The sequence below is a fragment of the Mytilus californianus genome, unplaced genomic scaffold (assembly GCF_021869535.1).
Source record: "Mytilus californianus isolate M0D057914Y unplaced genomic scaffold, xbMytCali1.0.p SCAF_2, whole genome shotgun sequence".
NCBI lineage: Eukaryota > Metazoa > Mollusca > Bivalvia > Mytilida > Mytilidae > Mytilus > Mytilus californianus.
This window is the reverse complement of record NW_026262668.1, coordinates 47,680,068-47,738,927: the sequence shown is the minus strand read 5'-3', so window position 1 is coordinate 47,738,927 and position 58,860 is coordinate 47,680,068. Positions and strand designations below refer to the sequence as shown.

Sequence of the window (58,860 nt, the reverse complement as noted above, 5' to 3'; positions counted from 1 at the left end):
TGGAATATATCTGTTTCACAGATGACGACGAATATGTGCCAATTTGACTGGTTTGTACTTACACGAGCACCACGAAGATCGGGTGCTACATGTGGAGCAGGATTTGCTTAACCCTTCCGGACCACCTGAGATAACCCCCGGTTTTGGTGGGGTTTTTGTTGCTCAAACTTTACTTTTCTATGTTGTGTTTTGTAAACTGTTGTTTGTCTTTTGGTCGCTTTTCGTTTTTTGCCATGGCATTGTCAGATTTGTTTTTGACTTTGATTATCCCTTTAAAATATAAAAAAAGAACTAAAAGATAGCTTTAAAAATAAATTCTTTGAAAAATTAAAATCAAATAATGAAACAAGTAAAATGTAACGTTCTTGCACAGTAAAATTAACACAAAATATGAATTAGAAACAAAATTCTTAAAAATAATTTTGAAAAATCTAAATCGAAAAATATTATGTCAAATGCTAGTAAGTGACCATTTCTTGGAAATTGAGAGGGTAGATATAAAAGAATATAAAGAGAAAATAGAATTTGTAAATATTGTAATATTAATGAGGTTGAAGATAGTGAAACCCATGTTTTCTTATCATGTGAAATTAATAAATCTTTACGAAAACAACATGAAAAAGACATAAATAAAAATTAATATTCATCAAGAATTTATGAAAAGATTTGAAAAAATAAGATTACTACTGAGGAGCAGTGGACACAACACCTGCATAAATATTCTTACGTTTTTTGTTTTTTTTTTTTTTGTTTTGTTCAGAATACAGAATTTTTTTACTACATGTATTTAATATTATCGGTCTCACTAATTAGCGACAAGAAGAATTTTAGCGACAAGAAGCGTCAAGAAGCGACAAGAAGGATAAATTTAGCGACAAGAAGCGACAAGAAGACTATTTAGCGACAAGAAAACTTAATAAAAATATTATTAAAATAAATATATTAAAAAAATATGCATTGACATTTTTATTTTAATATACGGAAAGTAAAGTGATTTTCATTTTTTTTTTTAAAATATATTGATAAATATAGAAACTTCCCTGTTATAGTATGATATTAGTTTTTACATGTTCTTGTGATTTAGAACAATAATATATTTATTTTATAAATTTTTTAACACTCTCTGTCTAAAATATAATAAACTGACTGCATGCAAAATGCATTATACGTGAATCAGTGTCCAGAAAAGATAATGTTACTAAAACGTGAATATTTTATTTGGGTATTGACTTATCAAACGATATGTATGATGTTTATGCATAGTTTAAAGTTGATTGAAGATTAAAGGTAATTAAAGACAATGTTGAGTGTTCAATAGTTGCTCACTATTTACAATTATTGTATATTCTGGCGCGTGTAGTTGTATAGTCTGATGCGTGTACAAAGTTATAGGTGTTAATTGACTGTTATTGTACAGCAATATTCAAATTCAAATTCAAATTCTTTATTATCTTTAAGCCTTACGGCTCATCAGAATAATCAAATACATGTACAGTGTATACATATGGCATATTACAAACAATATTAACAATATGCATAATTAACAATAGGTGACGTCAGAAGTTTCGTCAATACAAAATATCTTTTATTACAATAAACTGTTTCTTAATTTAAAAGAGAAATGTATATACTTTCCTAAGTTACAAAGCTGTTTTGTGTTTTCACCGGACAATAGTTCTATTAACTTAAAAGTTGATGGCCTAGACCAGTAATATATTTTTATATATTTTTTTCGCAAATCAGTATATCTACTACATTGAAGGATGAAATGAAATTCATCCTCTATTACTCCTAAATCACAAAAAAACAATTTCTTTCATTTCTATTAGTACCAACATAACGTCCAGTTTCAATACAAATTAAGGTTATGTGAAGACAAACGAATCCTTGTTATACATTTACGAAAAAGTACAGGAATGTATTTCTGTAAATAAAATTGCAAAACTACCTTTGTTACCACATACTCATATAATCTACACTTTGCAGAAGAATCTAATAAAAAATGTAACATTTGGTTAGCTTGATCAAACAAACGCTGTCTTATCAAAGGTAAATATGAGCTGTCTACATTTAACAACCACTGATTATCCCACAAATTATTCATACCAAGACTATATATCAATCTTTTTACATATGTTGCCCAATTCATACATTTTGAACAATTTAACACAAGCTCTTTATAACAAGACCTTAATATACAATTGTCACTTACTAAAATTTTGAACCAAAATTTAAGTATCCTAAAATTACGCTCATACTGCAGTGGAAATCTACCTAATTCAATGTAGACCATCACATTTGAGGTCGTTCTTTTGACACTTAATAACATTTTGCAGTAGTCCAAATGGACCTTTTCTATCATAGGAGATTTGTGTACTCCCCATATCTCACACCCATACATTAATATACTACTAACATAAGTTTCAAATAGACTATAAGCATTGTAAATACATTTAAACATAATGATGACTGAGTAGTTCTCCTCATACTGAACATAGCTTTTCTACTTTGTTCTGCACAATGTTTCTGTGTATTAAGAAATTTACAATTATAAGGTAGTAATACACCTAAATAACAAAATTGTTCCACAATATCCATAGAAGTAGTTCTTACAAGAAAATAATCAGCTGGTTCGAAAAAAATGCCTGGCCATTCTCTTGAAACCATGAATAAAGCAATATAGCAGAACACATAGGTACCTATCCTATTAAACAAACAAAATATTGCTGATGATATATGCAAGCTGTCATCAATATTAATTCTTTGAAAGAAATTGTTCAGATCACAGGCAAACCTCCAAATGTTACAATTTGTATTGGCAGGTGGAGGAGGATTCCCAGTTTGCTAGATGACGCAGACAGAGCAGGGCCAGTATGACATGCAAGTCAGAGCTTCTAACATTGTAGTTGTTCCAATAAACTGTATATACTGTGGATTCGCTTAACCAGAGACATATAATACAATTATATGTCTCTGGCTTAACTTACTGGTATACTAATTTAGTGGATTAAAGATTTGGCAGATATATTATGATGTTTTAATAATTCACAATTTTTGGATTGCGTATATATTGTATTGTAATGTTTATATGCCTTCCACCCCTCGAGGTACAAATGTGCATTTCATTAATAAATAGATATAAAATAATCACTACGTCGATAAAAACAAGTGCCGAAGTTTACAAAGGGGCGAATTATGTGAAAAATCAAAATCATTCGAGTGTTTGATGCATTTTCGTATAAAGAAAACAAAACAACCATAATTTACAATATTCAAGACCCGTCAAACAAATCCAACAGTCTTTTGAGGTATTGTCAAGATGATAATTGGCGAAGCTACCATTTTTCATTTCAAAAAGTAAAAATTCTCCCTGAAAATACACAAACTACATTTTCAACATGTTCAAAAAATGTCATGCGTCCGAAGGCGAAGCTGTTTTATGGATTTTACCTCAAAGCGGAATATTTGAAAGCCAATGATGTGTAAGCACCGAAACGGTTGAAGTTCTAGATGACCGAAAAGAAACATGTGGTCTCTAAAAGTTATCCCCCATAGCTCACTTTTCACAAATTGAACAGGTCAGAACACAGGGGCTCGTATCATAGATGTGTTTGGGGCAGAAATATATCCCAGTAGACTGGTATGCGTTCTACATTGTGCTTATTGATGGAATAATCATAATGTTGAATGCATACTAGTCAACTGGCATATATATATCCGCCCCAAAAACATCTATTATACCCCTGTGGTCAGAAATGACCATTTGACATATACTGATGATATACATGATATAGTCACGGGTTCGTATCATAGATGTTTTTGGGGCGAAAATATATGCCAGTCGACTGGTATGTGTCGTTTTTCGTTTTTTATATAGATTAGGCCATTGGTTTTCCGTTTGAATGGTTTTACACTAGTAATTTTTTGGGGCCCTTTATAGCTTACTTTTCGGTGTGAGCCAAGGCTCCGTGTTGAAGACCGTACTGTGACCTATAATGGTTTACTTTTATAAATTTTGACTTGGATGGAGAGTTGTCTCATTGGCACTCATACCACATCTTCTTATATCTATGTGTTTACATTGTATTTATTATGTCAAATGGTCATTTCTGGACTTTATGGCAAATATGGCTGTGTTTACACCTCAAAATTTCCTCTTGAGTACATTACAAACCTGTATTCTGTAGGTTCGCTGTTGACACTGGATTGTCTCTCTTGTAATATAAGTCTCACGTGTACAATTTTCACTCTGGTAAACAACTCACTTGTACTTTAATTATACATATAGGTGGCAACTGTATTAAAATATTAAGAAACAAAAAAGGAAAAAAAAAATATGATTTAACATTTATAGTAAAAAAAAAACTAAAAAAAATTTCGTAATCAAAAACGGCGCGACTCACGGATAAAATCACCCAACCACCTCATTAGTGTTTCTCTAGAGACAGAGGAGTTGCCGTTTTTTTCTATTGACAATAAAAGTTCTAAATCAATATGTACGGATCCTGTGTTAAAAAATATCTCGTGTATAAGTTTCTGTCTAGCCGCTTCATAATTTTCACAAAAAAGTAAATAATGATCCATGGTTTCCAATTGACCACATTCACACTTTGGATCTACATTTGAATTGATTTTGTTTTGATAATTTTTTAGGTAATATCCTGATCTTAAATTTCTAATAAATTTTGATGTTTTATGATCTGGAAAATCAAGTGTTTATTTTTCATTGACATTATGGTGGAAATTATAATAGAATCTTCCTGTATCAGTCCCAACGATGTTGCCGTTTTTGTTCACTAAAATCCTTGCTGCTGTTTTTATATCATAATAATGATCCATGGTTTCTAATTGACACTGGATTGTCTCTCTTGTAATATAAGTCTTGCGTGTACAAATATGTGCATCAGGAATAGTTTCAGGGGTGTGGAAATGCTATGCCTGACTCGTCAATTTGAACAACCGGACAAGTAATTTTTTTTATCTAGGTTGCCCATGGACAAGTAAATAAATACACTGGACAAAATTCAATTTGATGAAAAATATAGAATTATTTTCACAACTTATTTAGATGTATAACTTTATTTAAAAAGAAACCAATGATCTACATGTGAATAACATATATTTAAGTCAATACATCAATGTTCATGACAAGTATTAACTAGAGGCTCTGAAGAGCCTGTGTCGCTCACCTGTATTTACTGATGCTTTGGAAATCATGTAAAATAAGGTTAAAATCATATTAATAGTATTAGTTATTAGATATTATAATGATATCTAAGATAATAACAAAAAACTGCAAAATTTCTGTAAAATTACTAACTCAGGGGCAGCAACCCAACAACAGGTTGTCGGATTCGTCTGAAAATTTCAGGGCAGATAAATCTAAATCTGATGAAAATTTTTGCCACCTGTCAGATTTGCTCTAAATGCTTTAGTTTCAGAGATATAAACCCAAAACTGCATTTTACCCCTATGATCTCTTTTTAACCAAGTCGGCCATGATGGTTGGAAGGCGGGGTCATCGGACAAATTTTTTAAACAAGATACCCTAATAATGATTATGGCCAAGTATGGTTAAATTTCAGTAGTTTCAGAGAAGAAGATTTTTGTAAAAGATTACAAAAATTTACGAAAAATTGTTAAAAATTGACTATAAAGGGCAATAACTCAGGGGCAGCAACCCAACAACAGATTGTTAGATTTGTCTGAAAATTTCAGGGCAGATAGATCTTGACCTGATAATCAGTTTTACCATCTGTCAGATTTACTCTAAATGCTTTGGTTTCAGAGATATAAGCCAAAATCTACATTTTACCCCTATTTTTAGCCATGGTGGCCATCTTGGTTGGTTGGCGGGGTCATCGGACACATTTTTAAAACTAGATACCCTAATGATGATTGTGGCCAAGTTTGGTTAAATTTGGCCCAGTGGTTTCAGAGGAGAAGATTTTTGTAAAATGCTAACGACGACGACGATGGACGACAGACGCCAAGTGATGAGAAAAGCTCACTTGGCCCTTCGGGCCAGGTGAGCTAAAAAACCAGGAAAAAGATCGATTTAACAAAAAATCCGGGTCTCATAAACCTTGTGTAATTTTTCCCCATTGCCCCGGGATTGTCAATTTGGTTTGATCTGCCATCAAGCTGAAGTGTTATTTCAATTTTTCATGATTGAATTTTATCGAATGGATAAATATCTTATAAAAACACCTTGACCGGATAATCAAGACAAAAAGAATGAAAATAACCATGATGAAAATGTTCTGCAAAACAGGCTCGTCGGATGAAAGAAAACAGAAAAATTAAACAGGTGTCTGGGGAAATGGGCAAAACATTAGTTGCCTTCTAGATTTTTTGTTGTTGTTTTGCTTATACGAACATTTATGATAGTACATGTATATAAAAAGCTAAACTAAAAAAAAATATAGGTTTTTGTCCTTGTTTTTTGAGATATAAGCCTTTGAAAATTTTGAGGGAAATGATTTTCAATACATTTAACATTAGCACCTGTTTTCTTTCAAACACTTATGAAAAATAGCAAGGATTTTATAAGATTTTCCAAAATGGCTTTTTAAACTATATGGAACAAAATTATGAGATGAAAAGTAGGGGTTTATAGTAGGCAAAATTTTTGATGGCACTCCATGTAGATAAAACCAGAGGATTCAGAATATCCCACAAAAAGTAAAATACAAGACTTATGCAAACATCCTAAAAGGACCATTAAACATTTTAAATACATAAATGGAAAATCTTTAAATGCAAAGAAATAAAACTAAATATTTTAAACCTTTTAACATGTTTAACAAGTTTAATTCTACAACTTTTACGAACTCCTAATAATATGGAATTATACATGTATTTGTTAAGGACCTTTAATTTTTTATAAGACCGCAAACAAATTTTGCAGTCATATATTTGTATCACGTCGTCGTCAGCGACGTCCGAAGACATTTGGTTTCCAGACAATAACTTTAGTAAATGTAAATAGAAATCTATGAAATTTAAACACAAGGTTTATATAACCACAAAAGGAAGGTTGGGACTGATTTTGGGGGTTATAGTCCTAACAGTTTAGGAATAAGGGGCCAAAAAGGGGCCTAAATAAGCATTTTTCTAGTTTCCAGACAATAACTTGTGGAACGGTGTATGGATCTCTCTGAAATTATACCACCAGTTTCAATACCGCAAAGGGATGGTTAGGATTGGCTCTTGGGGGGGTTATGGCTCAAACTGTTTAGGAATTAGGGGGAAAACCAGGGTTTCCTGGTTAATGGACAATTTAAAAAAAGTACAATGTTATGTTTGGATTACCTCCCTTACACTGCTTTTAAATTATGTATAAAGAAATGTTGTATTGTCTTGAGGTGATTAGCTGTCAATATTTTTAGAAGTTACTATTTAAAAATGCTGATTAAGGAATATTATTTTTAGCCATGATTATGTATGTCATTTTCTATTTAAGACTTTTATGATGTATTTAAATGGATAATTATGGTTGCATACTGCATTGGAAATTTGAATTGAGATTATGACCATATCTTGAGGGAAAGAATTTTTTTGGGGGAAAAAGGGGGGGGGGGGGGGGTAAAAAAAAGGGGGGACAATTTTTTCTCATTTCAGATTTGCAAAAAAAAAGGGGGGGGGGGGAGGGGGGGTCAATTCGCAACAGCATAGTGTATTGCACAAAATTACAATCCAAATTCAGACCTGTATCAAGCGTGAATATTGTGTCCATTTTTGCCCCAACTGTTCAGGGTTGGACCTCTGCGGTCGTATCCAGCTGCGCTTAGCGAAGCAATTTATTTTTTAAGTTGATGAACATGATGAAATATGATTGCAATTATTTATTTCTTTGGAAAAATACCTATGTTTATATTGATAATTATGTTTCTCAAATTCTTACCCTATTTATCCTTTTCCTGACATGACAGTTAGATTTTAAATATTTAACTGTCTCAATAGTAGTCAAAGGTACCAGGCTTATAATTTGATACACCAGACGCGCGTTTCGCAAGTGTATAAATATGGTATCACACTTGATGCAGTATAGAATCTATATTTATCCTATGTTTACCAATATGATAATATAATTATATTTTTCTTGCAGTGATGGTTGTTTGAAATAGATACATCATGTCTCAACCTCAAAGAGGAATATCACAAACCAAAGAGGCTTTGTTGAAAACCTACCATAAAAAATTAAAGGACGATGTCAGGTCCATGTTTGATAACTTTACAGAAATAATACGATTAGCAAGGGTGAGTATACCAAAAATAAAGATTTGGTTAGTAACATAAACTTGGGTAATAATTTGGAAATGTACAGTAACATAAACTTGGGTTATAATTTTGAAATATACATGTAAATACAGAAATTTTACACATTTGGCAAGTAGATTGTTTACATGACAATAATGTAAATATTTCAAAAACATACTTTTTATGCCCCACCTAGGGGCATTATGTTTTTCGGTCTGTGTGTCCGTTTGTCCCGCTTCAGGTTAAAGTTTTTGGTCAAGGTAGTTTTTGATGAAGTTGAAGTCCAGTCAACTTGAAACTTAGTACACATGTTCCCTATGAAATGATCTTTCTAATTTTAATGCCAAATTAGAGTTTTGACCCCAATTTCACGGTCCACTGAACATAGAAAATGAAAGTGCGAGTGGGGCATCCATGTACTGTGGACATTCTTGTTCAAATAGGAAAAAGAAATATATATTTTTTTGCCTCCTTACAATAGTCATGTGTCAGCTAGGGTAATACATTTTTAAACATGTCATAGATATAAGAAGATGTGGTATGAGTGCCAATGAGACAACTCTCCATCCAAGTCAAAATTTATAAAAGTAAACCATTATAGGTCACAGTACGGTCTTCAACACGGAGCCTTGGCTCACACCGAAAAGTAAGCTATAAAGGGCCCCAAAAAATTACTAGTGTAAAACCATTCAAACGGGAAAACCAACGGTCTAATCTATATATTGTTTATTTACTTGAATATGTAAGTCATATGTACTTGTACAAGTAAATTTGTATGTTTTTTTAATTTTCATATCAAGATTTAAATAGTCTCCCCTTATCTTCTAAAAAAAAATACTTATACGAGTTAATTTTTTTTTACAACACCTTAATTACTCAAGTTTTTGGAGGTCAAAACATGCCTATACAATTTTTTTTCTACTTTGCATAAGATTCTGAAATGGTAGATTGAAAACACCACCGTAGAACATCTGCCAATCAATCGTAAACAATAGAAACTGGTTCAAAATCTTATGTGGAAAAGTATAAACAAAAGTATTGATCTGTAATCAGATAATCTTCTTTCAATGGAATTTTTAAACTAGGTGTAAGAAATTGAGGAAGGAATATCAAGGGGAAAAAAAAAATCTTTTGCATTTGTTGATGTACCTGATGTAGATACATGTACATGTATTAGGTAATATTTATTAATTGAGCATAAAATTTGCATTGGCAGGTAGAGGAGGATTCCCAGATCGCAAAGATGACGCAGACAGAGCAGGACCAGTATGAAATGCAAGTCAGAGCTTCTAACATTGTAGGTATTCCAATAAACTGTATATACTATGGATTCGCTTAACTTACATGTATACCAATTTAGTGGAATAAAGATTTGGCAGATATTTTATTCAAAAGTTTGACATATTCTCAATACAAGTCTATAGGGATTTGTATAACTTAGGTGAACACTGAAATATGTGGTTCACCCATCATGCCCATATCCATGAAAATAATTTCTTGACAAATAATTATGAATCCATAGTCCTGACAGTTGTCAGTCTTTGTAAGCAAAAATCACTCAGTATTTATCAAATTATGGCTTTTTAGGAGTTGCTACATACACATCCGAAATTTAAAAGAGAGGCGAAAGATACCAAAGGGACATTCAAACTCATAAGTCGAAAATAAACAGACAACGCCATGGCAAAAAAAAACAGTACTCAAAACACAAATTAGAAAACTAAAGATTGAGCAACACGAACCCCAACAAAAAGGGGTTGATCTCAGGTGCTCCGTAAGGGTAAGTAGATCCTGCTTTACATGTGGCACCCGTCATGTTGCTCATGTTAGTACAAACCCAGTATAAGTCTAAATTGGTAGGTCACAAATAAAGTGATATAAAGGGAGGTAATTTCAGCTAGCTATGGTGTTCAAGAAAAAAATTTAAATATAAAAAAAAAAGATGTGGTATGATTGCAAATGAGACAACTCTCTACAAGAGACCAAATAACACAGAAATTAACAGCTATAGGTCACCATACAGCCTTCAACTATGAGCAAAGCCCATACCACATAGTCAGTTATAAAAGGCCCCGAAATAACAAAAATGTACCAATTTGCATGGATTGAGGAAAAAATTGTACTTTGTTTTGCTAAGGTCAGAAGCCCATAGATAATGTGTACTTCGTTGAACATTTAAATCTTGGTTTACCTATATTCATGAACACCACATAATTAAGTTGGTACCAAGGGAAAAATGATAAATCCATAGTATTTGACAGTTTTGATGTCAACTTTCTACATGCCAATTTTCTACAAATGTTTAAAAGTCACTAAACTAAGTATTGACAAATAAAGAGGTAAGAAGGGAACATCCTTAAAAGACTTCTAACGGATGATAAAAATGGTGAGATTTTCCCCTTAAATTTTATATATACGTTGTATTACTTTGTAAATTTCTAATTGATTTTTTTGCAGGGAAGGGCTGGAGAATCTCTTATGAAGCTGGTATCAGATCTGAAACAGTTCCTTGTGTTAAATGACTTTCCATCCGTGAATGAGTCCATCACGACTAACACACAACTGTATAAAAACATACAAAGTGAATGTGACAAAACATTGATGAACTTGAAGGATGAGATGTCTGTTGAACTCTTTGAACTAGAAGATGAATATTATTCGTCATCTTATAAATAAATTGAAAATAGATTACCGGTATAGTTTTTTGTTGTGATACCTACTGTCATTTACAGATTATCAGAAATTTTTTGATATTGTAAAATATCAGCTGTAATTATATGCAGCTATTTTGGAAAGTGAGTACATAGTCGATAGTGGGTATAAAAACTGACCACTTAAAGAATAAAAATAAGATGTGATATGATTTCCAATGAGACAACTCTCCATCAGAGACCAAATGAAGTAGAAGTTAACAACTATAGGTCACTGTACAACCTTCAACAATGAGCAAAACCCATAGAACCTTGTAGCATTCTACTGATTAAGTTATTTTCTATTTTCTGTTATCTTGTAAATCTTGATCCTTATAAACTTAAAAACCCGACAGGTCAGCTAGGACCCCACTTGCACAATTTTTATGTGAGGCACAAAAACAAATAATTACTCTGATGCAAACAAAGCAATACATGTTCAATTTTTATATGACCGCAAAAAGTATATTGGTATGACGTTGGCGTCGTGAACGTTGTCGTCTTCCAGTGTCGTCGTCGTCGAAAGACACATTGGTTTTCGCACTCTAACTTTAGTTTAAGTGAATGGATCTCTATGAAATTTTACCATAAGGTTTAATACAACAAAAGGAAGGTTGGGATTGATTTTGGGGGTTATGGTATAAACAGTTAAGGAATTAGGGGCCAAAAAGGGGCCAAAAATAAGCATTTTTGTAACTTCCAGACATAACTTGTGTGTTAGTGTATGGATCTCTCTGACATTGTACCACAAGGTTCCATATCACAAAGGGAATGCTGGGATTGATTTTGGGGGTAATTGCCTCCAAATTTTAGGAATTAGGGGCAAAAAAGGGGCAAAAAACAAGCATTTTTCTAGATTCATGACAATAATTTGTGTGTAAGTGTATGGATCTCTATGAAATAGTTCTACAAGGTTCCATATCACAAAAGGAAAGCTGGAATTGAGTTTGGGGGTAATTGCCCAAAACGTTTAGGAAAAAGGGGCCAAAAATAAGCATTTTTCTAGTTTCCAGACAATAACTTGTGTTCAAGTGTATGGATCTCTCTGAAATTGTACTGCAAGGTACCATACTACAAAGGGAAGGCTGGGATTGATTTTGGGGGTAATTGCCTCCAAATTTTAGGAATTAGGGGCAAAAAAGAAGCATTTTTCTAGTTTCATGACAATTACTTGTGTGTAAGTGTATGGATCTTTCTGAAATTGTACTACAAGGTTCCATATCACAAAGGGAAAGCTGGAATTGAGTTTGGGGGTAATTGCCCAAAACGATTAGGAATAAGGGGCCAAAAAGGGTCCAAAAATAAGCATTTTTCTAGTTTCCAGACAATAACTTGTGTTCCAGTGTATGGATCTCTCTCAAATTGTACTGCAAGGTACCATACCACAAAGGGAAGACTGGGATTGATTTTGGGGGTAATTGCCTCAAAATTTTAGGAATTAGGGGCCAAAAGGGGCAAAAAACAAGCATTTTTCTAGTTTCAGGAAGATAACTTGTGTCTAAGTGTATGGATCTTTATGAAATTGTACTACAAGGTTCCATATCAGAAAGGGACAGCTGGGTTTGAGTTTAGGGGTAATTGCCTTTAACGTTTAGAAATTTGGGGCCAAAAAGGGGCCAAAAAACAAGCATTTTTATACGCCCGTTTACGGGACGTATTATGGTATACCGTTGTCCGTCTGTCCGTCCGTCAGTCCGTCTGTCTGTCCGTCGTCAACATGTCGGACATTAACTCAAAAATGCTTTAACCAATTTGCATAAAACTTTGGTGAATTGTTTATATCTATTGACGTGAGCTCCCTTTTGTTTTTTATAAAATTTAGATTTTACGTTTCCGAGTTATGGGGTTTTATTCATTAAAAAAAGGGGGATTTTCCAGTTTTTGGACAATAAGTCAAGAAGTATTTCACCAACTTGCAAGAAATTGTGGTGAATTGTTTTTATCTAATGACATGAGCTCCCTTTCGATTTTTATAAATTTTAGATTTTACATTTCCGAGTTACAGGGTTTTATTCATAAAAAAAGGGGGGATTTTCCAGTTTTTGGACAAAAACTCAAAAATGCTTTCAGCAATTCTAATGAAACTTTGGTGATTTGTTTGTATGTATTGATGTAAGCTCCCTTTAGAATTTTATAAATTTTACATTTTACATTTCTGAGTTATGGGGTTTTATTCATTAAAAAAAGGGGTGATTTTCCAGTTTTCGGACAAAAACTCAAAAATGCTGTCACCAATTCTCATGAAACTTTGGTGAATTGTTTATATCTATTGATGTAAGCTCCCTTTTTATTTTCATAAATTTCTAATATGACATTGAGAATTAATTGAACTTTATTTGTTTATAGTTTGACAACAGATTTACTAAGTATTGCACAACAGCAAGACATCTTTAATTGAACATAAATTCAATTCATATAACCAATTTCAAGTTCTTTGAATACATTTATTCAGAAACCTATAATATGTCAAATATTTAATTACAATCCAAATTCAGACCTGAATCAAGCTTGAATATTGTGTCCATTTTTGCCCCAACTGTTCAGGGTTGGACCTCTGCGGGCATATCTAGCTGCGCTCAGCGAAGCAGTTTATTCTAGTTTCCAGACAAAAACTTGTGTTCAAGTGTATGGATCTCTCTGAAATTGTACTGCAAGGTACCACATACCACCAAGAGAAGGCTGGGACTGAGTTTGGGGGTGATGAATCATAAGGGGGTTCAAAAAATTTGGGGGGGGGGGGGGGGGATTTTTTTCCTTTTTTTTTCTTTAAAATTTTCAATTTAAAATTGGTTATTTCTGATTTATATATAAAAGCAAATAATAGTGATATGGTTTGAATAGGTAAATTAAAATTTTTTTTAAGTTCTTAGACCACATTCATTCTGTGTCAGAAACCTATGCTGTGTCAAATATTTAATCACAATCCAAATTCAGTGCTGTATCAAGCTTGAATGTTGTGTCCATACTTGCCCCAACTGTTCAGGGTTCGGCCTCTGCGGTCATATCAAGCTGCGCCCAGCGGAGCATTTTATTGTAAATTTCATGTTACAAGCTGAAGCAAAACATGAAATTTTGTGCCCAACTAAAACATATTTTTTCATTAAATTCCACTGTATTAATCTTAAAACCATGCAATTTTGAAAATGGCAGCCAACAGATATTTTGAAAAGGGAGCTGATGATAATACCTTTTATATTTTCAATATTGTCTCGTGTACATATTCACCATATCTTTTCTTCAAGTCAGGTAAGGGCTGTTCCATTAAAATATACATGGTACCCAGGGAAGGCACTTTAAAAATGGGGTAACCACCTATATAGGCAAATTAAAATTTCACTTACATTTCCACTTTGCAAAACATAGATGACACCCACCCATAGTTGCGATTTGGAAGTGTCTTCCCTGGGTCCCATGTATGTTTTTATGGAACAGCCCTAATTACGTTCATCTGATAGTTTTGTTCATTTTATTAACATAATGTTAAATGAATTGAATAACAGGACTAACAAAAGTGTATGCGCTTATTCAAATCTCTCAAGGTTTTTATATTTTATTTGATAAAAATGTCTTAAAAATACCGTATACATAACACTTCTTAAAAAACAATAAGAATAAAAAACAAATCACAGTTCACAATATCACAGATAAAACATGGCATACAAAACATGAAATTCACAAATGATACAATAGTAGTTTGATTTACTGTATGGCATATGTCTCCTGGACAGTTTAATAATCTTGATTACAAGTAAATTTTACCATATTTCTTCTGCATGCATTATTCAATCTAAGACATACATAAAATACTCCACAATTGTAATTTAACATCCCTTAATGATATTCGCTACTCTGTTTTTAAATAACAAGTTTTTTAAAAGACTGTTATAAATTGATAATATATAAATAAAGAAACTAAATAATCAGAAAAAAATGTAGGGTCTGTGAGTTTGTTTTTGAGATATAAGCCGTTGAAAATTTGGCGGGAAACAATTCTCTCTAGATTTTTCATACATTTAACATTGCCACCTTTTTTCTTCCAAAAACGATGAAAAAATAACAAGGATTTTATAAGATTTTAAAAGATGACATTTTAAACTATATGTAATCAAATTATGGAAAGAAAAGTAGGGGTTAGTGGGCAAAATTTTTAATGACACTACATGGATAAAACCAGAGGATTCTGAATAGCTGGCAAAAATTCAAAAACAAGAGGAGCAAACATCCTTAATTTATAATACCTGTCAAATTGGCACCACATGCCCTCAAACAATAAGTTATTAACAATATGAATTTATTTCTGACCTGCATAAATATGAATTAAGTAGATAATATTAGGGAATTGGAACCAATCAAAACTATACGTCATAGCCATTTTTACATGTCATAAAGAATGCCATATTTTGAATTAAAAAATTACACATGATATGATTGCTTGTGGACTTAAATAACATATATAAAATGTCAGCACCCTAATCTTACACTTTTACCTGAATTCTGCCAACTGAATTCCATACATAACTTACATGTAAATAGTATTTGTAACATTTTAAAGATATGTGAAGTCTTAATATTTGGTATATTTATTATTTCAAAAGATTGACCCTTGTAAGTTCAATGAAGATATTTGGCCTGTAGGAATCAATAATTGCTTCTGGTGGCCATGTTTTCATCAAAGTAACAATAGTACTTTTATAAAGGCCCCTACTTACATTATTCCTCTTTAATTTGGTTGTTACCAGTATTATGCTACAAAAGATATATGCTTGAATAAAATCTTCTATGTTGCATATTGTGTTTAGTGTTTATCTTTACAAAAAATTTCTTTTCACCCATAAAATATTGTTATAATCCACTCTTTATTCTGATTCAGTCCATATGGACTATCTAGAATTCATGTTCTAGTTTGATGAGCAGTCAGGTGCATGGTGAATAGGTGATTATGCTTTAACTTTCTGTCCAGATATTAACTGTAGTTTTCCCAAAGCCTTTTCACATGGATCCATTATATCCTGAAAATAAAAGCAAGAAGAGAAATTTAAATTTTGATATAATACATAAAAAGGGATAAAAGAAATCTCCAAAAATGCTGTACAATACAAATGACAATATCAACTTTGATGGAGTTAAATAACATCAGGTCTTGTGGAGTCATTTATCTTTGTGGATTGAGGAAAAACTGTATTTTTGTCAATATTTGATTCATGGTTTTGCCAATGTCTACTACATATAAACTTATAGAAAATCTATACTTCGTTGAACATTCAAATTCGTGGTTTACTTATACCCACAAAATCCCAGAAAAATGAGTATCCCATGAATAATACCAGAGGGATCTTTTTGTGCTTGGAGAGTAGCACTCTTCTTAAACGTGACAATAATTTACTTCACGTCGGAAGCACAGGTTATTGAGTATTTGATGTGTCAAAAAATAAATATAGATAGAATCAACTTTACTACTTTATTACATGCATACCTGCCAACACACCAGTTCTAGGAAGGAGGCTTCCTCTTTAAACTTTGAATTTTGGGCCTGTCACCTGTAAGGGAGCTTGGTCAAATTTTTTCTCTTAGACAAAAAATTACCCTATTTTCACTCCCTTTCATCATTTGAGTTGTTTTGGTAGTATTTTTTTGTGTTTGATTTTCACTTAAAATAAATTCTAGCTAGTCATCACTGTTTTGCAAAAACAATGCTTATTTTGCATAGTAAAAAGACATCCTGGGTCATCAAGAATGTTTTTTTTTACTAATTAAATCTATGTATATTGCGAAAAGAAAGCCGAGTGAGTAAGTCTTTCCTGCCAGTACATAGCCTCTGCATTATCAAGACTTCAGCAGTAGCCTCCCCACGGTAGCACATGGAAACTGATTGCATAAATCAGGCGAATCTGTTGGGGATCTCGGAGCAGCAAGGGCCCCAGAAATGCAGTGTGTAGGCCCATTGGTATGTGGACATGCCCTAGCACTCATTAACCTTGCCCCAACTATGGGTGAAATAGTCGGCCAGGAGAGGGTCGCAGCCAGGTTACAGCAATTTTCCTAAGAGAAGAAAACTCTAAAATCAAAATCAACGGGTAGATCAGACTCGTAAGCCTAGGAAGGCATCTATCTATTGGAAGGAAAACCATAAACAAATAACCCTGGTCCACCAGGTTGGAGGTTGAGCTAGGGGGTAATCTCCCCTACTCATGAAACAGCATCTGATTACGGAAACAAGGAATTAAATCTATGTATAGATAATAAGATTTATCGGTTTGTGTGAAATATTAAAACACTTTGTATCTTATTGCAAAACTTTGAATGAAAAAAGGTTGTCTCACATAATTTCCCCCCTAGTGAAGCTGGAGATTTCCCACTGTGTAGCTCCATAAGACTGGCAGATCAACAGTTACAAGTAAACTATAAAATAGATATTGAAATTATGACTGATAACCATATTATATATTTACCTCCAACTTTCAACTACTTTAAAGTCAGAAATTATTGTGTGCACTTATAATGTCTATTTATGAAGAATGGACAAATATGTGAGATTAATTAGGGCCCGTCCATAACAAATTGTGTCCACTCTATATCTAGAGAACCATTATGATTTCAAAGTTTATACTTGACATGTATATTAACCAACACCAGAGGGTGTGTCATAATGTATGTACAACTTCCTAGGTCAAAGGTCAAGGTCAAAAACTTTGGTTTCAGTTGACAACCCCATGTCCTATGGTAAAAATCATGTCCGCTCTATATCTTGAGAACCGTTATGATTTCAAAGTTTATACTTGACATGTATATTAACCAACACCAGAGGGTGTGTCGTAATGTATGTATAACTTCCTAGGTCAGAGTTCAAGGTCAAAAACTTTGGTTTCAGTTGACAAACCCCATGTCCTATGGTAAAGATCGTGTCCGCTCTATATCTTGAGAACCGTTATGATTTCAAAGTTTATACTTGACATGTATATAAACCAACACCAGAGGGTGTGTCATAATTTATGTACAACTTCCGAGGTCAAAGTTCAAGGTCAAAAACTTTGGTTTCAGTTGACAACCCCTTGTCCTATGGTAAAGATACAAATTTTTTAACGCACATTATTCACAGCGGGGCCCACAAAGATGGCTCCCATCTCAATGATATCTAGTTATTGCAATTTCAGGAAAATCTGCAAGTTGATACAAGTATCAGATATCAGAATGGGAGTTATTATTATTGCGATACTCACCCAGTCCCATTATTCCGATAAAACCTTGCAATAATTTCTGAATTTACACTAATACTTTGTTATTTTTATCTGACATCTTACCCTATTTTCTTTAAATCGTTTAAATATCTGTGATAGAAGATTAGGTCCAACATTTAAATGTTTCATTTCAGCACACACATCATCTGTAAGGTTATCATACAAGAAAAAAACATGTTAAACAATCACCACAAAAAAGCATAAACCAGCAACACACTATTAAACAATTCACCTACACTGATCTTCTTCAAGTCTGCACTTACTGATAAATTTAGTTTCAATGCAATTGAAAAACAACACTAAAAATAATATTATAAATTAGAAGAAGAGCAGTGTAGATTTACTATATTTATTGCAACCAAAGCATATATAGTGAAGTTTAAGTCGAACCCAAGGTCGCCTTGCGATAAACCTGTCTTCTCAGTTTGCCCCCTCTATAGTAATACCTATACATTTTGAACCTCAATTCAAAGAAGGCCAGTTTTCTTTGGTCTAGAGGGTGACCTTTAAATACAGGTTTAACTTAAGAAGCAAGGATTTTGATATATTTTCTTTCATCAAAGGGTGGTAAAGGGTTATTTTCATATATAGCAGTTTATTCCAGTTGAAATGCAGATATTTTCCATATTACGTCAAAATGGCCATGAATGCACCAATCATGCCTAAAAAAAAATTTCCATTAAATTAACATTACTGCAAACAAATCCATTTTTGTGAGCAATTTATCTCAGTGAGTACAAAATAATGTGAATATATTTCGTCACAAATATGTAAAACTTGAGTCTTCTCTTACATCAAGAAAATTCAGTTGGCTTAAAAGGGGTAAAAGAAAAATAATGTATCTTTGAAAATAAGTTAGTTTATACCGGTATCACAGTTTTTAATTAAAATTACAGTTGTTGATTAATAGTGAAAGACAGAATATTTGAAATCCTGATATATTCTTTAATTAATGGTCACTTAGCTTTAAGCTTTAAGTTTGCTGAATGTCAATATATGTGATCACTTCACATGCAAAAAATGAGACAATTTTATTTTATTAAAAATGCTTTGCTAGCTTAAAATGACAATCAAACTAAATGTACACAGGACAAATTTGGTGAAAAAAATGATCAGAAAACATCTAAAAATTGATCTGAAGTTTAGGTTAAGCAATGAAAAAAACTGTGATCACTGATGATCAGTGATGCATATAGCAAGGTAGACCATGGGAAATATAAGTATATTATATCGGGCGTCTTTCATGCTGTCATCTACATTGTAGGTTATGTATCAAAACGCATCATCATTATTTATTCTGTTACAAAAGCATATACATCTTATTAATTTTTTACAAACACCACATCACAATAGCTAAAAGTCACACATCTAACTAATGATACAGCCATATGCCAAAAATCTCACAATGCACACAAATGAACAGCCATATGACATACACCTCACCTTATTTTTTGTAAATTTTTGTTGTATTTCCCATAGATTGAAACCAATCTTATAGTCTGATAAATCCTCACATATATCATCTAGAAGGTGATATTTATACAGTAATATTATATTTGAAAAATGTCATGAGAAAATAAAATCATGTCCCGATACAAACTTTGTATATGTAGTATCTTTTCAACAAAATAATTTCTATGTCAACACATTTCATTCTGATTTTATTCTTTATGAATCAGAAATTATTTTGTAACAATTTTTGTAAGCTATATGTTTAGAACATCTCATTTACAACCAACCATTGTCGAAATTTTTGTTTGTGGCTGTCAGCAGCTACATTGATAATCGTTTTTTTATTAAAATTTAATAAGATTATCTGACATGTTAAAGAAAATAATATTACCACCATTACTGCTGACTATCATACAATTAAAACAGTGATATCACTACATTGACTGAATGTGATGCTATCTGAAATTATTTTATTGTAGAAACAAGATGGCCGGTATTTCAAAATTCCTTGCTTACTAGGATGCTTTAAGAATTTGTGGGGTAAAACACTAATTATTCAATATGACATATAGATCAACATTATCACAAAAGAATAACCCCCACCTGCCATTACTTTTAGTATATTTAAGTAAATCAATCTGATGATCTCCCCTTTAGCAAGTTTGACCTTGATAATATTCCTTTATGCATATCTTCAGGTAGTTTCCTACAAATGTTTTTAAAAAGTTTCATGAAATATCGGTCTAGCTGAGTAAGGGGATTTGCCCTGACAAGGAACATGACCAGGCAGACTGACAGGGGAATTCTATATTCCCCCCTCCCCTAAAAAAAAATAAAAAAAATAGAAAAAAAATATTCAAATGTTATTTCTTGAAAAAATTACATAATACATACCATATTCTGATAATTCCATTACTAATGACACAATACTTTCCACAACCTCAGCATTGTCCTTATGAAGGTCATAGGCTTTAAGTATGATGGGAACTCCTGCCACATGACCTCCAGTTGAAACCTCATTGGTCAATACTCTGTATGCACTTTCCTCTAGAAAAAAGAAATGAGTACTGTGTGATTGATCATCAATACAGTGGTCATATGTGTGAAATCTTTTGATAAATGCTTTACATTAGTATAGTCCAAAACATTACTTTATTAGGAGGTTGATTAGTTATAGATTATTTCAAAAAGCAATGACAAAGTTATCATTCATGAAAAATAAGAAAAAGTTAACAAAAATGAAGTAAACTCCTGATGATGAAAGAAGAATGCGCACGCTGATATGCCTCGCCTGCTTTACTGCTTCTTGTTTTTACTTTTTTGAAATTTTAGATCCAGTTTAATTTCAAATATGAAAAATTTAGACTTATTAAACCAATTAATATGGGTAGTAAAAATAGCAAATATAGCAACATAGTATTCAACAACTGTGGATTCTTTATCATTTATGGGTACTAATTTGTGGATTTTGGGGATATATGTGAAACACAAATCTAATAGTTCAATAAAATACATAATTCTATAGGCTTGTATACTGAATTTTGATAAAATGCATACATATTCTAAAAAATACAATGTTTATCAAAAAAATTTGTAAGGGTTCCACAGAACCCAGTGTCTCGCCTACTTTTGCTGTTAGTCGCAGGCTCAACAAAAATGGGGAAAAAATTATTAAAAGTTTTCCTTTAGATACTATTTTTTGATTGTAAGAAGCTTCTGTTCAAGTTTGGTAAAAATCCAAGAAGGTTTATGAATCTAATAAATGTTTTAAAAACTTTAACTGCAGACTGTACGTAATGTTAACTGGAATAAAATTAAGTCCATTTATAAGTAATATACAGAAAAACAGGAAATAAATGTTTACAAAATTTTCTTCTAGATACTAGCTTTTGATCATAAACAAGCTTCTATCCATGTGTGGTACAAATCCAGGATAGTTTAAGAAAGTTATTAAAATTTTGAAAGCTTTAACCACAGAGAGAATGTTATGTTAACTGGCAGAAAAACTATGTCCATATATGAGTAAAATACAGATAAACAGAATTTTCTTTTTTTACAAAATTTTCTTCTGGATACTATCTTATGATTATAAACAAGCTTCTGTCCAAGTTTGGTACAAATCTAGGATAGTTTAAGAAAGTTATTAAAATTTGAAAAACTTTAACCACAGAGTGAATGTAATGTTAACTGGCAGAAAAACTAAATCCATTTATGAGTAAAATATACGGATAAACAGGATTTTTTTTTTTACAAAATTTACTTCTGGATACTATCTTATGATCATAAACAAGCTTCTGTCCAAGTTTGGTTGAAATGCAGGATAGTTTAAGAAAGTTATTAAAATTTCAAAAACTTTAACCACAGAGTGAATATTTGTGGACGCCGCAGATGGAATGTAGGATCGCTATGTCTTGCTTTTGCGACAAAAGTCACAGGCTCGACAAAAAGACCATGTAAGTTTACTAACCATCTGGTTCCACTAGACTTGCCAGTGCTAGACAAGCATTTTTCACAACTTTTGCATTCTTCATGTGTTTTTCTATTGCATCAATTAATAACCCAACACAGTCCAAGTCTCCCACATTGTCAAAATTCTCATCTGTAAAAGTAAATAAATTATTTCATAGAATTGAGGACTAACAAGTGAATCTGTGAGCTACTGCTCACTAATGATACCCCTGTCCCGCTAAAAGTATAAGGTAAATAGGAATTTGTTGAGTGATGAATCTGAAAACACATCACACGGTTTAGCTGACTCATATAAACTCTGAAACCAAATTTCAGAAATCCTTGTAATGTAGTTCCTGAGAAAGATGTGATGAAAAATATTCATGGGACAGATGGAGGGACGGACGAATGGTCGGACGGATGGATGGACGGAAAGACAGAGGTAAAACAGTATACCCCCACTTTTTTAAAGCGGGGGTATAAAACCAATAATTTCCAAATAAATATACTACATTATGTACATGTATTATCTATATCTTTTTTCAGTCTCTTCAGAGGTTACTTCCCTTTGATGATGATGCTGTATTAGTGATTTTTTTTCCTTTGATGATGATGATGAGTTTATGACTTTTTTCCTTTAATTGTGGTGATGTTTTGGTGATTTGATTTCCTTTGATGGTGATGTATTGGTGATTTTTTTCCTTTGATGATGGTAATGATGGATTTGAATTTTAAGTCCAGAGGAAAATTTTCCTTGTATATCAGGATGAGAACAGGTTTAAACTTTATGTGGAATAAATATGTACCCTTTTTTGTACTAGACTGACAGGCTGAGTAGGATTTTAATCATACAAGTTCACACCGTAACAGTACGCATGAAGACATGTCACCCTACCTGGACACATTATTCTGGTAGCAAACCAGTCTTATGTAAGGAAAATGGTTTCTCAAATTTATATAAAATTGGGAATAAAAGTTTCTCTTAAATCTTCCAATTTTTTCTTTTGATATAGTCCTGGCATAAACATAAATAATGTTGTTAAGGTTACCATTTAGTGTGAGAGACAGGAGAGCAGCCGAGGCAGCTTCTGCCACATCTGGTGAGTTCATATGTGTCTTCAGCGCACCACAGACATGTGATATGGCTTTCTGTTCTGTTGCTATCTTTACATTATCCTCTACAAAATAAATTTGTCCAATTTTAATTTTATCTTGATATTCTGACTACAGCAGATCTAATGAAAGAGTTGTAGGAAACTAAAAATATCATTGCCTATGTCTTTACTTGTAGGAATTTACTGTGATATGTGTTTAAAGATGACTTTTATAAGGGCAATCTAAGTGCTAGCTAAGCTAGTTTTTTCAAGGACCAAATATATTCCTGTCTCTGTATGACCCTTGTCAATGACTGTATAGCAAATAGGTTATTAAACTTTGGACAAACTTAAGAATTTTTTTCTCAGATTTTGATTTATTCACAAAACTTTTTATATATATATATATATATATATATATACATTATATCAGCTTAAAAAGGGCTTAACAACAAATCATTTGATTTTATGGAATTCAAATACATGTATATGTAAAGTTATCTGGTTATACTTGACCCATAATGAAAACATTTTTTTTAACTCTGATACATTATAAGTTCTTTTAATCTTTGATATATTATCATATACAATCTCATTAAAATACATATTCGGTGTCCACACTTTGCTAACAAGGATTTGACAGCACTCCGTTCTACTTTCTGTTTTATAAAACTTCGGAATTCTCTGTTGTAATGAAACACACATTAAAAAAATTGTTGGTAGGAATTTAATTGGCCGATGTAATAACTACCATTATAAGTTATATGGTTCGCTACTGACCCCCTACGGATCAATAGAGGGTTAGTAAAATCCATAGGGGGTGAGGCCGAAGGCCGAATCTCCTATGGATTTTATTCACCCTCTATGATCCGTAGGGGGTCAGTAGTGAACCGTATAAAGAATTTATCGCACGCGGGACTTTTTCTGCTGCGTTTTGTAGAAAAATAAACAATGAAACACAACAACATTAATAGATGACGTCACCATTAACAGTAGACGCGACGTCAGGAACCCCCTATGAAATTTACTAACCCCCTACGGATCCATAGGGGTCACCACGTGATGGCGTTCAACTAATCACAACGTGATAATTTACCCGCGGTGCGATAAAACAGAAAGTAGCATGGAGCGTTATCAGATCCTAGCGTTGACACAGGATCTGTATTCTATCATATATAATCCTAGCTATCAATCTCCACTGGAGATAATTGCCATACTCTGTATACTTACCTACAACTGCCAGACTCCACAAAGCATGGCAACATGTTGAACACAACTCAGGGTTATTGGGGTGTGTCTTAAGTGCAGTAATAATGTGTTCTACACCTCCATAGAGACCAATTACTTCAGCTGCACCCTCTGTAAGTATAAAGACATTAGCATGAATTCCTGTTATTTTTCTAATATTAGATCTACAAGTTGTCTCCCATTTATTTAAAATAAACTGTTAACATAGAGATATGTCTCACCTTTTAGTTATTTTGATAATGCAAATGTTGAAATTAAAATGATATGAGGTTACAACTTGAGAACGATTTAAAAAATGCTGACAGGATCATTTTTTTCTGTGAAGAGAAAGATAGGATTTGTGTGGATTGCTTATTTCAATTGTTATCCAAGTGATGTGGATATCCGTAGGATTGCTAACGCAATGAAAATCATTTATGTATCAACAACATATAATTTTTTAAGAAAAATCTATGGATTTAAAATTGGAGATTTGTTGATTTTAATATAAATTTAATAACGTATTTAGCTGATTTTATGTGCTTTTTATACAAATGTTCACCTATTTTGAAAGACTTTAATCAGTAATATTTCAGATAAAAAAAAAGATAAATGCATTATTTTTTTCGATTTTCAGTTATAGTTCAACGAGGCAAAGTTGTATGGAAAATTTTACCAAAACCTGTGCCCTAGTCCATTTACTGTAACTTGACCTTAAGTACAACTTAGCTACTTTGATGTAATGGCTAACATTTAAAGAAATGGAAGCAGTTTAAGATATTGTGATCGACAGGTAAACAATAGTAACGTGAAATCATGTTAAAAGACAGTGTTATTACCTTGTGAGGCTAATGCCATTAAAAGTGCTGCACCAGACTGTTGGAGTTCTGCAGATGTTTCATGGTGCTGTAAATAGATATTGAGGTGTATTACATCAGAAATGCTCCAAACTTATACATATTTTCTTGTACCTGGGGACACAAGTAATTGTTGTTTTCACAAATGGTTTTTGAAAAATAGATTGTACCTGAAATCAAAATAGCGAAGAAAATAATAAATAGCATTTTCTATTTAAGAAATATGTTAATCCTTTTTTTTTCTTTTGTGAGTTACTGTAGGTTCTGATCAAGCTCTTTAAAAATTTGAAATATGAATTATAATTCTCCTGGATAAATACAACACTATTGCAATTCATTAACAATTCTGAAACAAATGTAATTAGTTTCATCAAATCACACTGAACAACTGGTCAGATATTTTACAAAATGCAGGAAGATATTTTACTCTCCCAAGACTCCAAACTGACATGTCTGTGCTCTTACTCTTACATGCAGTTACTTGGTGGAGAAGCAGCAACTACCAATTTTAAAGTCTATGTTTGATCTAGCTGGGTGATTAACCCTTTACCCCCAGCACTCAATAATCCTATAGGCTAAAAGACTCATCATATAAATTTACTAGAAAGTAAATTTTGGTGGATCAAATTAATAAAATACCATACCTCCATAGCAACTGGCACAATAGATATAATCTCTGGTGTAAATAAAACATCATCAGTTTGTGCTGAAAATAAAAAAAATATTAGGTGAAACATGATCACAAATTCTAGTATCTGTATAAAACAACCTCCTTTGTCAATGTAAACAATAGTGAAAGCTTGTTTTTTTTCAAATTGGGATAACATGCATTTCATTAATTTAAATGATGTCCACTTGTCTTTTAAGTCTTAGAATAATCAGATTCACAGAAAGCAAAAACTAAATAAACATTGATAATATTTACACAGAAGTCTAAGAGCAGGCTAGGTGAAAAAATGTGAGGACGATAAGCAAAATTTCCATTTCAAATATGTTTTTGCTTTAAAAAAAAAAGGGTGAAATGCTCATCTTTCCATTAACTTTTCATTTGGAATATGCCCAACAGGAAAAAAGTTTTACTGGTGATACATTTTCATGTTACATATATAAATACTGTGATTTTGTGAAAATAAAAATTGTATTTCAAAATTGTAAGAAATTTTAATTGTATGCATTCTGTCTAGAACACTGGCAAAAATGAAATATAGCTAATATATAACATGTATAAGCACTAGTGTCTTTTTCTGTTCGTCATGAAATAATTCTTTTGTTTCATGCTACTTGCATCTATCTTATAAATATATTATAATTTAACTACTCTCTAAGTTAGAGTTCTGACATGCAATACTTAATTATACTGTGTATTTGGAAATTAATACTGATCATCAAAAATTGTCTGAAATGCAAATTCAGTAATATGAAAAAAATTGATCTTCTATTTAGTAATTTGAGTGAATATGTGACTATTTTAACATAAAAATCGAACTTTTTTTCTTTGTATCAACAAAAACAAAACATATCACTTATTTCTGAAATAATAGTACCTCATATATAATGTTTAAATTGTTTTATTATGCAGATGACTTGAAAGAAACTTCAATTCAAAGGTATATTGAAGTACATTATTAACCATGTTGTTATTGTAATATAAACAAACTCTTATTAACTATAGAATCCAATATATGTCCAAGTATTATTTATAGACATTAGTTTTTATTTGTTTATAAATTGTAATTACAATAAATGAAACTAATAACAGCTACAGTTAAATTGGGACAAAGGATTTAGAAATTGTTCTTAATTGAAAACTTATTTCACTCTCAATTTAATAAAAACTAAAATAACTTTGATGGCTAGACAATAGGGCTAGGAAGATTAATTTATTCTATTGGGTTATTGCATGAATATTTGTGAATATTGTCCTTAGAAGATTTTCATGTTCCATGAGCTTGCAAGAGCATTATATATATTCTACAAGGGATAATATTCACCAAATCCATGTAATAATCCTTTTATTGTATAGCACAGCTTAACAAACTGTTTAACTAAACATGATTTTGTCACCAATGATGTGGATAGTTTGAAGCTGTTTGCACGAGAGCAATATCATAGAATATTGCATCATACATTTCCATTACGTTTTGTGGGAAACATTACATTGCTAAACAATCATATTGTTTACATAAATATCCTATAACTAGTATTAAAGGGGCACTAGCTACGAGATATATAAAAAATCTAAAATATGATTTTTTTTGTTCAACCATTAATGAAAGTGAAATGGTGAAATAATAGTTCACTCTTAGTAGCCAGTATGGTTCAATTTTGTCAAAATAAGCTAAGAAATATTGATGATGAATTATTCACTTGCAAGTGAATAATTCGACCTCATTGAATCCGTATTCATGTGAACTTCAATTTAACCCCTTAGCTAGAGATGAATAACACATGAGTTGTGTGTGTGTTGTTATTTAAAGGAAAAGAATGTAAACATTGAAAGTGAAACAAAGGTAAATCAATTGATATACTGATTCGATCCACAAAAAATAATTCTTACACAGGTAAAAAAGATGATTAACATATATTTTTAATCTATAAATGAAATTAAACCAACCTAGAAAAATCCAAATGCACGATTTCATTCAAGAAATAATTCATGGAAGCCATAGATTTGTTGGACATTTACACAAGGCCTGGGCTGTGATATTCGTTAATTTTATCCTGAGCGTTATCTATGGCTTCCATGAATTATTTCGATTCTAATAGGACAAATACAGTAATTTAAAAACTGAAGCGAACTTAAGATTGCCGTGTGTATGGCTGTTCTATTTTACCCCCTGCCAGATAAAAGCTACAAATTTCATATAAATCTAAGTCTTACATGAATTATTTCTCAAATAAGCAGTCGAAAAAATGTGTTCAATTCTCATAATTCTTACCCCAAACATTTATTTTTCGTTGGCTACTATTTACTGTCAAATCCAGAGTTGACATGTCGTAACTAAGGAGTGAGCCGCCATGTTGACTTGCTGAAATCCACAAATGTGCAAATAGTGCAATGGAATAGAAAATGAAACAACACCTACCTCAAAACTCCATTTTAAAGCAATAGTATCCGAACTTAGGGAGTATACGTAACAGAAAATATTCAGCTTTAGAGTTTTCATTCGTATGACGTCATGTTATGACATGACGTCAATGCGCCAAGATCATTCATGAAATTTGGCTGAATTTTATTTTATTTTGATTTTATACATTTTTTAAGCTCTTGTGCATTAATTATTTTTGTTATGCAATATAATATTAGGAATAACGGTTCTGTAGTTTCTTTTTCAATTTCAATTTGGACACAACGAAATCGACATAGTGTTTGCACATAGGTTACGATACATGTGGATTAACATGGGAGGTAAATAGTATCAGCCACCAATATGCACATCTCTGAGTCTGCGCTAAGTATAGATATATCTAGAATTTTATCACGGTGTTGTTTACAAAGGGAAAGAAGCACGTCATATTAGAATGTCTATTTATATCTATATTTAAGTTTATATCGCTTATATGGTCATCAGAGGTCTTCTGAGTTCAACTCGATAGTTAATTAAATGGCGTCTAGACTAAAATACACACTAAACGAACTACATATTATCGAGCCCATGCCCTGTAAATTGTTTATTTTAGACTTTTTATTATTTAGATAAATGTTTTACATTGTTATGAATCAAATATGAGAATTTGAGTCAAATTGGTGAACATGAATTTGACAGCTAGTGCCCCTTTAAGGTTTGAGTCTTAATTTGATTAAAATATCTGTAATTTAATCTGATTTTTTAGGGGGAATAATTTGCAGAAATTATTTGAGTTTATACAATGAATAAAATATAATAATATGTATCTTCATTTCAAATTAACTAAAGGGTATTATTTCATTTCAAATCATAATAATTACGACAATGGTAATACTCCCATCACTTGATTCAGTTTGGCTGCTACACAATTAAGGACATTATATGGCTAGTATATAAAAAAGGTTAACTGATTATCATACCGATCACTAATTTACTTTTCAAGACCACTAGATATTATATGACTGAATACTTGTCAGTAGCAACTCATGGATTACTTATTGCGAATCCAATGAACGTTTTCCACAGTGCCATCTCTATCTTGACCAGGTATTTAAACTTTTGCAAGTTCACCTGTCCTATTGAATGAATACAATAGCTATTTTTCTCTGTGTAGTTTTTTCACTGGGACCTTTAAATTTCTTCTAAGAGAAATCTATCACTCATTGATTAATTTACCCCAGTAAAAAAAATTTCTTATATATAGACAAAAATACTTTTTTTATACTAATTAACTGGGTGTGATGATGTATTTATTCAATATTAATAATATATTTTCATTCAGTTTAATATAAACATTGATTCAATCATAAAAAGTTGATTTCAAACAAAAGTTTTATCAATGTTCCTATTGAAATTTGATTTTTTTTGTCTAGTTAATAGAATACATTTAAGAAGATCTTAATTTGAACATCATAATTTTCAAGTTTTTATTCATGTCAAACAAATTTTTTTTTAAAAGGAACAATGTTGAAAGTTTTGTCAGAAATCAACTTTTTATGATTGAATCAATGTTTATATTAAACTGAATGAAAATATATTATTAATATAACATAAATCAACGCTAACATGTTTAACCCCGCCACATTCTGTATGTTTGTGCCTGTCCCAAGTCAGGAGCCTGTAATTCAGTGGTTGTCTTTTGTTTATGTGTTACATATTTGTTTTTCGTTCATTTTTTGTACATAAATTAGGCCGTTAGTTTTCTCATTTGAATTGTTTTACATTGTCATTTCGGGGCCTTTTATAGCTGACTGTGCGGTATGGGCTTTGCTCATTGTTGAAGGCCGTACGGTGACCTATAGTTGTTAATTTCTGTGTCATTTGGTCTCTTGTGGAGAGTTGTCTCATTAGCAATCATACCACATCTTCTTTTTTATATTTTATTAATGTTTCAACTTTGCATCACTGTTTACATTCAACCGATTGAAAATATATTATCAATATTGAATAAATATAACATCACATGCAGTTTTGAGTATAAAACTTGGATGGAGAGTTGTATCATTGGCACTCATACCACATCTTCCTATATCTATTTTCCTCTATTTACCAAATTTTTTTTTACTCAGGTAAATTAATCAATGAGTGATAGATTTCTCTTTGAAGAAATTTAAAGGTCCCAGTGAATAAACTACACAGAGAAAAATAGCTATTGTATTCATTCAATAGGACAGATGAACTTACAAAAGTTTAAATACCTGGTCAAGATAGAGATGGCACTGTGGAAAACTTTCATTGGGTTCGCAATAACTTGTGTCTCAATTACATATTTGCCTCATTTATGTAATAGTTCACCGTTTCAGAATTAAATGCATTCTGGGTAATATTTTCAAAGTGTACATCAAAAATCATAATTGGTTAAAAATATCCTAACCAATGGAAATTCAACCAATGATGTGACGTTATTATTAATTTTGGGGTACAAACAATGAAATTACCCATAGTCCTCTAGATTCTGAAGCAGACTACAACCAGTCAGGCCTAATTCATGAAGTAATAACTCTAATGAATAATTTATATTAATGACTTTGAACGGTCTTTGTTCATTTTGAGTTAAACAGTATACTTTTGTCTCAGACATCAGAATATTCATATACACATAGAAACAACATAAAATTGCAACAAACATTTGTGAATTTAGTGAAACATTGCATATAAGTTAAACATTTGAATGATTTACTGCAGTAACCAGTTTAATGAACAGTGTGTATTATGGTACATAGAATATTATTTATTAGTATCTTAGGAATCACTCAGGTAACATTTTTTCATTTATACCTTCTCTTAATGCTGAAAACATAAAAAACAAACTTCTTCAATATCAATTCATTAATGTCAAATAAAAAAAAAGGTAGCATGGTTTTAAATATATACAAAAGTTCTCAAATATCTGAAATTCAGTGTGTTTTCACAAAATTTCATCTTTAAGTTAAAACTTAAATGAAATATGAGGCAATAGAACTTAAGAAAAACAAAAATGATGATTAATTTATAGCTAACATTTTAAGAAAGTAAAATGATTTAAATTTCACAGCAGAAAATGGCTGATGAAAATTTCTTGTTCATCTGTAAAAGAAGTTCTGCAACTTAGAAGCACATAACACAACCCTGTAATAGATTTATTTATATGTGATTTCAAATTATCTAACATTGAGGAAAAAAATCAATTTCAAGGAAGTATCTAGATAAACACTATAACTCAGTAGCATGTTATAGTATTTACTGACAATCTGTTATTTTCAAGTGAAATATCAAACTAATCACATAAAGAATACTAAATATACAAAAAATGCTAAGTTAAACTATATATCTCTCATACAAAAATGCATGGTATAATATTAGCTTATATCATGCAACTACCCAACCATTAACTATCATTATTTCTTGTCAATGGTACACAAAACCAAATGTTGGAAATCTGAAAGTATAAGACTTTGATAGCAATAAATCAAAAAAAGAAAAACAAACATAAAGAGCACTTGTGCATCAGACTGAGAATCTTTATCAAATACAGGAAAGGCGATATCATGGCTGTTCCATTTAACGATGAATGGTACCCAGGCAATTGAAATGGGGTAACCACCTACAGAAGCAATTTCTGAATTTGCCTTACATTTACAATGTTCAAAAAGAATTTGACACCCACCAAAAATAGCAATTTTGAAATGCTTTCCCTGGGTCCAATCTTTGCTTTTATGGAACAGCCCTTAGTCTGAATAAACCAAGATAATTCTGAATAACTTTTACTAACACAAACATGGTTGAATAAGCACTCTAGAAGCAGTTATAATTCTATCCATACTACCCTACCTGTTATAATTAAACTGTTAAGTATGTTAAAGCCAGCTATTTGTATGTCTTTATCTAGCAGATTATTTCGCATGGCAGCTTTAATCATACGTTTTCCACTGGCATCAATTTCAAACACTTCAACTTCCTTTGTAAGTTCTACAAGATACTCCAAAGCGGATCTAACATTGTCTTCATAATCTACCATATTGGCAAGATACTGTACTACTGGTCTTATTCCCTTTCCTTTTGGCAATTCAGCTGACAAATATAAAATTAATTGTATAAGTGATATGAATTTAAAGTTTGCCATGCTCAGAAGCCATTCAGAATATACAGTTTACTTATATTTTTTTGTGCAAAATTTTCTCCCCTGCTTAATAATTTACCTCAAATTTGTTTTTCCACAAATATAAACATTATATTATGCGTGGGTCAAAAAATGATTTGGTTGCACAGAATATATATGGTATTCTATAAATTTTGCTGAAAATATATGACTAAGTTTCAAAGTCTGGAAAAATAGGCAAGAATTCCTTAATAGCAGGTACACAACTTTTTAGTGTGTATTTCTGTGAAGTTTCAGGGATATGGATTGAAAACGGTAGGAGGAGCTGAATTCACAAAACTGGTACCATCTTTTGTATGTTTTGCTAAAAAATAACTTCAACGTTACAATCTTTCTTTGAAGTGTCAGTTATCTGGGTTGAAACTGTAGCAGAAGTTGATTTCACATAATAGGTAAGTTTTATATAAGGCAGCTTGACCAAAAATTTATTTGCAAAGTACAAAGTCATACCACAATTATATAATTACCTTTCTATTGACTTCATGATGCAGTTATTATTTTGGAAAAAGGAATAGGCCTTAGAAAATTCTGCATAGAAGCCTAAGGAAAATATATAAATTTGTAGGACACTTAAATTTGTTGTGACTCTTTACCCACAAATCCTGGACATTGAGTGCCCTACAAACAATAAATGAATCTACAATACATGTAAAACATGATAAAGTAAACATACTTTTGTCTACCGGTATTATAATGGATTCTCTCCTCTTTCTCTTCTCTAACTGTGAAGCATCACTTCTTTTTACACATTCCTGTACATAATTGTTTTTGTCTTGCAATTCTCTGAAATGGTTATGACAAACAAATTACATCCTTGTCCTTTGGTCTTTGGTGGGAAGTTGTCATTGGCAATCATAACACATTTCCACATTATCATATAAAATACCAATAATAACTGGGAGATATATATATATATATACTCCATTAGCAGCTCCTGCTGGATTGCAGCTAACTGATTTGCAAATAAATTGATGATTCGGATGATTTTGTTGTACATAGAAAACATAAAATAATTATTTATTTCCCCAAAATGCACTGGTTGTAGCTTGATTTTACTTCTTTTAGTTGCTCTTACTTGTCTGAGTACCAAAATGTCTTACAACAGTGTAAACCTTTGAATCAAAAGTCAGTAATATGAAAATAGTCTATTGTTTTCCAGTGGAATTAAAACATTTTCATCCAATCTTACAGTTTATAATTTTTATGCATATAATCAATGTTAATTGAAGGTATCTAAATAAAACTTGAAAAACTTTTTCTTGCTGGAATGACACAAATTGACAGAGATTACATGTACTTTAAAAATTATTATCAGTACCTCGAGAATTTTTTTTTTTTTAACATTTTCTAGTTGCTGTCACATTTTCTTTAATTCAAAACATAATTTTAAATGATTAACTGAATATTTTCGACAGCAACATTAAAAAACATAATGTAACATCATGTTTATTAAGTTAATAATTTGGAAGCGACTGTCAAACAAGAGTTATCTATCATGAATTAACTATTTACCTTGCTGTTGGTCTTTTATTTCTCTTCAGAGTATTTCTAAGTAAGCTTATTATATCACTTGAATAGAACTGAATAAAAAGAAAGACATAGGATGCTTTGAAATTTCTAAAACAGTTTACAATAAAAATTGTCAAAACAAAACAAAAATATTTTTTCTCACCATTTCTTTCAAATAATAATAATTTTATAAAAGAGAAAATTTTAGTATGATTTCACTACTGGTTAAAGAGATTTAAAAAAATCATTGTATTGTCAAGACATATTTCTGAATACCATACACAACTTTGTGTTTTGATAATATGTAAAAAGAAAAGCTGCTAGCTTTAAAGAAAATTAATTGAAGTAGGTTATGCTGAAAACAAAGTATGATAAAACAATCAGAAAATAATTATCACACCATAAATAGCACAATAAATGCAATCACAGTATGTCTTGTGTACAAAAACATCAACATTTTTTAAATGGTATTGTCCAGTGCAATGTTAAATAGATTCATTTTTTGTACATTTTTTTCCAAAATAGAATAGAAAAATTCTTAATTTTACAAGTAACTTTTTATGGTTTGCTGTTTGTATGACTGTTTTGAATGAAGGCTTAGATTGCATAGTTTGCACAACATTAAATTTTTCTATAATACATTGTAAACCAAAGGCAGCTGTTGATCATTTTCTCATGTAGAAGTTCATCTCAGTGTTCTTGATACTCTTTTAATTAGCAATTTCACATATATATATTAGCATGTAAAAATATCTGATATTAATTATACATTTTTTCTAAAATGACAAAAGTACTGTGAAGTTTTTTCATAATAATCTCTCATGGCAAGATTAATATATCTGACAATGAAAAGAATATTATCTCTTATGATAAATCAATTTTCTCTTATGTTATCTCCCCTTATATTATTTCATATTGCAAACAGAATCATTTTTAATAATGATTTTGTCAATGTACATATGTTTACTTTCATAATTGTAATTTCAGATATTATTGTATGCATTTATCATTGTGATTTTTAAAGAATGAACACAAATGTGAGATTAATTATTGCGATTTCAAGCAAATCTACATACAGATATATGTATTGAATTCAGAAGTCAAAGAACACAATAACATATATCTTTTTACTTACTCTTGAAATTTCTTCAAATATCTGTTCCATTACAAATGAGTCTTCCTTTATATCTCTGATTTTATCCATAATTTCTTCTTGTGTATATAGGGATGTTGTTGTCAGCTCCAATAAGATACAACCGAAGGCCCATACATCAGATGCCAGGGTAAACTTGTCAGTCACTTCTGGAGCCATGTAGTTTGTTATATCTATAGAAAAAGAAAGGATGCCTTTTTCATTTGTTATGAAGCTATGTCAGAAACTCAGTTTTAGGATTGTATTTCTGTCACGAACCTATTTTGTTTATAATACATATAATGGGCCACCCTTAACAAATTCTTTGTTTGATGTTGCCTACCCATGCCTTGTAGGGTTGGGTAGGTAGGTAGGGATTTTATTTTTTGGCCAACAACATAAGTTACATGTTTTAGACAAGAAAACGACATAAGAGCACAAAAAAACAATTTTTTCGGTAGTAAAAAAAACATTATGATAATCATACTCAAAAAAGTTTATGACTGCAAGGCCTGGACTTGAATAGTTTTGTCCTATTAGGAATATGGATGGCATAAGTTGTTAAATTTTTTTACAACTTGTCTAAACCTTTTGCCATTAAAAAATTGACATATTGTAAAGACATGTGTCTTTTGTTGAAGACTGTATGTTGACATTTAGAAGTCTTTATGTTATTTTAGTCATTGAGCTACTGTCTTTGTTTACCCACATCTCGTTTGGTTCACATTATAAGCCAATAGATGTATTGACATTTTGGGTATTAATAGCTGAATTTGCTCCAAATGACCATATAAACGTCTCTGAAAAATCTTCTGGTGTCATGCAACAGTCACTTTTAATTATGATGTCAAATGTTTTAAATTGTGACACAAAATTTTACGGTAACTTGTTTGACTTTACAGTACCATTCAAACGAAACAGCTCTCCCACACCCTACACCAAGGAAAATTTCGGAGTCACTACGAGAAACTCCGATATTCCTCCCAAAATGTTGGGAGGAATTTAGGAGTAATCTCTCCCAAAATCGTGTAAATGTTAATTGTGATAGCAAGCTCACTCCCAACAACAAGGAATTAATTGCCCTAATCCTACTTTAATCTATTCCGGATTAAAACTGATAGGGTAATTGGATTACCTGATGTAATAAACAATTATATTTCCAGTCTACTATACCAGTTTAAGTGTCAAACAAACTTGTGTATAATTTTAAATGTCTTTTTATATTGGTTAAGTTTAATTTTTGTGTTAAAAATAAGTTAAAATATTTTCGTATTTCTTGCTTGCTAATCTAAAAATATCTTTACCTAAATGGACTTGCTTGTTTAAAAAAAACAGACATTACCGAAAAAGGTTTATAAAATTTTGTGGAAAATGTGGCAAAAAAACACGAAATTGTACTTCAAAGCTGAATAAATGTGAGCAGTTTAAAGAAAATTATGTGTCTCAAAGTTTTGTATATGCAAATAAAAAAGAAAATATTAATTCACCATTTGTTATGCTTAATAAGTCTACGGCATTTTCTTTTTACGATTTGTTGGCATTACTTTAGGATAATAATACATTTCGGCTACAACAGGAATACACAGCTGCATTAACTCGACTTTGCATAATATTTATTTACGCACAATGAATGTAAACTTGTGTGTTGTATTTTGGACAGTGATCTTAAAAGATTTTAAAAGAAATTAATTTGCCGTAGGAAGACAATTCCACGAAACACATCTCAGTGATCAACATTGTGTGGTTGAACTCAAACTTGACTTCGCTCACAATATCAAATGCTAAAAATAGCTGACATCAATTTTATCCACAGCACGAGATTTTTATTTGGCGGGAAATAATATCATGTACCAATAAACTCAGGTGAACTCTGAACGACCGTGGGAAAGTTCATTCAGGTTTGCTTTGTATTAATGACGGACATTTTTGTGCATTAGTATTGAGGCTCTAGAAGGTCCTTTTACAATTGATTAACAGGAATCTAAAATATAATCCTTTTCTAAATAAACGAACACACGTCTTCTTTAACTATTTTATTTTTTATGTTTTATCAGTCAAAACAGGACGTAGACCTGAACATTAGTTATACGTCCATGGTCAACAATATAAATTTATTGTAGATGAAAACACGATGCATGTCGTTAAGTTGGGCGTTGGTAGAGATCCTCTGTGAAAATGTGTAGATTGTTAAAATCCTGTCCACTTATTTTTTCACATATTTTTTTCTTGTAGCATCTCGGTACACAATATAATTTCATTTTAATATTTTACGTATATATATTTGATTTTTTTCTATAGTAATTGTTGAAATAGTTCATTTTTTTCATTTCGCCAAGGACTTTTAACGAGCGGTAAAATACGGATTGCGCTCATGCAATTTTATTTTAAATAATTAAAGATCAATAACAGAGATCAACAAATGATTTTTTTCCATATAATTAATTAAGTTGTGAATGTTGTGTTGTGCCTGGGCGGGGAATTTCTCTCAGTGTTTTGTTTTTATGAATAAAGGGCATGCATACAAAACTTATTCCCTTTGTTCAACAGAGTTGTCACTTTACAGTTTCTTTTCTGAATTCAAATAATTTCAAGTCGGTCATGTACCGAGGTAGTGAAACATTATATTTTACATTGCAAAATAAATATGCACCGGAAATTGCTTACTGAGTAAGTCATAAAAGATTCTAATTGTGGTAAAATCGTCTTTGTTGAAAGAACACAAAGTATGACCTCACCGGACTATAATAGAAATACAAAATAAGTTTTTTCTTTGTATTCTTATTCGTTTGTACGTTTTATTTCAAATGACAATGACATGGGGCAAAAACATATAAGAATAATTATCTTATGCTGAATGATAATGTCACATCTTTAACTGTCAAAGAAAGGAAAACATTTTTTAAAATTTTAATACCTGTTTTTAAAGCACACAGGTGCAATCAAGATCGATTAGATGTACATAGGTAAATAATCTGGCTAATCTGATTATGTTGTCACGCGTCGTTAATTTTAGGACATCCGATGGGCAATAAACCAATTAACAGCCACACAGTGTTGGGAGAGAATCTTTGGAAGAAACTGGGAGTATAATCCGCGGCACACGGTGTGACTCCAAAAAACACAGAAATCGGAAAAAAACGATTTCGAATCAATCTGTTTAAATGATACTGTAAGTTATGGCAGACAAATTTCCATACAAGTGTAAATAGGTTTACAAAAGTTTTTTTTCGACATACATATAGATAAATTTATACTGTGACTCACAACACCAAGCATTTTTGGTCAGTAAAACTAACTTATTGTAAAATTTTTAGTACATGTACTATAATTGTTTATGCACTCTGCAAAAAAAAAAAAAATTATTTAGTAACCCAACTGTAACCCCGTACGAAATTATAAGGCGTATTACGCCTGGAAATCTGGCGTAAACCAGGCGTAAGTGGTAGTTACGTGTCCAGATCCAGGCGTAAGGGAACAGGAAACGTAAATTTGTAGTCCTTACAGGCGTAGAAAATATGGTAAACCTGGCGTAAATTGAAATAAGCAAGGCGTAAATTTTCCTACGGGCGTAAAACCGTTGGTATGGCGTAAATCATAATACCCATAATGCTTTGTTGATAAAGGATCATGGGATTTTTTTTCAAAATTTTGCTCTTTGGTATTATTTTGCAAGAGTTGGACTTATGGCAGCTTTATATATTTAGGGATAATTATGGCAGCTTTATATATTCAGGGTTTTGTGCTTTTTGGAAGAATTTGAAATTGGAATTATGGAATCAAATTGATTAATGAAAATTGTGAAATAAAAGGAAAGTAATATACATGGTAAAAGATAATTATGTGAGTACGTAACTAAGATTTTTTTTAACAGGAATTTTGAATTTTGAAAACCTTCATCCTTGGATGATAACATTAAAATCTTTCACAAGTTAAATTGCAGTATTATCATTGATATTTTGGTTCAAATGACATTAATTTTCAAAAAAAACTTAGTTACAATGCTGGTTTTATTTCAGGAAGAATTAATTGTCATTATTCTAATTTAAACTTAAACTTATTTGAGCCAGTGTCTGTCTAATATGTATTTATTTATATAGCTTCTTCAATTACTGGTTAATATTTCTAGTTTCATGTCAAACAATGAGAAATTTAAGCAATAGTACAAAAGTTTGTATCAAAAAAACAAAAGTACACAGCTAGGGTAATACACTGATTTAAAATAAGTGTAGTATTATGTAAGGATATTACGCCTGGTTTTTTTATTGACCAGGCGTACTCATTTGCATATAACGCCTGGTTTTCTGTGGACCAGGCGTACTCATTTAAATATTACGCCTGGTTTCCACCTCAGTTACGCTTGGTTTCCGCCTGGTTTCCGCCTGGACATGCATTCCGTAAACACTACAATGACGCCCTGATAGAGTATGATTTCTACGCCTGGTTTCCGTGTCATTTACGGGCGTCCCATTTCGTACAGGAACATGTGTATATTATCTAAAAAAAGCTTTTGAGCAAGAAATGCTATATGTTTATAACTTTCAGTGCAGATAACAAAAGTAAGTTTACGAGTGAAAAAAATAAAGCATAAATTCATAAAAATTTCAGTCATTTTTCAATCTTTCAAGTCACTCAGAATTTATATATTCTTCAACCTTTAAAAAAAATCTTTTTAGAGAAGAAAAATTTAATAATAAAAAATAAATTCCATCAGAATTGTCTAACAGTCTACAAATTGTATTACAATGAACAGCAATATACTAACCTAGTGTTGATCTTGTGCATGTTCTGGTATCTCCCATTACTGAGGCAACAGAAAAATCTCCAAGAACCAAATTACCATCCTCATTTACATACATATTATTGGGTCTAACATCTCTGAAATGGAAAATATAATTAGAAAGAGGCTAATACAAAAATTATTCAATCTATATTTTCTATTTCGTTAAGCTTGTTAATTAACTAAAAAAAAATCTGTAAATGAATAGGGAATAGAAAAACGGTGAATAAACCTGATAAGATCATTTGTGAACTTATATTTTGTGTAAAACCTTTTTGAGAAACTTGGTAAACGTGGATGATATTTTTTAAATTTGCATATTGTATGTTTAAAAACTATGTTTCCCTCTCTGTACCTTTGTTAATTGGTTTTAGAGAATAAAGTACCCTATGTTTGACTGTAATGTCTATTTTACAAGACAATGCAGTTTTGGTGTAAACAAAAGGACTTTCATTTATCATTTGATGAAACAATTAATTATGAAACTTGATACCTGTTTGTTTGTTTTGTTCGATCAATTTCAATTTCATTCAAAGAAATTGGTAATTCCTTATTTATAAAAGATTATAGCAAACATCCTTTCAACCCTCTCTGAAATTTTCTTTTGCAATATCAGAAAGTATGCTATTCAGGAAACAGAAAGCATGTGTTCTGAATATACACTGTGATAAATATACTTAATTTCTTATAACCATTTTGCAAATAATTGTAACTAGGTCAGAAGGCTCATACATTAAAACCTATTAGGCTGAGGTCGTTTTTTGAAATATGTAGGATACAGTCAATCAAAATCTAATGTTTTGTGGAGTATAAAAGTACCTTTTCACCCTATTACATTTGATTGCGTAAAACAACCTTCTCACAAATGCAAGGAAAATAGTCATTGTTTAAATACCTGTGAATTATTCCCTTTTCATGTGCATATACTAAAGCTTCTATTATCTGTCCAATCCATGTCTTTATTTTCTAAAATCAAGAAAATTGTTAATATACAGCTATTTTAAGTAAACCATGTTGTTTTAAGATTTCCCAAGCAGTCTTCATTTTAAAGCTTTAGCTTCTAGCCATCAGTAATTTTATGACAACACGTCCAACATGAAATATATTCATTGTTATAATTAAGCAAGCCAAACGTAATGTAAGGTTGAAAAATACATTTTTATTAAAAAATTTCAAAGGTCCCTGAAGAACATTAAAGGTGATGATTTCCAACCTACACATTTCCGAACCATGATAAAGCTTTTAACGTATAGAATGATCAGTACATATCCAAAAACATAGAATTTGTAAGAGATAATTACAACATCAGTTCTGGCTGTAGTAAATTTCAAATTGATGAATTCTTTTTTCTTTTTTTTTTCTTACAGACTTAAAATTTCTTGAAAATATAATTTCTTGGCAATTTCAAGCGGAAAGAAAAGTACCAGAAATGGAAATGTAGCCCGCAACTCCAACATGTACAGTATGGCATCTTTGGACTCACCAGATCAGAAAATGATGTCCAGACAGATTTTCATGAGAACAGGACTTATGGATTCGAGAACACTGAGGGTATGTATTTTTGATACCAAAAGTCTTTACTTACAAGCCAAGCTGGCTTTTAGAATTTCAAATAATTCTTTATTTTGCAGATGATGAATTATTACCCACTGTGACACTAGATAAAATGTCAAAGGGATATCTATGCTCCAATCCCAATACTATACATTCAGAAATTAATGCAAGGTTTTTATTAATGCCAATAATGTAACTGGGTGAGTATCCCAATAATAAGAAATCACATTCTGATATCTGAAACATATTTCTGTATGCAGCTTTTTCTGAAATTGCAATAATCAATCTTTCCTTCCAGCAAAAAATTGCAATAATAAATGAAGGCAATAATTTCTGAATTTACAGTAAAATACCTGTACTGCTACAGTATCTCAATTTGATAATAAAAATGAAAGTCTCACCTCTTCCTCAATAATTTCTTTGCTTTGTCTTTTTTCATCAATATATTGACCTAGATGGCCTTTTGGAAAGTAGTCCATTGCTATACACATGTACATAGATGAATCCTAAAAATGATATGGAAATCATGAGATAAATACATTGATATATCTTTATTGCGAACCCAATGAAAGTTTTCCACAGTGCCATATCTATCTTGACCAGGTATTTAAACTTTTGCAAGTTCACCTGTCCTATTGAATAAATACAATAGCTATTGTTCTCTGTGTAGTTTATTCTCTGGGACCTTTAAATTTCTTCTAAGAGAAATCTATCATTCATTGATTAAATTACTGGAGTAAAAAAAAATTCTTATATATAGACAAAAATACTTTTTTTATACTCATTAACTGTGTGTGATGATGTATTTATTCAATATTAATAATATATTTTCATTCAGTTTAATATAAACATTGATTCAATCATAAAAAGTTGATTTCTAACAAAAGTTTTATCAATGTTCCTATTGAAATTTTTGTTTAGTTATAGAATACATTTAAGAAGATCTTAATTTGAAACATCATTATTTTCAAGTTCTTATTCATGTCAAACAAATTTTTTTTAAAAGGAACAATGTTGAAAGTTTTGTCAGAAATCAACTTTTTATGATTGAATCAATGTTTATATTAAACTGAATGAAAATATATTATTAATATTGAATAACTACATCATCACACGCAGTTAATGAGTATAAAAAAAGTATTTTTGTCTATATATAAGAATTTTTTTTTACTCCAGTAATTTAATCAATGAATGATAGATTTCTCTTAGAAGAAATTTAAAGGTCCCAGAGAATAAACTACACAGAGAACAATAGCTATTGTATTTATTCAATGGGACAGGTGAACTTGCAAAAGTTTAAATACCTGGTCAAGATAGATATGGCACTGTGGAAAACTTTCATTGGGTTCGCAATAAAATAATATAAACATTTGTAAACACATGAAATCAGTGCATCGATGAATCGTGAAAATGATACTGAACATGAATATTATGAGCTCCTTTTTGATAATTATTATATTAAAGCAGATTTTGCTTTCAGATCATTATATATTTTTTAAAAGCTCACATCAGATGAAAGCAAACCAGATGTATAAAAGAAGATAGACATAATTTGAATTAAATTAGCATATCTGCCAATGACCAAGGGAAAAGAAAATGATTTAATGGATTAATTTACAACACAAAATCCCTACATGCACTTGACCAAAAAAAAGCAAAGGAACAGCTCTTTATTGCTGTTCTTCATCATACTCACCTTCTTCTCCCACATAACAAAAAATTCTTTATATCCAGACACATATGGATGGTTTAACTCTTGCAAGGCCAGAGACTATAATAATAAAAGAAAAACAATATATTTTACAATACAGCCTGTGAGAAAAAATATTTATTTAACAGTAATTTAATTTTGGATGTAACATGTCTTCTGGTTGGCTGAAAGTTTTTTGTCTATCAGCTCATAGACATAATTTTGTCCATTGTGACTGTGCATCGTCAACGTTTTTTTCATGATTTACTCCTTACAGTGGAATTCAAAATTAAATTATAAGGAATGACTGTAATATTTTTTCTGTCTATTCGAAATAACCTCAAAAATGTGGTGCACACTTTTAAATAACCCGCTACACGGGTTATTCAGTGTGCACCACATTTTTGGTGTTATTTCTTCATAGGTCAGAAAAATATTAGTTATTCCTTAAATAAAATATACTGGTATGTAAATATTTGGTGTATTACATAAAATTCTGATGAGAAAAGAAAGACTGGTGGAGTCTTTAGTTTTCTATGTACAGTAGTGTTTTGTAGACTTGATTGTCTTTTTTTTTCCTTTTTTTTCCATGGCATTGTTGTTTTTTTTAACAACTTGTGAATTTTAAATGTTTCCTTTGTATCTTTTGGCTCTTTTTCAATTCAATTAAAAATATCTATTGAAGGTGATGTATCACAGTCAATGCTTGTGATTGCGACAGACCTGTGGTAATTAAAAATGTAATTATAATTGAGCATATTATCAATTACTTGTACTGCAAAGTAATTGATTAAATTGCCTTTTTGCCATGTAATTATGAATTACTTTTCAATTACATTTGAGTATTTTCTTGCAAGTTTAAAACCTTTCCCGTTTCTCTGATGCACAGGTAAACTGTATTTAAAAAAAAAATCTATTATTATGTTCGAAGCACATGTATTTTGAATATTTTTTGTTTATTTTGAAAGTGAATAATTATAATGTTTAATACAGTTTACCTGTGCGGGTGCATCAGAGAAAATATTTAAAATCTAACCTCTCTAAAAGCTTTGTTTGCCTCGCTTTCATCAAAACATTCCACCTGAAATACAGGGCAACACATAAATAAGTCATGTATATAAATACATAATAACCCAATAAAACATTAGTTATATTTAGGTTTATAATTATTTTATTTGATCAACAATGCAAAAAGGATCAGACACAAGTTCCACCTACATGTACTTGTGAAGTCTTCTCCTGTTTACAATATAATAACAATATTACACTAAACTGAGCAAACACATACACAATTAATAAATTCTAACATAAGTATAAGTAAACCCTTGATTAGCTATAAAAATAGATACATTTATTGGATTTGGAAAGTAAAAGAGGTGAGAAAGTAAAGGTCGGTGAAAAGTGAAACTTGGGAAGTTGGATACAGCAAGTATTTACTGAAGGTATTAGTTACATGTATGTCATGACCATACATGTATTTACAAAATCACTCAGCATGGTGTTCAGAATGATTTTATAATTTTGTATGAGAATCAGTCACAAATATGAAAAATCCCAGTGTCAAAGGGGTATTTATTTTTTGACATGTGATTTGAATAACCTTGTTTCTTGAGCTACATGAAATTGACGAATCTCATAACAAAAAGAAAAGTACTTTTATTCCTGTTATTTTTCTCAATAATGTTTTTCTTTCATAGCAAAAGGGAGAAGTTAAACATTTCATCAATACCTTTTTCAAGATACACGTTTTGTTCCCATTTTTTAGATCTTCAACTAAAAAAATTGTAGACTGGGCCCCTTGTCCTAACTGCTTTATAATCTGAAAAAAGAAAGACAAATTAAAATCAATGCATTATCTACATGTATACTGGGTAAAATAATAGAGCAAACAGTTATGACAGATTAATCAAATAAAATTTACTACAATTAAGTCACAAGCATTCAGGCATTTTTAAATTTAATTTCTACAAGACAACAACATACATTCAGAATACAGAGAACTTTTTCATGAAAACTTTTTCATGAAAACTTTTTCCTTTTTGTCTGGGTTCCTGTTGCTGAGACAGTCTTTAGTTTTTTATGTACTGTTTTGTCTTTTGGTTGTTTTTCATATTTTTGCCATGGCATTTTTAAAAAATTACGAGTAAATTGAATATCCCTTTTGATATCTTTCACAGGAGTCATATTTCAAGTTTAATTTTGTGGTTAAAATATAGTCAATTTATATCAGTGACAGCAAATTTCCAAATATTTACATGAATATATGTGATATTAAATCATATGGTTAGAAAAATTGCATGCAAGATTTTTTTTTTGCATTTCTATACATGCACTCACAGAATAAAAACTCTGTACATGTATGTAAAATCTGGATAATGTGGTTGTTACACAAACTATTTTAAAACTGTAATAAAAAACTTGTAGGACAATTCTGTATTTGCAGTAAAAAGTATGTGGTTGTTACACAAACTATTTTAAAACTGTAAAAAAAAACTTGGACAATTCTGTATTTGCAGTAAAAAGTAATCAACGATCCTTTATACAAAGATCTTTGGTGGATTGTAATTGTTTGTTGTTACGGCAGGAAAAAGCATATCATCTATAAAATCATTTCCAATATCATGACTAATATTTATCTAATCATGATAATAAAGCACTGATTTTCTTAAAATAAAAATGACATTTCAATTCAAAATTGCTTAAAAAGACAGGTTTTTTTTTAAAAATGTTACATAATCACAAAATAAAATTGATTAAACGAAAAGCAATACATTTTTATATATTAAATTCCGTGTGGTGAACCAACGCCTGTGAAATCGTTTTGGTAGAGATCTTTTGAAGTGTTGTTGTCAATTTTAATTATTATTTTTATATATTGTGAAAGTATTAAATTACTGCAGCATGCAATCCCTTGCTTTTAAAAGTGTTGTTGTTTTAACTGCTTTCACATTTTGGGTTTTATCGCAACAACCCTGCTAGCATACCTGAGGTATCCACTTTTGGAATTATATTGTATTAAAGATTTACCAGGCATTGGTTCACTGTCGTTGCAAATTTTATCTATTATTGGAAATTTTGTAATGCCAAATTCAAAAAAATCTATTCCATTCAAAATGACATAATGTTGTCTGTCTCATGTAGGACACTTTCTCATGCTTATCGGGCTATTTTATGCATTTGATAGTGAATATGGTTATCCTTAGTTTTTTATCCAATGATGAAATGGACATGAATTTAAAAATATCTCAAGGTAAACCACTAAACAATAATATAATACATAAGAAACTGTTCCTCAAAATATTTTGTTTTATGTTAATTACTACTCAAGTTGTGTTTCTTAATCTCTTATTATGAACTAAGACTAATATTAATAACAAGTCTAAGATCATTTATAGAATATTTTGGAAAACAACAATCTTTTTTTCTTCTTCTATTTCCATTTTTGAGACCCAATGCGCCTAAAAATTGTTTGTTCCGTGCTGATTACTAAGAACAGATATTGGCAGCATTGTTAAGGTCGAGGAACATATTCATTGAAGAAAGTATTTAAACAAAAATCTAAATTTGTACCTTGTAGTTCTCCATGCTTGACAACATGAAGCTTTCAGTCTGCGCTTGCGTGTTGTTGTGTTGAAAAATGGAAATTTTGAATCGTCAACGGATGCGACATTGAAAAGTATCCGTAAAATTAAATAGAATCAGAGAATATATATAATTTCTCTGATAAAATCTATAACCTACAAAGTGATGTTTGGAATATATATTTACAGCGGCCAAGAAATTGCAATCTCTTGAAAACCTGTTCACAATTTTGTTTCAAAATTATATGTTATTGTTTTAAGAACATTTCAGTTTTAATGATACTTCGTGACCTGTTATAATAAATCGGTCTAATAGGCATTTTCCCAATTATTGTCCTTATAATAAGAGCATTCACCACGAGTGTGCAGATTATTTTTTAGACATCAAAGACGAATGTACTACAAAATCTGAATTAATTTTCCAAATGAACTGTCACGGGCCGGCGAAACGTTTCCCGTTTTTTTCTACCAATTGCATTCAGTATCATGGTGTCAGACTTCGCATGACCTAAATAATAAATTGTGTATTTAGTATTGTTAAAAAATTATGTCTATACATATTTCTTACAACTACCGATTTAACTATAAGATTATGCAAAACAGAATGTGAAGTTGACACATTTTATCAGTGCTACTAGTTTCTGCTCCTTTAAATTCATCATAATAAATTTAGCATTGTTATTCAGTAGATCTTCTCTAAAATTTAGTATAAAAAGCCAAGCGAACAGAATAATGTGCTAGCCCGTATTAGCTTGACACATGGTCTTACATTTAATTAAGGTGACGGTAAAGCTTGTTCCATATGTACTTCCCGTCAAAAAATGACAAATATATTATGGAATATGTAAAATATATATTTTCCCTAGTTTATTATATTGGGAAAGTCACAGTATGGTGTTCACATGCATATATGAACCGCGATATGAACAAGCGTACTCTGAAAGCTATCCCAAGTGCAGTGTTTCGGTCGACGAAATTTCGAGAAATCGCAATTTAAAAAGAAAATATTTAAACGACACTTTTCACGTACATTTCATACATTTATATATTTATTTTACAAATATTCAATTGATAAAATTGTATCTATGGAAGTAAAAATGTCATTTGAATTTTTTAATATTCAGATATATACAGAATAACAGTGAATAAATGCATAAAATATTTCACGAATATCCGAAAAAAAAACCCGCTATGTTACATAAACCTATCTAAGGTGAAGAAAGAAAATCAATTTCTAAAATGATAATAAAAATTATCCAGGATTTTTTTTTATCAAAATGCAATAATCATGTTAATGTAACCAAATTCGTTAGTGTTGACAGAGTTATTATTGAGTACACTATCGATTCCAATATAGGTCGACGACTTTGATTTTAGACAGAAAACCTGTGATTTGTCTTGTTTCAACAAACCATGTGATATTTTACATCCAACAGCTTTAGCAATATTTCATTCTGGTCAAAAGGTTATTAGCAGTAATTCCTTTTGTTTTGCCATTTCCTGCTGTGCTGTTTACAATTCGGTTTTTATCAAACTAGCCCGACGGGAGTTGACATCTTTTATAACAGTAATTATCAGGCGAATATGCTCATGTTTGTTTCAAATATCAATAACAAATTATATAAAAAACCAAATCATTTAAAGAAGTTTACTAGCTGTTTTGGTTTGGGGTTGAAGAATGATAATCATGTCAAAATGTTTTATATTTTTAATCACAATTGCAGGAATTTCAAATCATGTTCTCTGTTTTGAAGCGATTGGGGAACTGTCGATGTCAAAGGATAGCAATTTATCAGATAAATTGTTTAATCAAACTGCCTTGCGTAATGTCAGCATGGCTTCTCTGGTCCGGTGTACTCGACTATGTTTGGATACACGTAACTGTAAATCTCTATTTTATAATAAAGAAAGTAGGCGATGTCAATTACATACCGATCTGACATACAAGCTAACCGATTGTGTTGCCGAAATAGGATGGAGTTTTTACACAAAGTATCAAGGTAAATATAATATAAATGTATTTTTTAATAATATGTGAATAATAATCATCTGGTACACAATTCAATCGAAAACCACTACTTTAAAGATGCATACGACAAGATGAATTTGCTTCCAAATCAGTATTATAGTAATCTCCGTCTGAAATAAAAATGGTTAATATGAAAATGAGAATATCTTATCGCATAAATTAGATATTTCTACAAAAAAATAAAATAACAAAAATACCGAACTCCAAGGAAAATTCAGAACGGAAAGTCCTTCATCAAATGGCAAAACCAAAAGATCAAACACATCAGTTGAATTGAAAACAACTGTTATATTCCTGACTTGGGTACAGGAATTTCCCAAATTGAAATAACACATTATAATTTTCGTACGTCCGAAGCGCATTACTGGATTTACCTTTCAATAGGAAAACATAAAACCCCCAAAACTGAAAACCAAGGATGTATTATAAATACTTGAATATTTTAGGACTTATATGACCTATAGGGATATAAAAAGAAATGCCAAATCCATCTATAAGGTCCACTCAAATCCTAGTCAGGTCAGTTTTGAAAATAACATCAAATGTAGTTTTATTTGTTCGATGTACAAAAAACCTGGATTTGCCTGTCAATATGGAAGCAAACTCTAATATATTTCAATACCAAGGATGTATAAATACTTAAATATTTGAGGAGTTATACGATCAAAATGGACATACAAAGAATTGTCAAATCAATCTATAAGGTCAACTTAAATCCTAGTCAAAGCAGTGCAAAAGGAATTATTGCTAATAACCTTTTGACCAGAATAGATGCGTGATTGATTGATTGTGTTTAACGCCACTTTCAACACTATTACATGCTATTTCGTGGCGGTCAGTTTTTAATGGTGGAGGAAACTGGAGTGCCCGGAGACAACCACCGACCTTCGGTAGGAAAACCGACAATCCTAGTCAATTAAGATTGGAGTCGAGTGCACCTGCCCCGTGCGGGATTCGAACTCACAACCTCAGTGTTGACTGGCTAGTGATACAGTAGTTTGACTACTTAGACCACTAAGCCACCGAGGCACCGATCAGAATAGAACATTGCTAAAGCTGATGGATGCAACGTTATATTTCAAGGGTTTTCACATTTTGGATTATTTTGTTCCTCAAAATAATTATTCTCTTCTTTTGTAGGTGTTGATATGACAAGTCCAACAACATCATTTGCAACACCTAGTGCGCTACTCACTTATGTTGAAGGTATATAACTTCATTTATTAAAAAAAAAATTAAATTTATGTCTTTAATTTCTTTTTGGTACTCAGCTGATTTAATGTCAAATAGATTGAAATATTTATATTTATTTCAAAAACAAAAATATATTCTTAATCGATATAATTTAGCTATACATTAAAACAGCACTTGATCTCAGATCATGATGATGTATGAATGATACTTAATAATTAAAATGACGATGAATCAAAACTTTTACGTCAATTCTTTTATTCTAGTAAATTGTCCATTAGGAAATGGATACACATATCATTCATCGACGGATTCTTGCATTAAAGCTTACAACAGTAGCCCAGCAAAGTATTCCATTGCGAAAACAAAGTGTCAACAGGAAGGGACAGAGATAGTTAGTATCAAAAACTTCTATAAATGGCAATTTGTCAGTACTATTATTGGTAAGTTTTTCTTGACATAGATAACATTTAGCTGTTTGACATATTGTATTACATTTCATTTTTATTTTTATATCAAATTTGGTAATATGGTAAAATGATACAGTTGCGAATAATAGCTTTTTCTTTTTGAAAAAGAGTGATAAAAAATATCTGGTTTCTGAATAAAAAACATATTCTGCCAGAGTTTAAGGTCAGTCACAAAGCAAGATACCTTCAATGTGTCCATGCTGCCATGCATTATATATTCTATCATACCCATACATAACGTTGAATGATTCTAATAACATAAACGGTACCAATTTTTCTGCACCAGATGCGCATTTCGACAATCAATGTCTCTTCAGTGATGCTCGAGGTCAAAATATTTGAAAATCCAAAGCTTATTAAAAAGATGAAGAGCCAGAAACCAAAAAGGACAAAAACGTATAGCCAAAGCCAAACAAGGAATCAGAGCTTTGCATGAGGGAGATACATTCCTTAATTTTAAATAATTTCCAAAATTTTATAACAGCAATTTTTAATAACACAAAATCCGTATTTTCTAAAATATGCGTAGGAGGACAGGAAAAAGAAAACATAATTGACAAAAAACATCACGTTAGGAGTTTGAATCTTTAGGCTTGGTAACATACAACTCAATAAACTGAAATGTGTAATAAATCATGCGAGCTCTTAAGCCTTTTATAGTCTCCCTTCTAACTCTAAGAATGTCATATAGCGTATTTTAATTTATAGAAATAATGCTGACATAAAATGGATTTTAACCTGAAAAGTTTACTACCTCCGTTGACCTGTAAATGTCAGCACAGTTTTTATGATGCTAAAATGGTTTGAAAACAAATCATCAATTATACCAGGTTTTTAATTTTGCAAACCGTTTCGTCTACAAAAGGGTCATTCATGACAGTCTAACCAAAAAAGTTAAGAGGTCAAATTAAGTATACGAAGATGAAGAGCATTGACGACCCAAAATTCTGAAGCAATATTTGTTCGGTATACTAAAACAGTTACGGCCCTATCAGTCGGAAGATTTCCAAAATTTCCTGCGAAAGGTTGACAATTTTTGATATCCTCCTCTTCAGAGGGCCTTAATTGTATAATGTCCTTTCTAAAATTTTATACAAATGGAAGGCACGGAATGACAATGACATATAAGAGTGAAACGGCGGGGTTATCGATTAGAAAACAAAATAATGACATAAAAATGAGCTGAGAATAACGATAGGAGAAATGAAAAAGAATAATAAGGTTCTTTAAGAAATTTTACACTACAGAGATCTGAACAAAAACTACAGAATATAAAAGAAGATATAGCTTTCTCTCGCAAAGTTAATCATTGGCGGATTTGGAAGTTAATATGAATTAAAGATACATTTATTAGAATTCTCTATTGTAACTTAAAAGACTTGCAGCAGATTCAGAAATATGTGAGTTTTCCTTTTTATCCGAATTTAGATAGTTATGTATTTACAATTTATTGGTATCTTGAAAAGTATCATGCATGCAAGTATCTATTGTTATTTGTTTAAAATAAAAGCCTTATTGTGTTGAGTTAGTATATCAGATAAGCGTCGTCTACTAATATTCTTTTAGAATTATTGCTTATCCGAAACACATACATTGACTTGATCATATATCAATGCTCAAATGCAAGATGAAGCTGTTAGTCCCTTTTAAGAAAAATCCCGGTTATAATGCTTTTAAACATTTGATGTATTTGGTTTACCATTTTGGTCTCGAGTAGATCTGATGAAGATTATTTCAAAAGAAAACACTCAATGCGTAATCACTCCGTTGATACAGATGATGATGATAGATGGCTGCTTAACGTCCAATGGCAAATTAATATGCACATTCAGGACGAGAACATGTTAACGTAATATGAATATTTACCCTGCTTTGTACTAGACCGACACGCTGAGCCGGATTTTTAAATTGCTAGTTCACAAGGTAACAGTCCACAGGAAGACATGTCACCTTACCCGGACACATTATTCTGACTCCGAGCCGACCAGTCTTTGCTCTTACTTCTTAATGCCGCGTGCTTAGCGGAGAATCAGCAAATACCACGTACATGACGTAGATGTTACTAACTATAGGTCACAGTACATCCTTTAACAAAGAGCAAAACCCATACCGCATAGCAAGATATAAAAGGCCCGAAATGACCAAATGTGAAACAATTCCAACCAGAAAACCAACGGCCTGATTTATGTACAAAACAATTAACAAAAAAAACAAATATGATATATTGCAACAAGCACTAAACTACAGGTTTCTGACTTTGGACAGGCAAATACAGAATGTGGTGGGATTAAACATGTTTGTGGGGGCCCAACCCTCCCCTTGCCTAGGTCAGTGGTGTACGTAGCGACACAACATAAGATCATAATGATTAAATTGGTTGAAAAGAGCTGGACTCATCAGATCGATATAAAGCACAAAACCCAAACTAACAAAAAATTAAAGACGAAAAGTACCGAATATGAGTATTATCATTCCTGAAAGCTAGTTCAGAGCCAATAACAGCTAAAAAAAAGTCATGTATTCACGAAAAAAATATCAATTAGTGAACATCCAATGGATATAATTACATTAGATGTATGTTTCATTATAATACGTTATTCTGATTGGCTAACTGCAATCTCGCGTTATTCCTTAATCAACTTCATTTCAAAATGAATTGTAACATTCATGATGACACGTGCTTCTACAATAAAGTGCACAGGTAAATAAAAGAAAAAACTTGATAGTAATCGTATTTTCATGATCATAGCGAAAAGTGTAATTATAAGTATTGAATGCTTCTTTTAGTAATTTCATAGGGTTGTAAAAGCGTTGACCGTGCGTACAGTTTTAGAATAAAGCGCTTCCGCGCTTCATACAAAATGTACTTCGGTCAACGCTTTTACACCCCAATGAAGTTACAAAAAGAAGCATTCAATTCTTAAGTAAAGACATCGAAAATAGTCCGAGAAAGACATGACCTACAAGTGTTAGTAACTGTACAGCAATACATATTTATTTATGTTGTAATTCACACGTAGCTTCATATGGTAATAAGGTTTATGAAGCGAAGAAGGTTTGTTTATTTATAGTTAAAATCAAGACTTAAATATGCCTTATGTTCTTCTTCATTGAAATTCGGTACAGTTGTGTTCTTGGCGTTGCATACTAAGCATGTCATCTTGCCATTTTAATGAGGTCGCTGCATAAGATCTACAATGGAATTGAGGCATCTATGTTAGAATGTAGGACGGAATGATTTTATACGTTCTGATTTTTGTTATATTTTTCCTTCATTGTGTAATAAAATTGAGAATGGAAATGGGGAATGTGTCAAAGAGACAACAACCCGACCATAGAGCAGACAACAGCCGAATGCCATATTTTTTCATGCCATTTGCTTAAATTTATTATAGATATTAATAATTTATATACTGTCAGTCGTTAACATGACAATATGAATCCACTTAGTTTACAAATGGCAGTTAACTTAGCAAAAAAATAAAAAGAACTGCTGCTTTACATATTATATTGGTTATTTGTAGGTACGGCTGGTAACAACTATTATTACATTCAAGGGACGAAGGATGGGAACGGTGTGTGGAAGTTAGATGATGGTTATGTAATGACGTACTTTATATGGGGATCAGGTGAACCAGCCCCAGTATCTGCAAATGAAAATCATGTACTTCTCTGGACTGCAGACTTTGCAAAGATGTACGATGTTAGCGGTACCGTTATGTATGGATATATATGTGAATTGGTACCTATATAATAAATGCGATTTTAAGATTATTTATAACTTGACAAACCTGATTCTATTTATGTGAGAACTTTTTTTAATGCGTTTTAAACGGTATTTTTTGTTTGATTTAAAGAATATTTCTATAGACACGTCAATTTGTGAATATTTTTTAACATTACAAACTACTTTTCAGCAACAAATTTTATTGATGAATAGTTTTGAAATAAATGATTAACTCTTATCATTTTGCATTACAAATGTACTTTTGTAAAGAAACTATCAAACCCATAACTGTTTAGAGATGACGATCCATTAACCCACTGAGACCATTCATTGGCTGGGTCAGATCAGGTGAACATTCATCAATAATGCCAACTTATTACGTTGGTTTAACAAGGGCCATTTAAACGCACGGGGTCGCCAAAGGTTTCTCAACGCCTAAAAACAAATTCCTCGAAAAAATTCCACAGAAGTAAATTTTAACCTTGTGTTTTGATTAACGTTGAATATTTGAACAATCTTTATTGGCGTGTATGTTAAGCTTTGATATACAAGTTTTTTTCGTGAAATCTTTGTTATCGATAGCCGATGACATACAAGATTGGAGTTAAAGGTGAAGATTCTGTATTGTTTACAAAATACGGGTTACGTTTTTTGAAGCTGTTACGGCTTTCCCTCTATTTTCAGTTTTCATTATTGTTTTTTTGGGGGGAGGTACATTGATAGAAAAAACTGCTAAAATGAAATATAAAACGGCAAATATCAAAAAAGGTAAAAGGAAAATGCAAGAAAACAAACAGAAAAAAGGAAAATATCCCCCTGAGGTCATATCTTATAGGAATATCCAGGGCCTTGATTAGTAAAAACTATTTTAGTCCTCCAGACTAATAATTGTTTGCACAAAAAAAATTAAGTCACATTGAAGACTCCAACGATCAGATTTGGTTGTACATTCAAATTCATGCTAAAAAAATTTAGCTGGTCAATTTAATGAGTTTCATTGTAGAAATAACTATAGCAGTTTATTATTATTAAAAGTAATTAAGGTATTGTTTGATGTAGAATATTAGTATAGTAGATGTCGGATATATGTCAACGAAACAGCATCCTGCAATTACAAATAACCATAAGACATCTTAACATAACTCCAGTTAAAAAACTTACAGAAATGTAAAAATAGTCTACTTGAAAAAATTTTGCTTTTGATGCAACTGTTCCGTTGTTTTAAAGTTAGAATTGAACGGATGACATCAATCGAGTTGGATATCATATTAGGTCAGATGTCAAACATACCATACACAGATCGTGTGTTTCGTCAGGTACTTGTCCAGTGATCTCCAGGGGGTTGGTCTAAAATTTACAAAAATATTTGGTTTAATTACATTTCTCTAGTTAAAAAAAAAAATAAATAACTACTTTTTTCCACTAAGTTACACGGAATAACTTTAGTTGAAACGTTTATAACTATTTAACATTAATTATTACATGAAAAAAGTATTACACATACTCTTTTATTTAAAATGAAAGCGGTAATTCCAGTCAATGTAGTCCATTTACACTTAAACTGAATATTTTGATTGAAGGACGCCCATTTTTCGGTTACCGCGTGTCTGTGATGCAGTATATATCCATAGATTAAATAATATGTTCATAATACAGAAATACATGAATGTGAATTAAGGTAATTATGCCAACATACCCTGTAATGTGCAATCATATACATTATTAAATATGACTATATATGTTTTTGAATACAATATAACGCCAGACTTGAAGTATCAAAGTGCTGTAAAATTTGTATATAATCAAACTATTTGAAAGTTTAACACTAAGTAACATTAAGCTTTAAATTATGTACCCTTTGTAGGTCCCTCAATATAACTCGTACCGGTTGTAACAATAACGAAATAGGTTACCATAAAACAACGCGCGGAGACCCGAAATGAATGAACTAGTGAATTTACGGCATCAAAGCTTCCTTATTACTTACAATTCTATTCTGTTGTTGCTTATTGAATTTTCATTCTTCTTGACAAGAACACCGATACGTATTGGAAATAGAGCTACATATATTTTGGCCAGAAAAGGGACAAGGTGAATATCTAATACTTGACGACATGTAAAGGAGGTTGATGCTTTTCCACAATATAAACCATGCAGGATATTTTATGTAGCATAGCCAGATTAAAACGATCAAATTTCAATATTTTTAGTTTGTTCAATTTAGTTTGTGTATATAGCAATCATTATGTTGATTAAAATACGTTTAGCCAACCGCACTACTACTACATTGTAATTCTGTATATGTTTCACTTTTCCAAAAAAAAACCATTTTTTTCTCTTAGGTTGATACGATCCCATCTCTTAGGTTGATATGACATTTTATCGGAACTGAAACCCTGATACTAAAATCATGCCCTACTACATCAAAAGCCCCAACCAAATAGCAAAAGAAAATCCTTTCAATGATCGTGCTAGCGCAGGTAACCTTCTAGTTTTTATAATACAAAAAGGGATAACAGGATAAAACTACCAACAGTACAACAGACCAACAACACTCGACTCCTCCGACAAAACAGAAATAATAAGACAATCAACAACGTGCTACAAGTGGTACAGATTGCTTGATTTTGTACAGACGCAAAAGTGGTGAGTTAAACAAACTGATCAAAGATACCAGGCTTATTTGGTATGCCAGAAATCTTATACATCAGACTCATCAGTTGCACTTGAATAAAAAAAAAACAGATCGAAGGCCAAATCAAATACGAAGATGAAGAGCACTGAAAACCAAAAATCCAGAAAGATGTGTCAAATACGGATAAGGCTATTTATGGCTGAGGGTAGAAACACCATAGTGTTACGAGAAATAAAAAAAAATATAAGCGGAATTTTTTTTTCAAAACATGAGCGTATCATTCATTTTTTATATCAACACAGAAGTGAGGACTTATGGGCTGGTGATACCCTCTGGGAATTAAATAAAACCCGTTGTACCCCTTTGCTTTAATAGACCATATGTTGTAAAACTATAGCCACTATATAGGCTAGAATAAGCTAAGACATTACTAATATCATTTACAGATATGTGGTACATGGATATCACTTGTTACAACATCTCTTTTTGTAAGGTCTTGTATTATATCTATTCTGCCCAAAACTCTGTGCAAAACGACAATTTTGTACAGAAATAATTTCAACGTCGATTCTATACAGGTTGTATCACGCCATTAATTTACTAATAAAATTAATGTAATCCTAAAAAAATGAAAACAACACTTTCTAAACTTGATGGTTCCGGAACGCTTTTCTTTATTTACCTTCATCTAGAACGCTCAAAGGTAAATATTTAAAGCAAAAGGATGTATAAGAACCGAAACATTTGAAGAGCTATATGACCGAAAAGAATCTAAAAATAATAGCCAAATCCTTCTTAGGTCAACTTTGCCCGAGTTAGTTGAAATCTTAGTTTCTTAATGACTTGAAAATGTATAAACGGACAATTTAAAAAAGTCTGGAGAATATTGCTAGTTTCTGCAATCTCAAGGGCTAAATAATGGCTTTAATAGTACATACTACTTTGTAAATATTATGTAAGATGTGATATATTTAACAATCGTCATTTTCGACCGAGAGTCCCTATGGAAAACAGTATTCTTTCAATCTGGTGGCTAAACAATCACTGTTGTCTCTATAAGAGGCAATAATAATATTTATTATCAGCTATTCTTTATGGACTTTGAAGGACTTATATTTTTGTATTTCCATTACTTCCATCCGGTGAGTGTGTAAAATGCGACGCTTTTAAGGCAATGTTCTGAACAATACCCCTTTGTCCGAAATTGTGACATATTTCCAGCACGAATCCTTTCTAGGAGTCAACGTAGATCGACTCACTTGATATGTGCACTTCTGTCATCAATTATCGTTAAATCTACTTGACGTTCATAAGAGTATCTGAATTTGTGAAAACCACCCTTTCAAAAAACTACAGGACGCCAATTATTCTCCGTTCATACATTTTGAAATTATTTAAAAAATTATTTACTTTCTAAGGATCAAACTACCTCAGGCAAAGTTGATCCTATATCGACTTGGCTTTTCCTTTGTAGGTCTCTTTTGGACATATATTATTCCTGACATGTTTGAGTATTTGTTATCCCTAGTTTCCACATTTTTGGTTACAGCATTCCTGATTAAGGTAAATAAGGACAAGAGCGTCAGATGCATGTGTTATATATATTCATTATCAATGTTTCCACAGAAGTGACAGTGCATCAATTGATACAAATACTAATATCGTAATTTTTAAGGGTAAGGCAAGGTTTTACTATCAGATATATAGTGGCCTATAATTGATTACTACCTCTTCATTTTAACTCTGGTGAATAGTTGTCTCATTGGCAATCATACCACATCTCCTCATCTTTATATATATCTATATATATATATATATTACGCATTCATGTTGACTTAGCAAATCAAACAGTTATTATTAAACATTTTAATATTCCGTCTTAAATACATCGAAGACTTTAGTGCTTAGTTTCAAGGGTACGACACAAAAAGGAAAAAAAAAATGGCAAGACGGTATATGATGCCTTATCGTTTATTGGATATTTCAAGGCTGTCTGTTAAAGATTTCCATCATCGAACGTTGACATTATTCACT

At 31.3% G+C, this 58,860-nt stretch overlaps 2 protein-coding genes across 3 annotated transcripts; one reads left to right on the top strand and one right to left on the bottom strand.

Annotated features, from left to right (window-relative positions):
- Nucleotides 1–3,205: 3,205 nt before the first annotated feature.
- Nucleotides 3,206–10,951, top strand: LOC127729906 (mediator of RNA polymerase II transcription subunit 22-like). The gene is made up of 4 exons (XM_052237842.1): nt 3,206–3,308; nt 8,111–8,262; nt 9,479–9,559; nt 10,720–10,951. The coding sequence occupies exons 2-4, from the start codon at nt 8,137–8,139 to the stop codon at nt 10,936–10,938; spliced, it is 426 nt and encodes a 141-aa protein (XP_052093802.1). The 5' UTR covers nt 3,206–3,308; nt 8,111–8,136; the 3' UTR covers nt 10,939–10,951.
- A 3,535-nt stretch (nt 10,952–14,486) lies between these two features.
- On the bottom strand, nt 14,487–46,817 carry LOC127729905 (serine/threonine kinase-like domain-containing protein STKLD1). 2 transcript variants are annotated; one of them, XM_052237841.1, is made up of 19 exons: nt 46,764–46,817; nt 44,923–45,012; nt 44,230–44,274; nt 43,200–43,274; nt 41,905–42,009; nt 40,845–40,915; nt 39,935–40,047; nt 35,176–35,366; nt 34,044–34,111; nt 33,205–33,314; nt 32,204–32,443; nt 25,910–25,971; nt 25,248–25,314; nt 24,412–24,540; nt 23,137–23,265; nt 22,107–22,238; nt 20,534–20,686; nt 19,631–19,710; nt 14,487–15,961 (listed from the first exon to the last, which is right to left on the bottom strand). In XM_052237841.1, the coding sequence occupies exons 1-19, from the start codon at nt 46,788–46,790 to the stop codon at nt 15,890–15,892; spliced, it is 1,959 nt and encodes a 652-aa protein (XP_052093801.1). In that variant the 5' UTR covers nt 46,791–46,817; the 3' UTR covers nt 14,487–15,889. The 2 variants fall into 2 exon arrangements, with proteins under 2 accessions (XP_052093801.1, XP_052093800.1); XM_052237840.1 differs by lacking the exon at nt 19,631–19,710 and adding an exon at nt 18,251–18,333.
- Between the last annotated feature and the right edge of the window lie 12,043 nt (nt 46,818–58,860).

Bases quoted from the DNA above. Each gene is read 5' to 3' on its own strand.
- LOC127729906 (XM_052237842.1), top strand. From the start codon at position 8,137: ATGTCTCAACCTCAAAGAGGAATATCACAAACCAAAGAGGCTTTGTTG. The intron at 8,263-9,478 runs GTGAGTATACCA...TTGCATTGGCAG, and splicing joins AAATAATACGATTAGCAAGG to GTAGAGGAGGATTCCCAGAT. The intron at 9,560-10,719 runs GTAGGTATTCCA...ATTTTTTTGCAG, and splicing joins AAGTCAGAGCTTCTAACATT to GGAAGGGCTGGAGAATCTCT.
- LOC127729905 (XM_052237840.1), bottom strand. From the start codon at position 46,790: ATGTTGTCAAGCATGGAGAACTACAAG. The intron at 40,048-40,844 runs GTATTTAAACAA...TTTCCATTTCAG, and splicing joins GAAAAGGGAATAATTCACAG to AGATGTTAGACCCAATAATA. The intron at 20,687-22,106 runs GTTAGTAAACTT...TCTTTTTTCTAG, and splicing joins AAGTCTAGTGGAACCAGATG to AGGAAAGTGCATACAGAGTA.